The 66600-nt window shown below is 41.8% G+C and overlaps 4 protein-coding genes across 4 annotated transcripts in view; 3 read left to right on the top strand and 1 right to left on the bottom strand.

Moving 5' to 3' along the window:
* Window positions 1–12227: 12227 nt before the first annotated feature.
* ccdc22 (coiled-coil domain containing 22) lies at window positions 12228–21457 on the bottom strand. The gene is made up of 16 exons (XM_063890075.1): window positions 21047–21457; window positions 19895–20072; window positions 18538–18670; window positions 18278–18384; window positions 17762–17840; window positions 17184–17353; window positions 16482–16697; window positions 16200–16364; window positions 15670–15789; window positions 15471–15587; window positions 15294–15395; window positions 15029–15136; window positions 14756–14851; window positions 14525–14584; window positions 14365–14439; window positions 12228–12905 (listed from the first exon to the last, which is right to left on the bottom strand). The coding sequence occupies exons 1-16, from the start codon at window positions 21094–21096 to the stop codon at window positions 12792–12794; spliced, it is 1890 nt and encodes a 629-aa protein (XP_063746145.1). The 5' UTR covers window positions 21097–21457; the 3' UTR covers window positions 12228–12791.
* A 2502-nt stretch (window positions 21458–23959) lies between these two features.
* Window positions 23960–44817, top strand: LOC134869119 (TBC1 domain family member 25-like). The gene is made up of 7 exons (XM_063890554.1): window positions 23960–24144; window positions 29306–29415; window positions 29498–29652; window positions 31262–31389; window positions 32821–33009; window positions 33402–33677; window positions 38997–44817. Exons 1-7 carry the CDS (start codon window positions 24100–24102, stop codon window positions 40671–40673), a joined length of 2580 nt encoding a protein of 859 aa, XP_063746624.1. The 5' UTR covers window positions 23960–24099; the 3' UTR covers window positions 40674–44817.
* Window positions 35299–38187, top strand: LOC134879268 (protein FAM200A-like). Its single transcript, XM_063905739.1, has 2 exons — window positions 35299–37616; window positions 37755–38187. Exon 1 carries the CDS (start codon window positions 35532–35534, stop codon window positions 37611–37613), a length of 2082 nt encoding a protein of 693 aa, XP_063761809.1. The 5' UTR covers window positions 35299–35531; the 3' UTR covers window positions 37614–37616; window positions 37755–38187.
* Window positions 44818–54445: 9628 nt separating the features above from the next.
* LOC134872010 (regulator of telomere elongation helicase 1-like) overlaps window positions 54446–66600 on the top strand; it is a 32233-nt gene continuing 20078 nt past the window's right edge. Inside the window, 13 exon segments of the mRNA XM_063895073.1 lie at window positions 54446–54455; window positions 54566–54589; window positions 54592–54634; window positions 56198–56282; window positions 60481–60546; window positions 60746–60899; window positions 61003–61041; window positions 61142–61217; window positions 62680–62777; window positions 62998–63053; window positions 63547–63618; window positions 63704–63788; window positions 65722–65854. Coding sequence (XP_063751143.1) covers window positions 54446–54455; window positions 54566–54589; window positions 54592–54634; window positions 56198–56282; window positions 60481–60546; window positions 60746–60899; window positions 61003–61041; window positions 61142–61217; window positions 62680–62777; window positions 62998–63053; window positions 63547–63618; window positions 63704–63788; window positions 65722–65854 — 941 coding nt within the window.

Raw genomic sequence — 66600 nt, 5'->3', positions numbered from 1 at the left:
TGTCCCTCATAAAATCCCCCTCTTCTCATTTGAGGCGGGACCCCCGAAGAGGCAGGTGCAGGGGCCAGCCGCACCACCGACGGGACATGAACTAGAGTCGGCGGGGCCCCCGACTGGACAAGGACATGGGTTGGTGGGACCACCAACAGAACAGGTGTCGGAGGGACCACTGACTTGACGGGGTGAGGAGTTGGCGGTACCCCCATCGGAACAGGTGATGGCGGGACCCCCAATAGAACAGGAGCAGATGTTGGTGAGACCCCCATCGGCACAGGTGACGGCAGGACCCCCAACGGAGCAGGTGTTGGCGGGACCCCCATCAGAACAGGTGATGGCGGGACCCCCAACAGAACAGGAACAGGCGAGACTGGAGGCGACTGGAAAGGCGAGACTGGAGTCGACTGGACATGCAAGGCTGGAGTCGACTCCACGTTTCTTAAATCTGTATCTCTACATGTATGGCAGCCATTCCAGTGTCTGTTGAATTCAACACAGAGAAATGTTTTCAGTAGTTTAGAGAATACAATACAAAACAAATAATAATACTAATAATTTAACTCAAAGGGAAACCTATAAATAATAAAAGAAGAGAAAATTATAATGCTGAAGTGGTCTCTTAATTTTTTTACTGAGCTGTTTATTATTCTGAAATGGACCAATCTGCACAATGACTACTTTTACTACACTCCGGTACTTCTACTATTTCTCAAGTACAACATCTGAGTACTTCTCCCCCCTCTGGCAGGAAAACAGGTGCATCAAATTAAAAGCACAGAGCTTACCAATGATATGTCAGAAGAACATGAAGTTGTGTTACGACACAAAGCAGCAACTTACAGTATGAGTTGGGGGTCAGATCCCCTTTTAGTGTTTCTGTTTCAGCAGAACACTTAACCCCAACTGCTCCTGGGGACCGGGCCAGCACCTGTAGGCCTGCCGCTGTGGAATGAAAATGTTTAACTTTCTAGCTTTAGCACACAAAACCTGGTTTCTGTTTCTAATTCCAAGCAATTCCATCAGCCCCTCCACAGCCTCAGTCACTCACACTAACGTCTATAGGGCAATACATCTTTGAGACATCACACATCCAAATATTTGTCAAAATGAGCGAGATTGGTATGCGCTGATAATTTATAAGCACATCCAAAGTTGCACAGTAGCACGTTAACTGTGGATATTAAATAGTAAGTGTAGATGGTCTTCAGATACTCCAGCCCAAGTAAAAGTACTCATTCTGCACAATGGCCCCTTCCACAATAATAAAAGTACAGAAATATTATCCAGTAAATGTACTTTAGGTAGTAACAAACTGTAAGTAAAAGTGCTCGTTATGCAGAATGGATCTTTTAGCAGTATTTACAGTACACACAATGAGTAGGGGACGAGGGCAGAGAAGTTCAAAGAAAAAAAAGATGTTCAAAGACAAAGAAGAACACGCGTTTGAAGAGGAGGCGGCAAGCGGGGAAAAACGACGACTCCAGTCAGGCCCGGTTGGTACTCGAGGGACTGGCCGCCACTACGAAAGAGATACGTGACCTCAAAAAGGAGATGAAACAGGACCACACGACATTCAAAGATGAATTTAAAGAGGAGGTGAGGCAAGAGTTTGCCGGCTTTAACCGAAAATTGGCCTAAAACGTCGCGGAAATACAAGAGCAGCGAAAGGATATAACCGAGGCACAGGTGCGAGTGGCGGAGTTGGAGGAGTGGAACATCGAGGCGAAGGAAGCCATCCTCACTCTACTAAAACAACAAACAAAACTTTAAGAGAAGCTGACCGAAGTGGAAGGATACGGAAGACGCTGTAATTTAAGAATTTACAATGTGGTTGAAACGGGACAATGAGTCTGTGACAGAACTGGTGGAGGAACTCCTCCGCCGAGAGCTCGCGTTACCAGAGGGAACCGAGCTCCATATCCAACGCGCGCACAGAAGTCTCGGAAAGAAACCGCCACCGGGGGCATCTCCGAGGTCAATTGTGGTCAACTTTCTTAAGTATGAGACCAAAGACAGCATTTTGGCTAAAGCCTGGAAAGAGAAAATAACAGTCGAAGGGAGACAGATATTTTTTGACCACGACTACCCCACCGAGGTGATGAAGAAACGTAAATCCTACTCCGAAATTAAAAAGGTTCTAAAAGATAAACAGATACGCTTTCAGACACCTCTGAGTAGGACAAGGATCCACTGGTCAGATGGGCCCAAGATCTATAATAACGCCGAAGACGCAGCGCAGGGCATGTGGAAAAGAGCGCTGGAGACGGGCGAGCGGCACGGCAGCGAACCTTCACTCGAAGAGCGGATCCGGAGAGCTTCACCAAGGCAACGCGTCGGAGAGAGGCAGGAGATTTATTTATTTATTTGTTTATTTGAAAAGGGACAGTGCACATTAATTAACATTCTCAATGTAAACATACGCTAAAAACGTAAATGTGCCGGAGTTAGCCAAAGCTAATTTTCGTCCGTAGTCCCCCGGCAGGTCAACACATCATCAACTTACACATTACAAAAGAGTAAAGACAGAATAAATACAAATGGCCTAGAATGAATTAAGACAGCTATTAATGAGTGCAGTTTTGATTGTTTTTAATCCATCTCTTAAGTGTTGTTTTAAATAACTGATAGCTGGTGCTGTCTCTGATTTTGTGTGGAAGGCAGTTCCAATAATTTGAGGCCCGAACTGAGAAGACTGTTTGGCTAAATTTACTATGTCTGTACTGTACAACACAGTCTCCCCTGGTGGCTGCCCTAGTTGCCCTGCCACTGCTGCTCTTCTGTTGAACAAATTCATCCAGTGGAGGAGGTGCAAGCCCATGTAATATTTTAAAAATAAGACAGGCATCTAGATAATGTAAAAAACTGTCAAAGCTAAATAAATTATATTTTGTAATGATATGACAGTGGTGGTAACTGATAGGTTTTTGATCTAGTGTTTTTAAAGTTTGCTTATAGAGGGTTTCTATTGGTTTAAGAGTTGTCATGTTTGCTTGGGACCAGCTTGTGTAGCAGTATGATATGTGAGAAAAGATCATGGCATGCATAAAAAGTTTAGCTGCCTCTGTTGTTAGGTATGGCCTTATATGTCTAAAATTAGCCAGATTATATCTGATGGTATTAGCCACCTTTTTAACATGCTTTTTAAAAGTTAAGTTAGAATCTAGGATGATGCCAAGGTATTTAAAATCAGACACAACCATGAGCTTTTCTCCTTTAATATAGACATCAGCCTGTGGTGCACTTGAGGATCTCTTAGAAAAGAACATACAGACTGTTTTATTAATGTTAAGATGTAGATATGACCTTTCTAGCCAGTCAGAAACATGTACCAGTGTTTCAGTTAGTTTTGCTGCAGCCTGTTGCTTGTTTTTGGAATGCACATAAAGAACGGTATCATCTGCATACATCTGTATATTAACAGAGGGACAAACTGAAGGTAAGTCGTTAATGTACAAGCTAAACAAGATAGGGCCCAGTACTGACCCCTGGGGTACACCAATATTACAGTCCAGATATGATGAATAAGAATTACCTATATGTACACTCTGTTTCCTGTTAATAAGATAGGACTCCATCCATTTCATGGCCTCAGCTGAGAAGTTAAAATAAGATAATTTAGATAAAAGTGTCTGGTGATTCACGGTGTCAAAAGCCTTCTTAAGGTCCAGAAACACTGCACCTACTATACCACCCTCATCTAATTTTGACTTGATGTTTTCAAGGAGGAAACAGTTAGCTGTATCTGTAGAGTGGTTTGTACGAAATCCAAATTGCATTGGGTGTAAAGGACTGTGGCCCAAGTTTAGATGATTTTTCAACTGTTCTGCCACCCATTTTTCTGATACCTTGGAGATTACTGATAGTATACTAATGGGTCTATAATTTGACACCATGGTTTTATCACCAGACTTATAGATTGGAGATACCACTGCTGTTTTCCATGAACTTGGAAAAGTGCTTTGCCTAATTGACAGGTTGATCAGATGAGCAATGGGGCAAGCAAGTGTATCCCTGTGTGATTTTAAAAATGTGGTATCCCAACCATATGAATCCCTTGCTTTTGAGTTCCTCAAGGAGGTTATAATTTTGATAACCTCTGATTCAGATATTTCCTTTATTTTAAAAATAGGTTTAGTATCATCAATGGGGATAGATGGCACAGTTTCAGTTAGGATACCTTGAGCCAACTCCCTGACTGATTTTATAAAGAAATCGTTAAAAGTAATTGCAATCATATCATTATCTTGGGTCAATATTCCATTGATTTTAAGTTCAGGTAAAGTTGTTCTTTGTTCTTTATTCCTACCAATTAGTTTATTAAGATTTTCCCAAATAAGTTTCCCATTTCCCTGTGCTTCATTAATGATTCTAATAAAAAAATCTGCCTTAGCCTTTCTTAGATTCCTTAATACTTTATTTCGGAGAGTTGTGAAGGTAAGCCGGTCACTACTATGCCCTGATTTTAGAGCCCTCTTTAAAGCAGAATCTCTATCTTTCATTTGTTGCCAGAGAGTGTCATTTAGCCATGGTAGGGTGGTCTTTTGTCCATGTTTCTGTTTCACCTTCCTTGTGAAGTTTGCTCTTATTTCGTTAATGGTAGAGAAAAAAGTACTGCAGCTAACTTCAGTGTCTCTGTTGGTTAGAAGATCAGACCAGTCAATTTGATTTATAGCATTCTCCAAGTTCACTATTTCGTTTTTAGGAATTTTCTCATAAAATTGATTTCTTATGGTAGAATTTCCAAGTCGTTTTCTGGTTAGTTTCCTTACCAGCAATGTGATATTATGATCAGACAGACCAGTCAACATGTTATGCGATGTAGTTACTCTCTCCGGTCTGTTTGTAAATATCAGATCGATTTGTGTCTGAGAGGAGTTGGTTATTCTTGTCGGACCTTGTATCAGTTGGGAGAGATTGAATTTATTAGTTATATCTTTTAAGTTTTTACGCTCAGTTTTTTTGTTCCAGTTTATATTAAAGTCACCCATTAGTATTAACTCCTTTTTAACATCACATTGCTTAAGAATATTATGAAGATGCTCATAGAATATGCTATTGGATGATGGTGGTCGATATAGACAAATGACAATGAAAGACATCTGAGGAGATAGTGACATGTTCAACCCAATACACTCCATATCTATTTCCTGTGACCATTCAATGAGGTTACATGTAATTGTGTTTTTAACATATACTAGCAATCCCCCACCCTTGCCTTGTTTCTATCCCTCCTGAACACGTTATACCCAGAAATATCATAAGCAGCCTCGGGGGAGTGTTTGTTAAGCCATGTTTCAGAAAGACCAAGAAAGTCCAAGTTAGAGTGAGAAAGTAAGTGTTCTAGCTGGTTACTTTTAGAGACAATGCTTCGTATATTTAAATGTCCGCCGAGTAATCCTTTAGGTTTGGATTGTGGATCCCAGATCAGTTTTGCGTGATTGAGAGTTTGAAAAAAGTTCGTTCTTCGATGTTTACGAATCGCCGGGTTTAGTCCCCAGTGTTGCCGATTGAGAGGGGTCTGTTTGACGGGGTTCACAGATTGATTTGGCCTATTCTCTTGTGAGGGTGGAGCAGTCAAAGTTGGTAACTCACCGCTACCAGGTGTTTGTGGACAGGAGCGTTCTCCATACTGCGCCCGATGGAGATCCTCGACAGCTGCGGTCGTTGTAGTATCCAAAGCAGGGATAGTATACCCCACGTCGGCATCAGAGGAAAGGGCCGCATCAAGAGCGCCATTCCCCAGCCAGGACGAAGCAACCAGGCCACTCCATTCGCCGCCGCCACTCCCCCGCCGCAACAGGTATCCCCCGTGGGCACTTCCATACGCCGACGGAGGCATCGTTAGAGCAGGGTGAAGATCCAAGGCACCGGGTGAGGGCAGTAGATCGCCAGCGGAGGCCGGATGAGGCCCTGGGTTTAGTTGGATATCACCAGCTAGCAGGAGGATTGCCATCAGGTAGATGATCTTTCTGTCCGGTTGTTTTAAGTTCTCAGCTCCTCGGGTATTTGTCCAGGTTGGTGGTTGGGTAGCACGGCCATTGTTTAGAATTTTGGCATAGGTTACATATTGGCTCCATGGGTTGAGATTAAAGCCGCGACGAACGTCGCGTTCAGAGCCAGGTTGTTGTTGGCATGAATGGCAACTTCGCACGGACAGTAGCAGTATTGCAAACACATAGTTTAAAACAAATAGTCTTTCAAGTATGTCGGCCAGTCTATGCTTTTTATGTGTGTTTTTTGAACACAATCCATTTTTTTGTAGGAAGGTAAATTTGGCAATATTGTTTGCGTACGCTCCGGCATGACCTGCCAGCCTGCCATTACGCACCGCCATCTTTTTCTCCATCCAGATAAACAGAGGGTCCGCCGCATCCGAGGACGCCAACCAAGAGGCGGCGAACCGAGCGAGAGAAAAGCTGCTAGAGTTTAGAAGATGAGGAGACGATGGAGACTTTGGTCAACGGAGAGAGAGAGAGAAAGGGGAGGAGTCCCTAGGGAGCCCAGAAGAGTTAAAGGCTTACTGTTTTTAAGGTAAAATTTGATACAACAGAAAGGGTTCCACCAGGGAAGACTTAAAGTGGTGAATCTTAAGATCACCCTCCCTCTTTTACAAATGAGACTTCTCTAACGTTTATGTTTACAGGTGAATCGACAGAGAGAGCTATGTAGCTACTGATTGTTGGACTTATCTAGTAGGATGGGAAGGCCTATTTTAGGTATACCCCAAACCACTAGGGGGGGCCTTTTGTTCAGAAAAAGTGATCCCCCACTCCCAGTGTTCGAACTATGCCGAGATTTTCGGGGGGTCCCATTTTTCTCTCTTGGGGGGGGGGGGGGGGGGGGGCGCTTGCGCTTGACTCAGAGCGCGGATCTCGAAAACACTATTTTAGAGACCCCCCAACATTTCCCAAATCATGTTTTCGGGGGATCTCGTGTCAGTTTCAGGGGGTCTCGGATCCCCCGAGTCCACCCGTAGTTCGGACACTGCCCACTCCCACCAACAAGGAGACAGGGCCTATGGGGAATGAGGCCCTTTTTTGCGGGAAAGTTCAGTTTTTGTGTTCGTTCATACTTTGTTCATGGGGAAAACATGGTTGACAACATTACAGTGGAGGGGCTAGGAATTATTTCAACGGATACAAACAATGCAACATGATGACATAATGGTGGTGTCGCTGAACATTAACGGCTTAAACAATATCAAAAAAAGAAATAAAGCTTTATCTAAGTTTAGAAGAGAAAAAATGCAGGTTATGTTTCTTCAAGAAACTCACCTATCACAGGAGGAGCATGTAAAGTTTAAAAAGCTGGGCTAGAGGAATTCATTTTCCAGTTCCTTTGGGCAGAATCACAAGAGGGGTGGGGTGATACTGATTTCTAACACAGTAAAGTTCGAACTGATCAAAGAAGTTAGTGATAAGAAGGGAAGATATATCATGATAAAAGGGAAACTAGAAAACCAATTGGTGACACTGCTCAATGTGTATGCACCTCCCGAAAGTGGAAAAGAATGTTATGAAAAAGTTCTTGATCTTATAAATCTGGAAACAGAAGGGACATTAGTGTGCGGTGGGGATTTTAATGTGGTATTGCATTACGGGTTAGACGCTACAAGTATGAAGAGAAACAAAAAACAAATGAATAGATATATGAATACAATGATGTTAGAAATGGATGTGCAGGATGTATGGAGAGAACTTCATCCACTTGATCGGGATTATACCCACTACTCAGCTCCACATGCCATGTACTCCAGAATTGATTATTTTCTAATGAGTAAAGGAGATATACACAAAGTGAGGGAATATAAGATAGGGGTGGCTGATGTATCAGACCATAGTGCAATTTACCTAAAAATGCATTTGAACAATAAGTGCAAAAATACAGTATGGAGACTTAACGAAGGCATACTGAACAATAAGGGACTAGTTGGAAAAATAAAAGGGGAAATAATCAGATATCGGCAAGAAAATGACAATGGGGAAGTTGATCCGACAATCTTATGGGATGCGCTGTGAAGGCAGTGATTAGAGGGAGGCTGATTTCTCCCATTTAAAAAGATGAGAGAGGCCTGTAATTTTCATCATAGGTACACTTCAACTATGAGAGACAGAATGGGGGAAACAATCCAGGAAATCACATTGTAGGATTTTTAATGAATTAATTGGTAAATTCCTCGGTAAAATAAGTATTTGGTCACCTACAAACAAGCAAGATTTCTGGCTCTCACAGACCTGTAACTTCTTCTTTAAGAGGCTCCTCTGTCCTCCACTCGTTCCCTGTATTAATGGCACCTTTTTGAACTCGTTATCAGTATAAAAGACACCTGTCCACAACCTCAAACAGTCATACTCCAAACTCCACTATGGCCAAGACCAAAGAGCTGTCAAAGGAGACCAGAGACAAAATTGTAAACCTGCACCAGGCTGGGAAAACTGAATCTGCAATAGGTAAGCAGCTTGGTGTGAAGAAATCAACTGTGGGAGCAATTATTAGAAAATGGAAGACATACAAGACCACTGCTAATCTCCCTCCATCTGGGGCTCCACGCAAGATCTCACCCAGTGGGGTCAAAATGATCACAAGAACGGTGAGCAAAAATCCCAGAACCACACGGGGGGACCTAGTGAATGACCTGCAGAGAGCTGGGACCAAAGCAACAGAGGCTACCATCAGTAACACACTACGCCGCCAGGGACTTAAATCCTGCAGTTCCAGACGTGTCCCCCTGCTTAAGCCAGTACATGTCCAGGCCCGTCTGAAGTTTGCTAGAGGGCATTTGGATGATCCAGAAGAGGATTGGGAGAATGTCATATGGTCAGATGAAACCAAAATAGAACTTTTTGGTAAAAACTGCAGAGTTGCATCCAAAGAACACCATACCTACTGTGAAGCATGGGGGTGGAAACATCATGCTTTGGGGCTGTTTCTCTGCAAAGGGACCAGGACGACTGATCCGTGTAAAGGAAAGAATGAATGGGGCCATGTATCGTGAGATTTTGAGTGAAAACCTCCTTCCATCAGCAAGGGCACTGAAGATAAAGTGTGGCTGGGTCTTTCAGCATGACTCTGTCATTGCCAACAAAGGGTATATAACAAAGTATTGAGATGAACTTTTGTTATTGACCAAATACTTATTTTCCACAATAATTTGAAAATAAATTCTTTAAAAATCCTACAATGTGATTTTCTGGATTTTGTTTTCTCATTCTGTCTCTCATAGTTGAAGTATACCTATGATAAAAATTACAGGCCTCTCTCACCTTTTTAAATGGGAGAACTTGCACAATTGGTGTCTGACTAAATACTTTTTTGCCCCACTGTACATAAAATAAGGGACCCTGCGACCAATAAAATTCTATATGAACCAGAAGAAATAGAAAAGGTATTTGAGGAATATTACAACAATTTGTATTCACAACCTACTCCTGCAGGTGAAGAACACTTGATGGAGATTCTAGACAATTTAGATTTGCCAGCAATAGGCACAAAGCAAAATGCAATATTGACTTCGGAGATTACAGTCGAACAGATTCAAAAGGCAATTAGTCGGGCAAAATCGAGGAAGTCACCAGGAGCTGATGGATTGGGAGCTTCTTTTTATAAAACATTCAAGGAAGAGTTAATCCCGCTACTACAGGACTCATTTAAGTATAGTCTCAGGTCAGGCAAGATCCCTCCCTCATGGAAAGAAGCCATTATCTCTATTATTCCAAAGGAAGGTAAAGTACAGACCCATATCGCTTTTAAATGTGGATTATAAACTTTACACCTCAATTATAGCTGAGAGATTAGAGACATTTATGCAGCATTTGATTGATGAAGACCAGACCGGTTTTATTAAAGAGAGGCAAACACAAGATAATATAAGAAGGAGCTTACATGTTCTAGAAAATATACAGAGCAAGGGGGAAAGTGCAATTTTGGTAAGCATAGACGCCAAAAATGCTTTGGACAGTGTGAATTGGGTATTTCTGTATAAGGTATTGGGAAAATTTGGATTCAATGAGGAATCTGAATTGCATTAAGTCGTTATATCAGGAACCTATGGCAAGGATCAAAATAAGTGGTAGCTTGACAAAACGTTTCAGTCTGGAAAGGGGGACAAGACGGGTGCAGCCTCTCTCCAAGTCTATTCGCGTTATTTATCGAACAACTAGCCCAAATGATTAGGCAGGAGCAAAGAGTTAAAGGGGTGAAAATAGGAGGGGAGGAACATAAGATAGGATTATTCGCGGATGATATATTGATATTTCTAGAGCAACCCAACGAAAGCTTCCCAAACCTCATCAGGTTACTAGAGAATTATGGAAAATATTCGGGTTACAAAATTAATGTCACAAAAACACAGATCTTGTCAATAAACTACTCCCCGTCCCAAGAGATAAAGGATACATATAAACTCAATTGGAATGCTAAATCAATAAAATACTTGGGAGTAAATATCACGAAAGGAATAGACAAGCTATATGATGCAAATTACACTAAAATAAATCAAGAAATTAGGAGAGACTTGGAGAGATGGTCAGCTATTATTTTGGACTTCAGCTCGAGAATAGAGATAATTAAGATAAATGTCCTACCGAGACTCTTCTACTTGTTTCAGTCTCTGCCAGTAACGATCCCACCAAAGCAGTTTATGGAATGGGATAGGTACAGGTACAAAACTCTGCAGCTCCCTAAAGACAAAGGAGGTTTGGCTTTGCCAAGCCTCGAGGAGTATTTCTATGCCGCACAAATCAGACCCTTGATATATTGGTGCAACAATGAGTATTTTTCAAGATGGAAAAGTATAGAAATAGGGCAGATGGACGCCGAAGTACGAAACTTGATAGCAAATAAAGGCCTACTGGGAAAATTAGGTAACCAATTAGACGTAATAACCAAAACTACACTTGAAATATGGAATACTGTGGTTGAAAAGAATAAACTGGAGAAAGAAATAAAGATTTTGAGTTGGTTTGCGTTTGATGATAGGTTTATACCTGGGATAAATGATAAAGGGTTTAAACAATGGGCGAGAAAAGGGATCACAGCAATATGTACAATGGTTGAACGGGGTAAGCTGCAGAGTTTTGAGAAGTTGAGGGGTAGATTTGGATTATATAAATACGAACAATATCGCTACCTGCAAATAAAGGATTATTATGAGAAGGAGATAAAAACTGACACTGATAATGAAGTTGTTGAGGTATTTCGGAGAGCTTATGAAGGTAAAAAATGCAGAGTAATCTCAGTCCTATGTAGAAGTTTGATGTCATGCAGAAAGTATTCCTCTCTTTATATCAAAGAAAAATGGGAAAAGGAATTGAAAGAACAAATGACTGAGGAAGAGTGGTTTAATATTTGTAAAACGCAGTGCACGTCCACTAGCTCCAGGATCTGGAGGGAATTTAAGAAGAACATGGTCAGATTTTTTATAACTCCAAAGATTAGGAAAGGGGTGGTGTCTATTCAACAACCATGCTGGAGAGCATGTGGTCACATGGATGCTGACCATACACACATATTCTGGTCCTGCCAAAAGTTAAAAGGATACTGGGATAAACTATGGAGGGATTTACAAAAAATAATAGGATATGGGATACCAAAAACGTGTAAAATACTCTACTTGGGGAATTTAACACAACACATAATACAAAGAGAGGATGAGTATCTTGTTAAAGTGCTGCTATCAGCCAGTAAGAACACGATTACGAGAATGTGGTACAAAGTAGACCCACCGACTGAGGAGCAGTGGAAATGCACTGTGGAGGAGATTTTTGTAATGGAGAAAATCACACATAAACTGAGACTACAAGAGGCAATACAAAAAATGGACAGATTATAGAGGACGAGAAGAGGACACCACCATTGCCACTGGACAATAAGGACATTGATTTAAGGATTGTTTAAATATGTATGTACGATGTTCCCTGAAACTAATTGTTGAAAGAAAAATTAATAAAAAATAAGTAAAGATAAAAGGAATACTGTGTAGAGTGAAGTACTGCATTATACCGTATAGCATGTGTTATTATGTGTACAAACTATTTAGTGTGTTGAATAAATGTAGTGGAGTGTATGATATTTGCCTTTGAAATGTATTAGAATAAAAGTATAAAGTAGCATTAAAAGGAAATGATATAGTAAAAGTACAAAAACGTACTTAAGTACAATAGTAAGTAAATGTATTAAATTACTTTCCACCACTGGTCTTTATCTGATCTGAAGGATAACAGGAGCTGCTCTTCAAGTGTGTAAGGCATCTTTATTCAAGCTGGTACCATATATACAACAATACTTTGCTGATGAGGCTGGACAACATCGTCAATGAAATACATTCAATTTCATTCACTCTACTCAGCTCTGAAAATGCTGGAATACTTCCTGTAGTAAAATGTCCCAGCCACAGATTTGATTTGATCAAGATATGTTGTGATAACATTTCATCGATATGAATGACTTAACATTGGAACAGGAACATTGGAACGGTCTTACAGCGCCCTCTGCTGTCACTGTATTGTTGCAATCAAACCATCAATCAAGTGCATGGCCTCTCACAGAGCACGTCCAGCCGTAAAATCAGTTTAAAATCAAACACTAATTGCCATCTTCATCCGTCCGAACACTGTAAAATGCCCGGTTTGTTCCGTGCTTCAAACATCAGCTTGTCCAACGGCCACAAAAGCTGTAAATGAGCAGCAGACTCAGCAGTGGGAAAACTGGAGTTCTGTTCGAGTCCCATCCTGTCTGTATGGCTGCATATCTCTACCAGGTACCCCCCACACCCCCAGCAGGCAGACACAGATCCTTCAGCCTTCCCGAACTTTGGCAGCAAGAGCAGAGTTCTCCTGTCGGATGGCCTTGTAGTCACTCAGAATCCTCTCGAGGTTGGCCACGGTTTTACTGCCGTTTTCTGTCTCAATCTGTGGACAAAGGTTCAATTCATCATCCTGGAAATATACTGCATTTTTTAAATATTTGGACATTTTGGCGAATACATGTTAATTCCATTTATGCGTCCTGTCCATAGACACTTAAGGATCCCCCTGAGAAAAACTCCCTGATCCAAAAAGATGATTTAGTCCGCTAAGAAAGGTCAATATTAGCAGGATTTATTTTTTCACTCGATCAATAAAGTTCCCTAAATAGAAACTGGTGACAGGATAATTACATAAAATACTACGAACAAAACAGCGGTGAGAAAGACAGATATTCTGTCTATGGAACTTTTTTCTATTAAAAGAGCAAACATGTTTCTGTATGGTGGGATGCTGCGTTCAAAGTTGGATTGCAAATAGAGAGGTGTTCAAAGACAGCTTTGATCACTAAACTCACTCTGGTATTTCTGGTATACAGTGGTGCAGGAATAACATTTAGAGAAAAGGGTACAGTCGACAACATCATGGCTCATGATCCCCAGTTTAAACAAAGGGGGAAATAAAAAGGGTTTTTAAAAACATTACGGAAGACTTATGATTTGGAGACTCAATGTTTTTCTGTAGCGAAGTCAATCAAATCGTGTTCTATAGTTAAGTAACCTCCAACAGGAATTGTGTACCACAAAACATCTTGTTAACGTTCTATTAGCAGCAGCCAAGAAGGCAGGCAGAAAATGTCCTGCTTCTAAAGCCCTCACAGAGACACCGTTAAGCTGAAGACTGAAAGACTTCCAGTTCAGTACGTCCTTCTTACTTCGGTGTTCCTGCTGTAACAACGAAATGAAAAGCAAGACAATTAAAGAGGGAGAAATAAATAAAAGATCTGAGGCAACCTGCACCTAAAGCCACACTGTCTGGTTTTGTACGTCTATTCTTGTTAAATACACGTGTGAAAAAAAAAACTCCTGCTCACCTACAAAGCCCTCCATAACCGCTCATCCTCTGCTGGTCTGCTAACCGTCTCCACCCCATGCCTCGTCACCATGGGTGCTCGGGCATTTAGCTGCTCTGCTCCCAGACTCTGGAACTCTCTCCCTCACACACATCCGACAGTCTGACACAATCGCCATATTCAAATCCCAACTAAAAACCCACCTGTTCAGAGCAGCCTACTCACTGTAGTGCTCCCCATCATCTGTTCCTCGTGGATTACCTGTCCCCATCATTTGTGTACATTTGATAATCTCCTCCATGATGGTATGTTTGTGTGTTTATCATGTTCTGTTGCTTTTACCTCTAAGACTATTTAACAAATTGTATGGTTCCCTTGGGTGTCATTAAAAGGCACCTTAAATAAAATGTATTGTTATTATTATTATTATTATTAATATTATTATGATTATTAGCCTGCCTCCGGTCTCTATGCTAAACTAGGATGAGGCTCCAGTCTGTGATGGAGACACAGATGGAACACAGCAATGATGTGATGCAGTGCAGTTCCTACCTGCTCTTCTAGATCTCGAATCTCTCTCAGGATTGTGCCAGTGTACTCGATGGTCTGGATCAACTGATTACAGTTCTGCAGAGAAATGGAGAGATGACATGTAACACCGTCATTGGTGAGAGCAACAGAAGAGAGGAACGCAGACAACGTGAGGACGTACTTCGTGCAGGGCAGCCAGGTACTTGTAGGATTTGCGGACGGATTCATCTTTTTTGGCGTCCTTTAGATGAAAAATATATATTAATACATGGACAATTATTTAGTACTGACATATATACAGTTTATATTGAAAACAACCATTTCAAGAACTCTCTTTTTTAATTAAATGAACTTATTACCCCTTAAAAATACTATTTGTACAGGAGTACTGATAAAAAAAACAGACTGCTACCTTAAAGACCAGCTCATCAGTCACTGCGAAGGTCCTGTCCAGTTTTCCCGTCAGGCTGTTGATCTCTTTCTGGAGATCCTTAGTGTCCGACAAAATCTGCGGGCGGGGGGGGAGAGAACCCATTGTTAGTGAGGGGGTGTTACAGCTGATACAAAGACATATTTAAATGTTGCCTCCACAAGTGAACATGGGAACTTTTTGTGCTGTAACTTTTCACTTGCTTTATGTATTTGTTATTTCCAGCTCTGTCTTGTGGTTTGCTTTTCAAAGTACCTTTGTGATTTCCTCCTTCTGTTTCTTGATGTTGCTGACGATCTCTAGAATCCTCTGAGTGTATGCTAACCGGGACGCGTCCTGAGGAAGATTCTCTAACTCTGTTACCTACGTGGGAAAACATTGCGAACATTCAACCTAACATTTAGCACATTTAGCAAAAAAAGACTTTAACAGACACCTGTCAACAATAGTAACTTGTCAGCAGACCATTCATACTGATCCAGGTCAGGTAAAAGTAAAGAAAGCAAGTGAAATCCATTACCAGCTGTTTATAGGTCTCTTCTTTCTTCTTGGCCTCCTCTGTAGACACACGGATTTTATCGTGCAGAGATTTGATTTCAGACAGCTTTTTGGATGACTCCAGCTGAAGAGCACACACACAGGTACTCAGAATGTGAAACAGATGTAGGTCCTGTAACAGCTGAAGTGACACACTTACATCTTGTTTGCTGCAGATTTCTTTGAGCCTGCGGTGCTCGTCGATGAGTGGAGCGCGGTGCTTCTCCCACTGAGAGGCCAGGTTCACCACCCGCTTGGCACTGGCCTCCACCAGAGCCTGGAGGAACAAACACAGCGTTCCTCAGTCTGACAGCCCCGCTGGCCCTGAGGACAGGACAGACTTTACTCAACAGTCCTACCTTCAGCTTCTCCAGGTTGTCGTCTGAGTCTGGCAACAGGTCGATTGTTTTCTTCTTCACCTGCATCTTCTCCACATTTTCAGAGTTCCCCAACTCTCGTTGCTTCAACTCGTCCAACACCTGACCCAAAACATCACACAGGCATTTCATTTTACATTCTACCCTACTTGCACTTGGAGTCTTACAACTCCTCTTGCATTTTATTTCTACTCTGCTTCTTCTTGCACTATTTCTATTGTTTCTTTATTTGTTTTATGTCATATATATTTATGTTGCATTGTTGGAGGAGCCTGTGACCTTTTCACTCCATATCTACACTGTAGCTGTGCCTGTGACATTAAAGCCTTTGAACTTTGAGGTGAAATAATAACCCTTCATTGTGTATATTGTGACTGCTGTTATGGAAGCCTACATTAACTGAAACTTGGTTCCAAGAAAGAACCAAATCCATGTTAACTTACATCAACCTGATATGTCTAGGCTTCCTCTTTGGTTCTTCAGAGTGTGTGTGTTACCTGTGTGTGTGTTACCTGTGCATGAGTGACGGTCATGTGCTTCATGTCTGCAGTGAGCTGGTCCACCTCACTGCAGAGCTGCTGCAACTGCTGCTGGAGCGAGAGCTGCTCCTCCTGCTGCCGGAGCTGCACATCACCGTCCGACTGATGGACAAAGGGGATGGAGGCGCTGGTTTCTGTCTGCACACACACACACACCACACACCACACACCACACACCACACACCACACACACACACACATTAGGGAACAATGTGTCAAGCAGGATTTTGTTATTTGCTTGTGCCCAGTCCTCACCTGTGTGAAGGTGAACTTCTGTGTGTGTGTGAAGTGGCTGCCCTTGGTCAGGATGTGGTCAGAGGGGGCGGAGCCTCTGAAGGCCTGCAGGAGCTCAGACAAGTCACAGGTGGACCGAGGACCCCCCAAGGCACTTTCAGGAGAGGGCTGTGCAGCCGAGCGCAGCTGCTCCTGGATGCGTTTCCGCAGCCGGGTCAGCTTCCTGGAGCGATACTCCTGTTCAACACACAAGGTACGGTCGGTAAGAAACAGCGTCATCAGCATTAGACAGGATCCAACATGCAGCACTGCATATGTATACGCTAGACCCCGGACTGCACCAAATATGGAGGTAGTATCCGAGATGTCATCCATCAGATAGAACCCAGCTTTTACTCAAAGAGGCCACTATTAGTAATGTAGGACTTTAAGACCTTAAATCATTCAAATGTAGTTTGTATAAAATGAGCCCATGTTTAGTTGTCATGAATATGGAGATTAGCAATAAAGTCCAAATTCATATTATTTTTAAACCAGTTTATTCTACTGGCTTTTTTGGGGTATTTACACCATTTCTTCTGGATGTCTTGCTGTTGCCAGGCAACTGCATAATGGCAAGTCTATCACTTGATAAGAACGGATTTACGTGGACGTATGTTCAGAGGATCAAACACACACTGTGTAGCTGTAAGGTTAGAGTGACTGCAGTGAGTGTGTGTTTGCCTGTGGTTTGAGGCGAGACAGGAGGCCTTGACTGTTCCACTCGTTGTCCCACTCCTGAGCAGCGCTGAGTTCTGCTGTGTGCTGCTCCAATATGGACGCCACCACAGAGGCATGATGGGAAGGCTGTGCAGTCACAGGAGGAAGAATGTCTCGATGGTAGTCCTTCACCTCTGAAATCAAAGAGAAAGAACACACTTTTGAGGTCTTCCTGACTTTTTCTAAATGCAGAAACCTGGGGGGGGGGGGGGTCTATTTTTGTGGAATCTCCTTGCATAGATTCCACATAACAGACATGTCTCATCTCTCATTAAGTTTGGGATTTATTCAGCATTATAACCATTGCAGATTATTTTTCCACCGACTGAAAATAATATATTTACTTCATGTTATAATGATGTTCTTAACAATTTGATCACAAACAGGCACATAGCGATAACTATTCATTAGGGAAGTTGCTGCAAATATGGTAATCTGAGACAACCTCAATGACAACAGAACTCTGAGGGACTGATGAAACAGGAAACCAGATGAAGTGAAGTCTTGCAGCGTGTTCTAACGTGCAGCAGCAGGAGGCCTACCTTTCAGCTGCTTCTTCCCAGGAGAACAGTGTGGTAAACTCAGAGGCTGGACATGAAATCTGTGCAATGCTCCTGGACTCTAAAGAGGAAAGAAAAACAATCAAATATGATAGTGTCTCTTGGCAGGTAACAAATTATAAATAAACAAGTTTCAGTCTGAAAGTTAAAACCAAGACACAGTCGTTAAATATTCACTAGAATGTCCCGAGCAAAATCCACAGCTGATAGTTAGCTTCATTATAAAACCATCACAGCTTTCCTTTGTACTATAAATAAGTATTTTTGCACCAGTTTATTTTTTTTAATGTAGTTTTAAATAGAACACACATATGTCTCATCTGGTCTTGATAGGTTATCAACGGCATTCGTTTTTCTTTATGTCAAATACCTCTGAGAAATTTCATTCAAAAATCAAATCATCTCTGGCCCTGCTCAGATGTGTGCTGCACTCTCTAGCTGCACATCCCCAAGTATTAGTGTTTTTTTGGACATCAGAAAGCAACATGAGGAGTTTACTTGTGTTTCACTGTGCAGAGGCAGTCTGCAGTTTGGAGGCAGCCAGGGCACAGACAGCTGAGCTTTGATTGCAGCAGCGATAGCTCTCTGCAGGACCGCCGATTTACCTGCAGGAAGAGAGGAACGCTTCGGATGACTCATCATAAGGTTTAATAGTAAGTGTTATATTACATCCTTCAGTTAGTATATGTGATTGCACCAATAAAAGGAGAGGAAGCAATGGAACACTTCATGTTGAACATTTCTTCTTTCCTGGGTACCTTGGGGCTGGTCTGAGGTCTCTGCGCTCTCCCTGGGCAGCTTCTCCACCAGGAACATGAGCAGGGAGCGGATCTCTGGCTCATTGCTGTACAGAAACGTCTGGTAGCCGATCTCTCCTTTATAACCAATGTCCTGGAAAGCAACAGTTTGACATGTTAGAAACACTGCAGGGGCTACAGGCCGGGATCAGTAGAGCTGGTACTTAACAGACAAACTAATAACACACTGTTGTGCTTTTTTACACACTACTGCAAGATGGTTTTATATTTTACAAAAACAATCTGACTTCAATGTCCACATACAAGGTTTTTTTCAAGGCTTTCAAAAGTAGTTTTACATTTCATGGTCAGCCTCTGTAGAAGCTGGTGTCAGTGGTAATTTATAGCTGAGCAAATTCCTTTTAAAGGCCCCCTATTATGCAAAACGCTCTTTTTGATGTCTTTTATACATAACTATGTGTCCCCGGTGTGTAAGGAGACTCACAAAGTGTCAGAAAATACAACCCTCTCTCTTTTCCTCTTTACCCACATCTCTAAAAACGGGGGTACAAACGAGCTGATCCAGATTTGTTTCGGTTATGACGTCATAACTAAAATGTGGGCTGGCTTTACATTAAACTTCTGGTAACATCTCGCCAAGGTGACACGTCCCAACCTATCGTCTCCCATACACAGTCGGCGAGCTGCACCTCTGTGTGTGTGTGTGTGTGTGTGTGTGTTCAGCAGGATGTCTGCAGGAGGGACTTAGAGTTGTTGTAAATATAATACATATAATGTCTCTGTTCTAGTGGTGAACACTGAGAAGAGTTTCAGAAATAATGCTGGATGTGGTTTGGAACATAATATGGCGTTTAATCACGGCAGCGTTTAGCTGAGTTTCTCCTGGTAGAAAACTCTCTTCAGAGGAGAGATCATGACGCTCCAAAGGGGCGTGGCCAGCAGCAGCTCCAAAGGGGCGTGGCCAGCAGCAGCTCCCAGGGGGCGTGGCCAGCAGCAGCTAGTTCATTTAAAGCTACAGTCACAGAATCAGCACTTCAGGAACAGGGCTGAAATAGAGGGGGATGAGGCATGCTACAATGGGGGATCTGTTTGGTATTTTGCGCAAAACACTTCACAGAGATGTTTGTATAGATATGGCCCTACAATATATTGTTTAAATATAGCATAATAGTGACTGTAAGCCTCTGAACAACTTAGTATGTGGACTTTGAGATAGTTTAAAAGAGATTTCTTTGGTCAAGAATACAAACATTCTTGCCTTAAGATGCATTCTGTCTCACTGTCATGAGGCGAGTTGAAACTTTCTTGCTGAGAATTATTTGTACACAATGAACAGCTACATGAAATCGAGTCTCACCTGACAGGCCTGTGCCAGGCTCATGCCCACTCTGAAGCGGGCAGACATGCCAGGGGGCAGGGAGGTCGGCAGTGCGCCCCCCAGGCCCGAATCAATCACCCGGACACATCTCACCACCGCCTCCACTATGAGCTCACTGCTGAACTGTTTGACGCTGCCGGTCTCCTCACTCACCTCCCTGTGGGAAACACATTATCAATATGAAAATAAAAAGAATACAAAGATAAACAGAAGTCTTATCTTCGGTCCACCCATGGCAGTAGCACATGGCTTGATTATTTCCTGTGTCATTTCACTTATCATTTTTTTCACTTAATCAGCCAAGCTAACAGGGTTATGCACATATTGTAGGCCACACTTTTTAATGAAAATATTTTAAATATGATGATGATTTAACAAATTGCTTTGACCATTGCAAGGGACATATATCAAAAAATAAAAATAAAAGCTTTAAATATTATATTTGGCATGCAAGTTAATCTCCAAGAAGGAGGGGAAAAGGAAAATTGCCACTTAATTGAGTGGCGCTCGAGAGCTATTTGATTTTTTAAATAATATTTTAAACTACTTTTTACATTTTCTTTAAGGACAAGTATATCTAGCAACAGTGCAAGGGTTAGCATTTTGAGTATGGATTATTTGAAAGTTCATAGGTTCAGAAAATCCTCCCCAATTCTTGAATGACCCATTTACTTGGATTTTGGGGGGTAAAAATAAATGATAAATACCTGTGGTAATGTAATAAAGAAATGGCAAACTGGTATGATCAATCAGAAGGGATTTATTATAACATCTTAGCTTAGTTTTGATGATTCCAGAATTAATGGCAAGTTTGTTGTGATTCTACACTGAGTAGGCATATGTCAGAAACTGAAGGCCATAGTGTGTGAACTGTTGGCGGCTGGCTGTCTCCTCGCTCACCTCCCCGTCTGACACACATCAGTCCAACCTCATTGGAAGTCAGTGTCATTGGAAGCTCACAGCCTCAGGTCTGATCATGTGATGGGCTGATTTAGCCTAGTTTACTCATAGCATGTTGCATTTTAACAAACTTAACACTGTACTGTCAACATTCCAACATGTAATTTCAACACCTCATGGTAAGGTTTGCACTGTATACACATGTTAAATCATCATACTGTGGATACTTACGTGCCAACTTGTTTGAGGGCGTGAATCAAAATCTTGTCAACTTCTTCCATCGCTGCAGTATTTCCGTAGAGACACGGGCTTAAAGACGCGACTGTAGAAGAGTACCTGATGCTAATAAGTTATTTAATAACATCAAGTTAGCTAACATTAGTGTAGGGCTCGTGCGGATGAGAAGCTATAGAACTAGCTTCCATCTTCTGTTAGCTAACTTGGGAACTAGCTACTTTTTAATTAGCGACGCTGACTCCCTGATGAACGCCATTGTCATTTCCCGAGTGCCTGAAGCGCCTAGCTATAAACGAGCTTGTGCTGTAATTCATATATTGTAATTCCCTACTAATACATTCACCGGGGCTATCTGCTACAAACTGATATTTGTGTGTCTTGTTCAGAGTGGAAATGAAGAAATAAAGGAACTGGGCAACTGCATTCTGGGAGTTGGAGTTTCATCTTGACCCACTGTCTGCGAGGAGACGTGGGAACCGAGCAATGTAGAAATACACTTCCCAGCATGCTCCAAAAGATGCAATCTCATGACCGGAAACGTGCTGGATTTTTTTTTATTGGAACATTTACAACAATGTATGACAGGAGATACATCATAAATGGTAGTGAGGAGAGAGGAAACCTAATGACGCTTTGACGCTTTCCAGCAGTTTGGTTCGCGGAGGTATTCATCCCTCGAGGCTTCGTGTGCACAGTAAACCACCTGTTGGTGAAAGAATGAAAAATATTATATCTCCACCATGTTATATTTGATATATTTTATCATACAACAGTCAGGGTTTGAGGATAACTGTAAACAATTAACGAATAAATAAAATGTCAATAATAATAATAAAATCAATATGGTGTAGTTTTTCAAGATAATTAAGGCTATTAGTTGCTTAAAACAAAGGGTAAAACCTGTGACCCATCAATAACCTGCACCGAACATTAATAATATCTGCACTGTATGGACATGGAACTTGGAACCTGTGCCTTAAATGTATATATATATATATATATTTATTTATTTAACATATCCGTATATGTACATTCCCCACATCGTTTAACTCCAGTTTAACTCCCGTTATTTGCTATTTCAATTAATAATGTTAATACATGGGCGGTGGTGACAAAATCTGGGATGTCACTTATTGTGTAGTGGGTTTGACCCCAAGTGGTTCTGCCAGTTAGAGTCAGGCCTGACAAACAATATTTCTAACAAATAATACTATCAAAAAATAGCTTACAAAAACTGTCAAACCATACACAACAATTTGGAAAAATGTCAGTAAGCACAACACTCAGCTCCTCAAGGGCAAACCTCGAGAGACTGCGCCTGACTCCCCTACCAAGTTTGTGCAGCATGAGGGTCTGTTTTTTTCTCTCTCCAACAACCTGAACTCTGTACGACTTCACCAATAAAGAAACTATGACAAACATAGATGAGACCTGCCTTGTTCCTCTGCCTAAGGCCTTATATTTCTCTTATTTATTTAAATAGGTATTTTATTCAAATATGGTGCAACTGTTATGAAAACCTAATTTCCTCTTGGGATTAAAAAATAATTGTTATAATTGATTGATTGATTGATTGATTGATTGATTGATTGATCTAGCTCCAAACTGACTTTTTACAGGTCCTACAATTTTGTCAGCAGCTAAAGAATGGCTAAATTGAATTTCTTCTTTTCAGTTAAAATGTTAGGTATCTGTGGAATGCTGTAAAGAAGTATGTTTGAGATAATGTAATAGTGTATTCCTCAGCCAAAAGAAAGTGCAGAGTTTGGGGCAACAACAAAAAAGTCAGATAAAGGAATGTAAGTTTCGAAAGTTAACCGCAATAATAAACAGCTGGCTGATATATCTTCAATCATGGATAATGGAGAGTCCAAATTAATCATGCCCAAAGAAATGTGTTTTCTTAATAACAACCAAATAACTTTGAGTGAGGCCTATAATAATTGGTTAAATCTGACTTGTCATATATATTTCAAATGTAATACATTTTTAAAACAGCTAAATTGGAGAAACAAAACACACATACTTTAACAACCTATGATAAACTGTTTAAATCAAATTGTAAAAGCACCAGGGCTGCCCCCAGAGGCCAGGACAGAGCTTCATACCATCTATGGGACAGAGAGAGATTTGTTTAGATAGGAAGACCTACAATTTATTGTCAACAAGAAGATGACCATTTTACCAATCATACACCTTTGTGTTTGGATGGGTTTTGATTCGTCCCACAAAGGGGATATTTACGCTGTTACAGCAAAGGTAATATAGACGAAGAATAAAAAACTATGATATAAAGACGCATGCACATTGGCTGTCAGTCGCTCATTCAAACGCTAGTTAGTCTCGTTAAAGATATAGCTGTAGAATTATATTCAGTTTTAATTGTCTACAGTCAGTGGTGGAAGAAGTATTCAGATGATTTTCTTGAGTAAAATTATTATAATACCAGATTGTAAAAATACTAAATTTCAAGTAAAAGTACAGCAGAAATATAAAGAAATTAGTAGTAATTTAAGTATTAGGAGAAAAAGTACTAATTGCAGAAATAACTCAAAGATATTTAAATATTCAAAATGATTTGGAAGTTAAGCAGCATATGATCTATAACAAATAATCATAATTCAAAAGCTTTCCTTTTGTGTGTCAAATCCTGAATTTGTAAAGCAAGTAGGAAACAAATCTGTGAAATGTAGTGGATTAAAAAGTACAAAATTGGCTTCCAAGATGTTGATGTGAAGAACAATAAAATAGTAAAAATGTAACTTTGTTAAAGTACAAGTACCTCAAATGTGTACTTAAGTACACTACTTGTATATATTTACTTAGTGACTCTCCACCACTGAAGTGTTATGAGGTGAGTGAGGACAGGATGGAGGAAGGCTGTGTCCACTAGAGGGCGCTGCTACAGCTGTAGAGCTGCTGTAAATCAAAGCAGAAGAAGACCTCGGAATAACAGGATCGCGGCTATCATGTTATTGATAATCATGTCGGTGTAGAAGGAGAACTAAACCCAGATCAACTACCTGATCCGAGACGGAGTCTGCACTATGGCGGGAGAGGAGGAGAGGGGGGTTGTCCGGGTCAAAGTCAAGGTAGGAGGATTCAGAAATGAGGAACAAATATTCTGCCAACGTCTGCTAGTTAGCTAGCACCCCGTCCCTCTGTTTAATCAAATCCTGGTTAATGTATGCTGGCTGTGCTTCAAACTCATTGTATTGCTTAACGTAGAGAGGGACCTGACGCTGGAACAGCTGCAGCACAGTGTTTGTGTACCCCCCCCCCCCCCCCCCCCCCCCCCCCCCCCCCCGCTCGTGTTTGTCGGCACTGACTGCTCTGTATGACAGCTGCTAGTACCGAATATTCTGTCCATCCGTTTATTCTGACTGATATATGGCTGTAACAGCCGAGTTATGATTGACACGCTGACAGTTATCTATAAGAACTCAGTGTAAAGAACCGAATGCTCCTCACAGCAGTGAACCTAACACTGACGTCACTGCCTGCGCAGCACTACCTGACGTCACCTGGAGCAGGAGCAATTTGTGGCATCTCCTGTTTCCAAAATGTTCCTCAAGTAAAAGTAGTACATCTCATCAAAATGTACTTAAGCTAGCGACAGTAAAAGTAGTCATTGTTTGATTGGTCCATTTCAGAATAATATCTCTGATATGTTTTATAATTATTGATCATTAAAGTGTTCTCAGAGCTGGTAAAGGTGCAGCTAGTTTGAATGGCTTTGTATACTGCAGGGTAGCTGCTGGATTTACTCCAGGTGAACTAAAGTCTGATTTAAGGGCTGATTATATTTACTCCAGATCTGTAAAGTAACTAAAAGGACTAAATACATGTAGTGGAGTAAAAGTACACCATTTACCTCTGAATTGTAGTGTAGCATAACATGGATATACTTAAGTGGAGTACAAGCATCTCAAAATTGTGCTTAAAACATGTCTTGAGTAAATGTACTTAGGTACTTCCCACCTCTGCTAAACTCATATTTGATGTTTCATTGCTTTATTGTATGGGTCCAATCTGTTTTTGTTGTTTTGTTATTATCATAGGGTAGGAATACACAGCTTTCTCCATAGGAATCTGTTTTGGATACTTCTTAATACAGCTGGACTTTATCAGTTCAACAAAGGACAGGGCAATAATTCAATATAATTCTTCATCCTCTTTCAAAGAAATCACATATTGAGATATTGTGATGCACAATCACGCCATCTAAGTTGATAAAAACAAACTTGTACTAATGGTCAGAAAATCTGATTCAATGACCAAAAAGTCAGTGCCTTCATTTGTCAAGTATTTAATTCTAACATGAGCGTAGAAAAGTGGTTTGTTTTACCATTTGGTTATTTTCTTATGAACTATTTGTTTTATAAATGACCAGAAAACATGTTTTATTATGATAAATGTTGTTGAAAAGCTTTATCTAAAAGCAATTAGCTATATCTGGATAGAAGATTTGGAGATATGGCCCAACCTTTCTTTAGCTGAATTATATCATGATAATAGAAACATCATTTTATCATGTACACACTCCTGCGCTACCAAATAACAGTTACAAGTTATAGCATTGAAAAAACCCAAAGTGCGTTATTGGAGTAACATAGAGGGGTCTGGTGTAGTGCCAGGAGGACAGTGTCTTCCTCAGAAGTGGTTTTTTTTTGTGATTTTATACATTTGTTATATAATTTGATGTAATATCCTCAAAGATTGCAGTATTGTTTTAACATTTATAAATCAAACTATATTCTTAATCGGACTGCTTTGTGTCTGTTAGTCAGTTTGTAGCTGGACAGATACAGCTCTGGATAAAATGAAGAGACCACTCCAAATGTTTCTTAAATCTTTATCTCTACATGTATGGCAGCCATTCCAGTGTCTGTTGAATTCCAACACAGAGAAATGTTGTCAGTAGTTTATAGAATACAATAAAAAATAAAAATAAGAAAAAACTCCAAGACATACCTATAAATGATAAAACAAGAGAAAACCATAATGCTGAAGTGTTCTCTTCATTATTTCTGCAGCTGTGTATTTTTTTCCTATGATTTCACACAACTGGTATGTTCATTTAGCACTTCAATTGTTAATAATAGAAAATATTGAGTTTTTCAATTGTCAAGTTTTTAGTTCACACAGGAGTTTACAAACCCAGTCTCTGTGTGGCCGCTGTGGCTCAATCCCCGGGCAACATGTTATTATGTCATAAGTGGCCAACATACTGAACCCTAAATAGCTGTGTGTGTGTGTGTGTGTGTGTGTGTGTGTGTGTGTGTGTGTGTGTGTGTGTGTGTGTGTGTGTGTGTGTGTGTGTGTGTGTGTGTGTGTGTGTGTGTGTGTGTGTGTGTGTGTGTGTGTGTGTGTGTGTGTTTGTGTGTGTCATCAAGCCTTACCTTGTATGACCAGTGTGTGAATGTGTGTGTGGGAGACTTGTGTTCTAAAAGCACTTTGACTGGTTGCACAGACTAGAAAGGCACCATATAAATGCAGTCCAGTTACCATTTATTTCATATAGACTTAAGTATTAATTGAACGACCAGAAAACAAGCTATATTGTTATCAAAGTATGCTATACAGAAGAATTAGACCCAGCCCCTACATCAGATATCTTCTTTTTTTTTTTGTGATCAACTTTTTTTTATTGCTTTTATGGGGGGGTGCAAAAAAAAGCACACACACAACACCACATACACGTAAGTAGACTCACTGAAGGTGAGATTGATCGTTTAAATCTTGAATTCTAACAAGAAATGTTTGCCATTTTTGTAGCGTGGAAGGCATGGCTTTGTTTACTCTAGCTGTGTACTCCAGACATCGCGTCCGTTTGATAGGTGAATTTAAACCATTTACGTTCCACGTTATTGCCTTTAAACCCTCCATTACGGTGAATCAAGTAGTGTAGCGATGTAGTAGTGACATCTGCAAAACTCTTTAATTATGCGTGCTGAGTGTAATAACCTTTTCGTACTTGATAGGCCTATGCACAATACCAGCCAAAAATAGTACCGTCTACCAAAATAATAACAGGAGGGGAAGGGGGTATCTAAAACTATATACAGAGAACAGGTGCAAGCCACGAGGACGCTAAATGCTCCTACAGGCTTTGCAAAACACAAAACATCGCTGACCCGTGGCATTATCAACAGCAGCGCAGCTCATCCCAGCTCGCAGAAAGATCCCCAAAACTCTAGCAACATAGCTGTACCCATATGTTAAGAGATAGTATACTATTCCCTAATAGCATCAGGTCACACCAACCTATCTTAATTTTAATCAGACGGTGTTCAGTTTCTAATTCTGGACACCTATGGCCTACTTGTAATTACCCACAATGTCAGTCGTTGGCTACTTCCATGAGCGTTGCATCGGCCGGAGGGCTTGCTCGGTTTTCCGCTGGGCTTGCGTTGCAGTTCTCAGGCGGTGCCTGTGTAGATCTCGGTAGCTGCTCCCCTTCACGGTTCTGGCGCTGTGAGGGAGGAGATCTCGGTGACTGCTCCCTGTTGCGGTTCTGGCGTTGTGATGGTGGAGATCTCGGCTGCTCTCTGTTGCGGTTCTGGCGCTGTGATGGTGGAGGTCTCTGTGGCTGCTCCCCGTTGCGGTTCTGGCGCTGTGCTTGTGGAGATCTCGTTGGCTGCTCCCCTAGCTCATGGGTACCTTGCGAAGTCAAGAACCTCTCCACCTCGACTGGGGAGCTGAAGTAGAGCTGAGCCCCTCCGTGTTCCACTTTAAGTGTCGCGGGGTATTGAAGGAAGGACCGAATGCCCCGGTCATTCAGCCTATCTATGACTGGAGTGAATTCTCTTCTTTTAGCTGATGTCTGGGGACTGTAATCGGGGAAGAAAAACAAAGCGGCGTTGTCGTGTTTGGGCTTTACTCTGTGGGCTCCCTGTAGAATATCTTGTCTGTCGGCGTCTCTCAGGAGACGAAAAATAACAGTGCGGGGTTTCTGGTTTTCTCCTCTGGGGTGGGTACTGCCACCGTAGATGCGATGGCAGCGATCGATCTCAATGCGTTGTCCCGCTAGGGATGGTATCCACTTAGGCAGGTTGGCAACCAGGAAGGCCTTCAGATTGGAACCCCCGACTGATTCCGGAAGATTGACCAGCCTTAGGTTATTTCGTCTACTTCTGTCCTCCATTTCGATCAGCTTGTCTTGCAGAGTGGCTAGTTTGGTGAGAACGTCATTAACGTCATGATTGTTGGAGCGAACTGTAGCATGAAGGGATTGCACTGTAGCATGTGTCTTCTGCACTTCGCTAGCCTGATGCTTTACGTCTGATACTACTTTCCGAATGGCTTCATTAGCGGTAAAGATCTCTTCTTGTAAAATTGTAAGCTGGGGGATCAGGGTACCCTCCAAGGCTTCCTTCACAGCATGGGCCACTGAAGCATCGAAATGTCGTTGTTGTTCTTTGAGGGCCTTGCTAACTCCGCTCAAAATGGCTGCATCGAGGTCGTCTTTGCAAATGGACGTTACTTCTTTTGGTTTTTTCTTCGCTGGGGACATGTCCAGTCCTCTCTTGACGCTGGTTTTGGTTGGTGTATGAGTTGACATCTTCAATGGAAGGGTACTAATAAAGATTTAATTAATTATAACACGGTTTTGGGTTGGTCTTTCACGAGCACTAGATTTCACGTCTGCATCGCTGCTGAGACGTCACGTGACCCCAGATATCTTCTTTTTTAGGGTTTTTTCAAAATCTTTTTATTTGTGTTTTTGCAGAGATGGCCCTTTTCAGCACATTAAACATTGTACAGAAGAATTTGTCTGTTAAGAGAAAATAAAAAACCCAATGGAAGCAATACAAAAGAAATAGATCAAATAATAACAATAAAATAAGTACACATGAAATTACAAATAACAGGAATACAGTAAATGCACATTGAGTAAAATAATAAATAACACAAAAATGATTAAGACATGGGAAAACATTAAAGGATATACAGTACAGAGTAATGCTCAATATGTTAAGAGAACAGGAAGAAGGAAAAGTACGGGACTCTCTTCCATCAGAAATCTTTTACCCCATCAGCCCACTCTGCTATAGACCGTTAGCACACATTGAATCTGTGTTTGATTGGAACAGGACACGGGGTAACAGAAATATACTTTAGACATCAGCAAAAGGCTCCTTGATGTTGATGGACACCGTTCTTGTTTCCCAACTGCTGAACATTGTATATTTAGTTCTCACTTCACTCCGTGTTTTTCCCCAAGTATCATGATGTTTTTGATGCTTTCAGAAATGTGATGAGGTGCTTCCTGTGGAGTTCCGCTCCTTTGCTGTAGATCCTCAGATTACATCACTGGAGGTCCTGCAGCACATTCTGATCAGAGCCTTTGATTTGAACGGGTAAGAGTCCTCACCCTGCCTCAGCTGTACATAGAATCATTACACGTGTCAGCATTTTCTTCTTGTTTGTCTTCCAAACTAGGAAACGGAACTTCGGGATCAGTTACCTGTCACGGGACCGGAGCGGTGCTGAAATGTATCTGACTCTGCTGTCTGACTGCGACCTGGATGCCGCATTTGTCAGTTCAGCCAAACCGTATCTGCAGCTCAAGATGGACGTAAAGCCTTCAGAAGAAAGTAAGAGGTCCAGTGTGTCCCCAAAGCAGGCCTCAGGAGGAAATATAACAGAGTGTGTTTGAATCTGGCATCGGTTCACATTGTGAATTAGGTCAAATGTTTCTCAATAGTTCACATTTAAAGGCACGCTTTGTAAGATATGGCAGAATTTAAATGTACAATATATTAAAAATGACTAAATGTACCAACCGAATGTGAAGAGGTTACAGTGTTGAAGGAAATAAGTATTTGATCCCCTGCTGATTTTTAAACGCAAATCCATTTATGTCTTTATTTAATCTACATTTCTGGATTTTCATTTTGATATTCTGTCTCACTGTTAAAATTAACCTACCATTAAAAATATGGACTTTTCATTTCTTTGTAAGTGGGCAAACTTGCAAAATCGGCATGGGATCAAATACTTATTTTCTTCACTGTATATAGATATCTATTAGGTAAATTAGCATGCTAACTGACTAACCCCGGTCCGTCCTGTCTTGTTTTACCACTTGCTCCTCTGGAGGGGATAGGGACTGGATGTAGAGCCGCTTTGCCCTCATCTGTCTGGCTGAGGTCTAACTGTCTGGTCCTATGTCTCCTGCCACTTCCTTAACCTCAGTGAGAAACATCATGGGGTTAAGGAATGATGTGAAGGAGAGGTCCTCATATATTGTTTTTCATTATTATACTGTCAGTGCTGCACATCACTGAAGTCTGCACGTTGAAAATACACATATTTTATTCAAATCTAAATTGAATGTCTACGGGTACACCCATATTTCAATATAAATATTGCTACATTTTGTATGTTATTATAGTTCTCTTTTAAAAGTTTTTTTATCAAAGTCCCAATGTTTGTTTTATTTTTATGTATTTATACGTGTGCACCATAACACCAAGTCAATATCCTTGTTTGTGGTAACGTACTTGGCAATAAACCTGTTTCTGATTCTGATCAAGACTTAGGAAAGAAAATCGCGTTGCTCAGAGAATCTGACCTGCCATGTTTTTAAGAATTGGAAGTTATTGTCACAAGTCTGCTGCGGGAACGCTACCATTTACTGTTGGACTACTAACAGCTCAGCTGGATACTCGGCCCGTGTGTACTGAGCATGTTGTACATGCTGGCTTTATAAACATGGACAACAGTGAAGAATTCATAGATAATTACTATGGTTGGAATTTAAATTAAAAAGTTAAAGATTTAATAATCTCTGAATTAATAATACTTAATGCAATACATACATAACTCGTGAGGACTTCACATCTACTGCTGTGCATGTCACTATCCAAACATGTTTAAACAGCAACTAGCGCTGTGAACACTGGGACTTTATTTCATTTTATGTCCCTTCACTGTTATTAGCCTAACCTTCATGGTTCTCCTTTTGGTTTTACAAGGTGTCGTAGGTTCAAACATATAAGCACTTCATCAAGATATGGCACAATACTCACCTACACTTTAACACGATCTGCTGGTCACAGTTTCATAATGCACTTTCAATGATTACACTAAACGTTCAAACATTTTTAAAATGCTTGAATTGAATTATTCCTAAAAATAAGGATTATAGTATAGAGTTAGACCCAAAATAGATAATGTGTACTTCTTTGTGTTTACCTGCAGGTCCCGTGATGGAGGACTGGGACATCATTAGCCCCAAAGATGTGATTGGCTCAGAACAGCTCCTCCCAGAAAGGACCCGGACTCTGGCGTCTGCAGCCCTCCCCCTCACTCAGTCTCTGCTGTCCCAGGTTTTCCAGCCTTACTATAGTCTGTTGTAGTCTGTCCTAATGTGTGCTATATGCTGTGTGTATGCATTCCCCAACAGGTCATCAGATCAAATCCAACTTTATTTTCATTCACACAGAGTACAAGTACTGGGACCCCGAAATGTGGTTTACAACCAGAAGTGCAAAACAGTAGTTGAGTGCAGAGTGATCTTTAGTATCTGACACTATTTACATTAGGTCCAAGTTAAGGCAAACATTACAAACAGCAGGGTAGGAAATGAATACACATTACATTTGGTATAAATAAGACCTCATATAGAATAAATAGTGGTGTTGTAGTCGAGACCATCTTAACCGAGACCAAGTCATGACCAAGACCGGAGTGTACCAAGACAAGGCCAAGACTTTAAGAGGACGGGACCGAGTCAAGACCAAGACCAAGGCAGGGCGAGGCCAAGTCAAGACCGGAACCAGACTAATGTGAATCCAACACTAAATAATACACTTACAGTGAAATGTGGAAGATACCACAGTCACTTTGATCATCATAAAAAGACCCACAAACATTAAGATATAAATTCAACTTCATCATATTTTTTTTAAGTGATTATTTTCTTTTAAAAACAGTAAATAAGTGACATTTTTGTGGTCTGTGTAACCTAACTTAATTATCGTTGAATTTTCTGACATCCTTACTTCACGACCGTTTGAGTGTGTGTGGACGGAGAGGTGTGGGGCAGCAGCCGGTATAGACCAGTCCCAGGTTAACAAACATTGCGGCGCATGATTAAAAGATTCAGAGTCTGGTGAGTGCTTCAAAGTCAGTGAAGTCACGTTATTGGTTGCATTTGAAACAGGGCGTTTTACATCCAATCACATCCCCAGCCTCAGCCTTGATCTTGACATAAAATCTCGAGTCCTATAGGACCGAGACAAGACCGAGTACCAATGCAGTCGATTCCGACCAAGACCAAGACCTTCAAAATGTGGTCTCAAGACCGGTCTCGAGTACCACGACACTAATAATAGGAATATAGTATGGACTGTTTTTGTCATTTTTAAATGCTAAGAATCAATATGAGTATGCCATAGACGATATAGATGTTTGGACATTTTTTGTCATTATTATATTGCTGTTGCCACGTCACCTACTCACCCAGTGGGTCCACTGGTGAACGGCTGCAGAGGATCAGGAGATAGAAAGCCACAGTTTTTCATGAGTAGTTGTTTGTTGTTTAGTTTGATTTTGATAAGCCTGTTCCTTATCATTCGTTCAGTGGATCCGGGTTTTTAAATCTAAATGTAAAAACATTCACTTCTCATTTGTTCACCACCATGCTTTTCCAAATAGCCGTTGTTTTTTTTCTTGTTTGAGCACAACCACAAAGTCTCTTTGACGTCCCCTCCTCTGAACCAGGGTCTTTTCTGTGATGCGTGTTTCTGTTTGTTTAGGTGGGCCGCACCCTGTCGAAGGTACAGCAGGCGTTCAGCTGGGCTTACGGGGAGGAGATCAAGCCCTTCAAGCCCCCTCTGAGCGATGCAGAGTTTCACAGTTACCTCAACGGACAGGGCCAGCTGACCCGCCCCGAGGAGCTCCGACTGCGCATCTATCACGGGGGGGTGGAGCCTTCCCTGCGCAAGGTGGAGTACATTTAAAGAAGCAATCTCCTGCTCTAAATAAACAGGGTTGGGTGTTCAATTATATGTATTTAGGGTGTGTTTATGTTTATTCTGCTTGTCAAATACGGTTCTTATTAAATGCTAGGACTTATTCTTGGCATTGTATATCAGACAAGAAACAAACATGTGTTGGGCAGAAACCACCTTTATTTTTGGTAGATTTAAGTTGCTTTACATGTTGTTTGTCCAAATAATAATAAAATCTGTGAATATTTACAAGGTTCTTTCCTCAGAGAGATAATACCAGACATATCCTCCGCCTGTGTCTTCTATCAAGGAAATAGAAAACATATGAACAGATCACAACATCCAAATATTTTACTACATCATTTGTACTTTATGTCTGTGCTCAGGTGGTCTGGCGGTACCTCCTGAACGTCTACCCCGATGGGCTGAGTGGACAGGAGAGGATGGACTACATGAAGAGGAAGACGAGGGAATATGACCAGCTGAAGACGGAGTGGACAGTGAGGGTCAGCTACGAGGACCTTGAGTTTATCCGAGGGAATGTTCTGAAAGATGTTCTGAGGACAGACCGGGCTCATCCCTACTACGCAGGCTCGGAGGACAGCCCACATCTCACTGCCCTCACTGACCTGCTCACCACATTCGCCATCACACATCCACAGGTGGGTGCCCATGTCCAATCAGGGGTTGGATAGCAACAAAAGTAAATACTCTTTATCGAATTTTCATTTCCCTATACCAAAGGGTAACTTTAGGCGGCGTGTCTTTTATCCATAGATGTAAAATGCAGCTATTAAAAGAAGTTTAAAATGTGCCGAGGGAGAGTGCCGAGTGATCTAGAGGAAAGACCTAGCCAGGGTCCTTCTTAATATTCTTGGAAATAAATGCCCAGAATCCCCATATGAATTTACATTCCCAAAAGCAGTGGAAATACAGCATATCCTCCTATTAGAATGGCAATGGTTTATAAGATAAGATGTACCTTTATTAATCCCCATGGGGAAATTCAGTAGTTTAAGCAGCAACAGAATAAGAATGAAAAACAGGACAGTGTGGTTCACACAGGATAATAAAACAAAAATAAAATGATTGAAATGTATCTGTTAAGCCAACAAAAACGGAATTAAGGACTTCAATGAACATATATACAATTTGTATCCGGATAGTTAAATATATTTACATTGATTTATACAGGTAAAAGTTATTGTGCAGAAGTGCAGGCTTGATGTGCAGTCCGGGTTATTGTCAGTGGGTCACATGGTTAACCCCTTGTTGTGCAGCCTGATGGCTACAGGCACAAAGGAGTTTCCCAGGCGCTTAGTGCTGTGCAGAGGTGGGATGAGTCTGTGGCTGAATGTAGTTCCTCATCTTTACTAGCTCTGCATGGAGGGGCTGGGAGGGGTTATCCAGGATACTGTCCAGTTTCCTCCTTGTCCTCTCCTCAGCCACCTCCTCCAGATGGTCCAGTTTAACTCCAACAACAGCTAGCCTTCCTCATGAGCTTGTTCAGCCTGTCAGCATCCCTTTTGTTGGTGTTTCCCCCCCCAGCACACCACGGCAAAGAAGAGCACACTGGCCCCACAGACTGGTAAAACGTCTGCAGCAGCCTCGTGCACATGTTGAAGGACCGAAGCCTCTTCAGGAAGAACAGCTTGCTCTGTCCCTTCCTGAAGAGAGCATCAGTGTTGTCACTCCAGACCAGTTTATTGTTCAAGTGCACTCCCAGGAACTTGTAGGTGTTCACCACCTCCACCTCCTCCCCCCTGATGGTGATGGGGGTTCGAGACCTCTTCGTGCTCCGCCTGAAGTCCATCTCCAGCTCCTTTGTCTTACTGATGTTGAGCTGGAGGTGGTTGTTGTCACACCAGCCTACGAAGTTCTCCACCAGGGCCCTGTACTCCTCCTCGTTGTCATCTGTGATGCAGCTGACGATGGAGGAGTCATCGGAGAACTTCTGTAGGTGGCATGAGCCGGAGTTGAAGCGGAAGTCAGAGGTGTAGAGGGTGAACAGGAATGGTGACAGCACAGTTCCTTGGGGGGCTCCAGTGTTGCTCACCAGCACATCAGACACGCTGCCCTGCAGTCTGACTTACTGAGGTCTGCTGTCCTGGCCACCAGGCTGTGATCCACCTGCATCAGTGACAGCTTCTCAGTGAGCAGGTGTGGCTGGATGGTGTTGAAGGCGCTGGAGAAGTCGAAGAACAGGATTCTTAGTGAGCTGTGCGGCTTTTCCAGGTGTGAGTTGGCTCTGTGCAGCATGTAGATGACATGGGCATCCTCTACACCAGGGGTTTTCAACCGGTGGTCCGCGGACCCCTGGTGGTCCGCGGCGGCATTGCATGTGGTCCGTGACAAGAGCCTATGTTGATCAGTTCACCATTGTTTTTTTTTAATATAAATTCGCTTTGATATTTCAACACATTTCCAGAATACCGTTACATATCGTGAAAAATATGTTTAAAATAATATAAAGGAAATTCAAGCTGACAGAATGTAGCCTTGCGCCTATCCAGTCTATGGTAGCCTGTGATTCGCTAATGGTAATGAGTTGCGTCGCTAACCTCACTTATTATTCATTACGTACAGTCTTGCGAGCAAAGTTGACACACATTTATAAGCATAGCCGACGAGAGTATTTTAAGATAGGTTGTAGTACAGCAAACATTTGTTACATATGTACTAGTCTAGCTATATATCTAGCACCAATGGATCGTTTTGTAGTGAGGAAAGTGCCAGAGGGACAGGCTGCCATGACAGAGGGTCAGGCTGCCACGACAGAGGGACAGGCCGCCACGATAGGGCAAGGACAGGCTTCCGAAGCGTCAACTTCGCAAAAAAGACGAAAAAGAAAATACAATGAGGAATATGTTAAATATGGATTCACAGTGACGACAGACAGAGCAGGAGAGGAGGTACCACTGTGTTTCGTATGTTCAACAATTCTCTGTAATGAAGCTATGAAGCCGTCGAAACTTACGCGGCATATGGAGACGCATCACGTCCACTTGAAGGCCAAACCCGTTGAGTACATGCAACAGATGTTGCGTGATTTCAAAGGACAGCAGGCTACCATGAGGAAGAGTGCAAAAATAAATGAAAACGCACTGAAAGCATCGTATCTGGTCGCTCTCAGGGTTGCAAAAAGTAAGAAGCCCCATACCATTGCAGAGCAGCTTATATTGCCAGCAGCCATAGATATGTGCAGAGCTATGGTAAGCGAAGAATGTGCCAACAAATTAAAAACTATTCCGTTGTCAGACAACACAATCGGAAGACGAATTGGGGAAATGGCAAATGATGTCAAAGACCAGCTGATGGCAAAACTTCAGACAGTTCTGTTTTCCCTTCAAATCGACGAGACGACAGATGTTACTAATGATGCGCAACTGTTAACATTTGTGCGATACGAGGACAGTGGCACTATGTGCGAGGAATTTCTTTTTTGCAAACCACTGCCCGGGCGAACTACCGGTGTAGAAATATTTAAAGCACTGGACGATTTTTTCACGGAGCACAATATCTCGTGGCAGAGGTGCGTTGCATTATGCAGCGATGGGGCCCGAGCCATGAGTGGCAGCAAGACTGGACTGTTTGCGCATGTAAGGAGGGTGGCTCCGGGGGTAATTTGGACACACTGCCTGATTCATAGAGAGGCTCTCGCCTCCAAAGATCTCAGTGTTGAGCTCAGTGGTGTGTTTGATGTCGTTGTCAAGACGGTCAACTTCATAAAACGAAACGCATTGAATACACGCCTGTTTTCATCCCTATGCCATGACTTGGGAAGTGAACACAGCTCTCTCCTTTATCATTCAGAGGTGCGTTGGCTGTCTCGCGGCGCTGTGCTCGCCCGTGTGTTTGAACTACGCGGAGCTATCTACGAGTTCTTGTGCGAGAAGCATTCTGATCTGGCTTCCAATTTCAACGATAGTTACTGGTTAACTAAGCTGGCGTACCTCACAGATGTTTTTGCAGAGCTGAACAAGTTGAACAGCTCCATGCAAGGGAGAGATGCAAACGTCATGCAGCTCTACGAGAAGCTCGACGCATTTGTGAAAAAAATGTCAAAGTGGATCGAACGAGTGGAGAGCAATAACTTGGCGATGTTTCCTTCAGTTGAGGAATACCCTGACAGCACTGACATCAACGACACTATATGTGAGCATTTGAGGAAGCTTGTGCGTCAATTCGCAAAGTACTTCACTGATTCGGAAGAGTGGCGCCGTGACAGCAAGTGGATCCTGCTCCCATTCAGTGACGATGCATCAGTAGGGTCAAGTCTGACGGCTGTGGAAGAGGATAAGCTGATTGAGATGTCCACAGACTCTGTCAGGAGGCATATGTACGACACACAGCCCCTTGTTAAATTCTGGATAAGTTGCCAGACAGAATTTCCACAGCTTGCTGCAAAAGCAATGAGGTGTCTTTTGCCCTTTCCAACCACATACCTGTGTGAGAGTGGTTTTTCTACACTGGCGTACTTAAAGAATAAGTACAGGGCTAGGCTTGATCCAGAGAATGACATGAGACTGTCTCTGTCTACCATTTCGCCACGAATAGACAGGCTGTGTGGACTTCACCACGCCCAGATATCACACTGACAGGTAGGCCTAATTCTCCCATGTTTTCACTGTTACGACCCTGGCGGGTTTAGGCCCCGCCCTGTGTTAATGGTAAGCCTGTTCTCTCTCCCTGCTTTTCTCAATCTCTCTCTGCTTTTCTCAATCTCTCTGTCTCTACAGCAGGTGATTGGTGACAGGTCTGTCCTGGCTGGGTTATAAAAGCCCTGACCAGCCAGCAGTTGAGGCTGCCTTGGTCTTCATTTGTTGGATTTTGGTTCTCCGGTGTTGTTGGATTTTTGTTCTCCGTTGTTGTTTTGTCACACACCTAGACTGACTTTGCATGACATTTTTAGTTACTTTTCCCAATACTGAATTGCACAACACTTTATTATTCTTTATTCTTTCTTTAAAATAATCTTTAATTTAATTTAATTTAATAAATCTACTTTTATTATTATAAAATCTGCGTGGCCTCTCTTTCATGTTTCATGCATTGAGCTATGCATGTAACACCAAATACACACGCGCACGCGCAGGCACATCAGTGGGCCGCGGATTGCTTTCTAGTCCGAATGGTGGTCCCTGGGACAAAACCAGTTGAAAACCCCTGCTCTACACCGATGTTGGCCTGGTAGGCAAACTGTAGAGGGTCCAGGGAGTCAAACACAAGGGGTTTGAGATGCTGCAGGATCAGTCTCTCAAAGATCTTCATGACATGAGATCTTCATGACAATGCTGGAAGTCTTCCAGATCTCAAGCACCTTCATCAGCTTCAAAGAGAGACTGAAGAGGTGCTGAAAAGCTCCTGCTAACTGTCCGGCGCACACCTTGAGCACCCAGCGGTTGGTGTTGTCTGGCCCCCTGGCCGTTCTCACATTGATCTTCGAGAGCTGATTCTTGACCTGTCTGGTGGTGATTATCGGAGGTGTGAAGCGGCTGGAAGTGTCACCCAAGAGTGGGGTTGGGGTCTCTAGAGCTATTGGCTTCCAGACGTCCCTCCAGTCTGGCTTTGTAATTCTCCTTGGCTGCCTTTAGCTCTTTATTCAGCTCCTTCTGTACAACTTTAGCCCCCTCAGTGTCTCTTGCCATGAAAGCGCTTTTGTTCTTGTTCAGCAGTGTTTTAATGTCCCCATTGATCCAGGGTTTATTGTTTGGGAAGCATCGTACCTTTTTGGTGGGTACAATGCTCTTCTCACAGAAACTGATGTAGTCAGTGATGCACCGTGAGAGTCCATTAATGTCCTCACCAGGAACTCTCTGAAACATGTCCCAGTCTGTTGTCCTGTAGCACTCCCTGTAGGTTTCTCTTTGAGTTTAAAAATACTTTTTAACGTTGTGACTTTTTTTAATATAAAATCTTGCACATTTCTATATGATACAATTGTAGGCATTCTGTAATGTTGTGCTTGTGTTGTTTTTCAGATCTCATACTGTCAAGGCATGAGTGATATTGCCTCCCCGATACTTGCTGTGATGGACAATGAGGCGCATGCATTCATTTGCTTCTGTGGCATCATGAAACGCTTGGAGGGAAACTTCCGGCCTGACGGGCAGCTCATGTCTGTGAAGTTCCAGCACCTCAAACTGCTCCTTCAGTACTCCGATCCCGAGTTCTACTCGTACCTGGTGTCACGGGGAGCCGATGACCTGTTCTTCTGTTACCGCTGGTTGCTCCTGGAGCTCAAGCGAGAGTTTGCATTTGACGACGCTTTGAGGATGTTGGAGGTGACCTGGAGTTCCCTGCCCCCCGATCCCCCTGAAACCGAAGTGGAGCTTGTCGGACCGCCAGTGGAAACCAATGTCAATGTAGAGATGTCCTGCAAAGACAAGGACAAGAGGGTTGAGATCTGCCTCTGTGATGATGGGGAACAAAAAGAGGAGCAACGTAGACGCCATATGCTGAGGCCTTCAAGAGAAGAGCATGTGAGCAGGGATGCTGTCATATCAGAGCAAGACAGTACACATGGGAAGGGAATCAAGGACAATGAGTGTGATATTTCTCCAGTGACAAAGGAAAAAGCAGATTCGCAGGCTCCAGCTCTGGAAAGACAATTAAGTTTCGGGGAGTTTAAATACTATACAGCCCGAAATGAAGATAGCTTTCATATGGAGAATGCTGAGCAGGATCTGGGGTCTTCAGAGCCAGTGACAAGCAACCCAAGGCGCCAGTCCACAGTGGAGAGTGAGGACGACCCAGGAGAAAAAACACCTCTCATAAAAAACTGTTCCTCTCCAACATCATCCCCTCCTCTCTTTCCTAATGGCCTACAAAACTGGAAAACTGGCCCCTCTGCCCCTCTCACATCTTCAGTTTCGCCCTCCAGTTGGCCAGGTGCTTCTCCAGACTCTCCCCCAAACTTCACAACCAATGGGAGTGAGGGTTTAACTAGAACTCTCTCTAAAGTACTGACCTCTTCCGCCCAGGTGCTCAGCAGTACAGGGGTTATGGCCTCCTCGACCCCCACTGTAAAAAACGCGTCTCCATCCCACGCTCACAACCGCTTCCTGCTTTCTTCACCCACTCTGTTCTTTGGGAGAGGCTCCTCTCCCAACCGGTCATCCTCCAACAATCTCCCTTCCCCGGGCAACAAATCCCCCAGCACCGCAGTTAACATGAGCAGCTCATCAAAATCTGAGACCACCAGCATCAAACCCTGTTCCCTGCCGCCCCCCCAGGAGTTTGGCAAAGGAAATCCCTTCATGCTCTTCCTGTCCCTGTCCATCCTGCTGGAGCACCGAGACCACATCATCAAGAACAACTTTGATTACAACGAGCTCGCCATGCACTTCGATCGCCTCGTGCGCCGCCACAACCTGAGCCGGGTGCTGCAGCGGGCCAAGACGCTGTTTGCAGACTACCTGCAGAGCGAGGTGTGGGACTCAGAGGAGGGGGACGAGGTGAGCTTGGACTCCCCCACCACTGCTCCACAAGGTCTCTCCCCCACGTTCTCCTCCAGGCCCATTTACAGCCACCTAGCATCTCCTCAGTCACCAAACTCAACCTATAACCTCGCTACCACCATTCCCTCCCCAACAGCTGAAGTGTCCCTCCCCCCCGCTATTTTATTCCATCATGAACCATTGGCGTCCCATCCTTAGTGAACTGCTCAGTAGACTCATTGGAGACAGGGATCTTTTTTTAGACGGCCATCCAAATTGAACTGGGCCGTTGAGGATCTTCTTATTCTGTTCATGCTTGAATACATACTGTATATTCCCTATGTCTATAATCATTGCAATATTTAATTTTATTAGCCATGTTACTGTTTGTCCTTAAAGTGGTGAAGACAGGTTAGTATGTTGTTCCTGATAGGCTGCTGATGCATGAGACTTTAAACCATGTTATTCAGGACTGAGATTCCCAGAACAAAGAAGGCATTTAGCCTGAGTTGCCCTTTTTATCAGCTTTGTTTACAAGCTCTTGTTATGTCCAACAAACCACACAAGTGTCTTAACTAAAGTTGTATTAGTTATTAACATAAGGGAAAATCCAGATTCTGATTGGTTGTCAGTTTGTCACAAGGGGAAGTGATGACAACACCTGGATTCAAGACAAGGCCAGGACACAAACTGTACCTACCTTATATACCTGACCCAACCTGTCACCGTTAACCTTAAAGGACACACCCACACTACATTCATATAGGGGGACTGTTGCTGTGACACTCTCAGTACATACAGGACCTTTCCATGATGGAACAGATACACAGTAACAGGTTACTGCTCCTCTAAGGAGTGACATGTGACCAGATAAAGGAACACTGGGTGCTGAGGTCATTATTGGGGCTAGTGAAGCCCCAAATTGTGATGTAAAAAGGTGTGTTTTACATTTGACCACAACTGATTTCAATCTGGCTAGAAGTAAGACATACTTAAACAATTCAACCTCAGGGGAGGAGTGTACTGGCAGTTTTTGACCTCTGGCCAAATGAGGACGCCATCTATCTGGACATGAAGTCTACTCCCTTAAACAAACTAATTAAGGCTGGGCTACATATATGTTTGGCTTCTAATTATTACAGATTTTTGTAATTTTTCATATTAGAAAAATCTGTTATAACATTGTTATTGAATTGTTCAGAAGGAACCCAGACTGCTGTACCTCCTCTCGGCTCTCTGTAAAGAGTCCTCTCAGTTATACAAACTCAAGACAGTCACGAGTCGTTTCAGAGAAATACCATTCCTATTGGCTGTTCTATGGATGCAGATGACTGTGCACATCGCATCGATGCAAGCCTGAAAAATACCAAGAAAAGAAGCGTAGGCAACCACTCTACACTAACAACACATTAAACAGAGAGTCAGACAGACAGTCAGAGCTTTTCAGAGATGGAGACACATTTTGCCAATAGTGAAACCTTCTGCTCAAGCCCAAATGTAGGATTGCTTACACAGTAAGAAGGTACAGTTGGATGCAGACACCCCCTGGGCAGGGTGACTAAAACAGCCGCTTCGTGAACTAAGGAAACGTTCATGTTAATCCTGACATTTATAAATTTAACTGATATTCAGAGAGGGGGGCAAAAACATTGGTTTGAAATGTCTGAAAGGGTTGGAGATCCTGCTGAGCTCCAGGTTCAAGTGAGAGGCTCCCTCCCACATTGCTCATATCTAAACAAACAGTTTAGGCATGACACGTTTATAAGAGAAGAGCCCTTGAAAGGCCAGGGTCTTCATCAGGCATGGAGAGATGTGATGATGTTGAATTGCAACATAGGAAATGGAGGATTCAGTGTATTTTTGGAATTTTTGGAACCTGAATACTAACTTAAAGTCTCTGCCGCTTCTACTCTTACCATTGTTGTTCAAATATGTCTCTCACATGTCAGCCAAATGAATCAAAGTGCAGCATTACATCACATGTTTGAGATCTGGTGCCTAAAGCTGTTTGCACCAGTGTTGTCGGCTGGATTTTGCCTTTCACTCCAAAGTGCTGTTGCATCTGGTCTTGATGGAATAGAAGGAGAACCAGAGAATGGGTCTCACCAGGATAATGTTGCTGTGCCCCATGCATTACACCACATATAGATTCCCATACCATCTATGTTAAATGCTGTGTATGATCGAGAAATAAATGATTGTGTCTTTAACCTGTAATCTTTTTGCCATGAGGCCGATATTCTCTTAACGATACTTTCAGCTTCATTAAAGTGTAGTTCAAAGACCCCAAAAAGCTACTGTGGAGTATTCTAAATGAATTATTTAGTCAGTGAGCAAGTATACATAAAATTGGACCATGCTTTAACTCTGAGAGATGGCCAAAAATCAAACCCACAGGACTGTGAGTCAGCGGGGTGGGTGGGTGTAACCTGTCTTGTGCTCTGCCGAAAGTGATCCGAATGCTAGCTGCTAACGAAGCTTCCACAATCCTCCAGCTGCTACAGGCTCTAGCCCTGACTGAACAGCTTCCTGTGGCTGTGGAAAAGAGGCAAGGGATCATTAATGTCATATTGCGAGCCCAGAGACAAGCTCTCAGGAAGTGCTCGGGGTGTTGAAGCAAATTTAACAGGGGCCTAACGCTGGAATTACAACTTCAGTGCCAGTCACATGATGCCATTTGGCCCAAAACCTTTTTTTTACCATTGACTTACATTGGAAAGAGCATCTGTAACGCAGCATATCATTTTTTTTTAGATAAATCCACTTCCAAATTAAAACACTTAAATAGCCCTTATTCAAGTAGTTATGTCCCCAAATATGTGCTTAATGGTAAATCCACAGTTATCCATCCTCCTTTCAACTGTGACGTAGCAGCTTGGAGGCGGGGTTTAACAAGAACCTGTGTCAGTAACCTAGAGTTATCTCGGTCGGGCTCTGACTAACGCCTGATGGATTCTAAGAGTGCGACTGGAAGTTAACATTTAACATTGAAGGATATATCACAGCATGTAACCAAATTCTTTACCAAACAACATGGTTCTTTATGTCTCCGTGACTCTTTTTGGAAGCTCACTTCTGCCTTTTTTATAAGTCCTAATAAATACAAATATTTCTCCTTCTAAATCAAAATCCTAAAAATATGGAAAAAGTTCTAGTTTCAAATATAACATACAAAATCTAAATTATATACTAGACAAAACATGTTTGCATTATTCATTACTTTTGTGTGTGTGCAGTTTGGGACCCTGTATGGAGAGCCTGCCCTCAGTGTATGAATGTGTATGTGGGTGAATCCTAGCATGTAGTCTAAAGAGCGTTGGTCAGAAGACTAGAATGTCTCTATATCTGCATCATTTACCATATTTACCCATGTCTTAAATGTCTCCATACATAACGTATCCTCAGGAGGATCTTTAGAAAGATGTGTTTCCTAACAGCTGACATGTAAAACCTTTTCATTGTAGTGGAAATCATGCATCAAAAGGGTTGATACTTATCCATCTGGTCCAACCATGGATCGGAGCTTACTGAAACAGTGATGGTTATATTTCAATCATTGAAACTTATTGACTTAAGATCCATCCTCAATGGTAAAATATTTCTTAAAAATTCAAAATGTAACACAAGAAAGCCACGAGTCAGCAACAGTAGGCCTGTACATGTTATTGTTGTTGTTGTTTTGTTTGTTGTTGTTTTGTTTGTCTCTGTTTCAAAGATATGAACATGTTAAGCCTTATTTAGTGTGCACTTTGAAATCGATTGGAGATAAAGCACAGTGGTAATAGCAGTGAGGAATATATAATATTCATTATCAGAGTTATATGTAGAAACTCCTGAGAGATACACGCATACACAACCTTTGTAATCGGGCCCCAACTCTCCACATCGTTGATGATGTTTTGGACCCCACCGATTTGTTGTGTGGGAGCTGTTTTGGTGCTGAGGGGTGTATCTTTAAATGTTTTTTCCCTGCATTGTTTAGTTTTAAGACTTCATTCTCCAGTGGCCTATATTATATATTCTCACCAGTCTATAATGCAGAAGGCTGAACAGGAAGTGTGGCTCCCACCCCTCTTTGACGACTGCTTCGGTTTTAAGCAGAAACTAAAGTAACTCTCATGTCTTTACGGAGCCCCTTGTAATAATTTACATTTAATTTCATGTCTTTTTCTATATCAGTATTTAATATTATATTTCAGAGAACTGAAGTGACTGGACTGGCTGGTGTCTGAGCCATCAGTATGTGCATTTGTAAACAATTGTTTATATTATTGAATGACATAAGGTCAACTTTTTAATCATACACCACACAGCAATGTTACTGAGTGTATATTGGACACAAATAAATATTCAATGCAACTGATCTGGTAAAGGATGATTGTGTTTTTGAATTCACTGAAAATTGCTATATTAGTATGAAAGCTGGAGTAAAGGGCATGATTTGGAGCATGAGACAATGTTACCCCCAATCTTCTTCATCAATTCCAGGTAGAAGTTTGAGATATTATTGGGTGACTGTAGTGCTCAGATCATCAGCATGTGATAAGTGCATGTGAAGGGGTTAGAGCTGAATACATGTTATATTGACGTTTCACTCATGTGATGGAAACTTCTGGAGCAATGGAGATGAAACTCAGAGAGACATGGGGAGAGCTGGAACTTTGATGGCAAGCACTGAAGGTTTATTATGAAGTTAACGGCCAGAGAATTGACAAGACATTTGCTGCAGCCACGAGTTGACAGAGCGGTTACCCGACCAATTCTGAAGATCTCTACTGCAGTCCATGGTTTTAACTAGTTCAGAGTGTATAATCAACATTCCTCATCAGCGAGACCAGACAAATATGGACCCTGAATCTAACTAAAGCTGTCGTCCATAGAAAAGAGAAGAGAAGAAGGGCTTCTAGACGTCCCTGAAAAATAACTATCTCCGGTCAGCTTGTGCTCGGTCATAGACTGGCATCAACAAATCGCCCATGCTGCCCCTCCTTACGGGGCCGAAGAACTATGTCATGGGAATGAAGACAGAGGAAGGAGAAAATGTGTCAAAGGTTAAACACCAAAGCAAAATATTATAAAAAAATATAAAACTAGCAAAACCTTTAATGTGGAGAAGTGGAATCCTTCAGCACTGGCGTACTCCTCAGGTGTTTTGCTGCTACTCAACAAAGAAAATTCAAAGCACTCTATGAGTCCTGTGGAGCTAACTACCATATCAAAATAAATCAAGGAGGTGAGTAAACAATGGCCAGCGTTTAGAGATATTAGATTCTAATAATCACATGTATAAGTGAAATGTAAACAGAGCGAGCTTATAAGTTGGATTTTAAAAGCAATGAATTTAAAAGCCAGCTGTTGGGGGGGAAAAACAGGGGGAAAAGGGGACGGAGAAAAGGAAATTTATAAAATGAAAGGGAAAAAGTCCCATTCCTTTCGACTGTGTGGAGAAGAATTTTTTTGGAAAAATTTCTAAGAAAAGTACTGAGTAAAGATGTGAGGGGTGTTAAAAACTTTTTTCCTTGTAAAGAAGGGTCCATTTTGTGGATGTTAAATGAAGATAAGTAAAATTATTATTGAAAAAAGGGGGTTTAAAAGAAACAAAACATTATGTTTGGGGGCCAATTTTGGGGCCGTTCCATTATTAAAAGGGGTAGGGTTAAAACCAAAGATGATAATTTCCCAATGTGACTTTTTTTTTTTAAGGTTAAAAGTATAGGTAGACTTAACAGTGGGTTGGCTGGGGCCTGCGGGGTCGGGTTTGGTATTCGTTTGTGTGGGATTTACCCAGACACTTTTTTAACCCCGGTGCGAAAAAAAGTTTAAAATAATTTTTTTCACAAAAAAAATAAATGAGGAAAATTACATAAAGGCTCCTCAATAAGCAAAAAAAAAAACATAATTTAGTAAAAATTAAAACTGTTTTTGTGGGGTAAAAAAAATTTAAAAAAAAATAAAGAAAACCAAGTGTAAAATTTTGTGAAAAAAAAGAAAACAAAGGGGCCCAATTTTGGGATGAGAAAACCCAAAAATTGCCATTTTTTTTAAAAAATTTATTTGATTTTAAAAAAGAAAAAAAAATTTAATAAAAAACCACAATTTCCCATCAAAAAAAAACAATTTTAAGCAGTTTAAATTTTCCCATTGGTTTTTTAGGGGGGGGGTTTTTATTTTTTTTATGATGTATATAAATTTTTAAATGGGAAAAAATACTGAAAAAAATTGGGGGGGGGCCCTTTGGGTATTACAATTTTAAATAAGGACTTTTTCAGGTTTGTTTCCTGGAGCTTGTTGGATTTGGAAAAAAATCCATCACTTTGTTAGGGGGATTAAATTTCCGCCCCAATTAGGGTCTTCCTTTCCCTTAGTATTTAAACAACTGGGGTTTTAAGGAAAAGGGTAAAGTTTGTTTTCCTTTGAAGTTTTTTTTGTTTTTGCCCCAAAAACCCCGGCCCCTTCTTTGCCCTTAAAAACCAGGTTTTGGTTTGTTCCCCGTCAAAAACCACGGTCTGGGGGTTTTTTTTGGGTGCATGCGGGTGAAAGGGAGGAGGCGAACGGGAGGTCAGGAGCAAGGTGGTTCTTTTTGGCCGAGTACCTATACGACCCACCGGGTTAGTTTTTCCCCGGGACCCCTGGAGGGTGGATCAAAATCACCTCCCGTATTTCGTAGGGAAACCACTTGAGTGATAAATATTCAAGACAATTTTTTTCCAAAAAGGGGGTTTGAATTAGGGTGAAAAGATGGTTGATTTAAAATAAAACTCGATTTTATTATTTAATAAATAAAATTTGACTTGATAAATGGGACTAAAGTTTTGCTTGGGGTCATTTAAAATACTAGCTTTTTGAAAAAAAGGAACCCAAAACTGGTTTTGAGTAAAATAAAAAGTAAAATTTTTCTATAAAAGAAAAATTTTACTGTATTTTTGAGTAAAAAAAACCAATTAGGTCCTCACAAAAAGTTTCAAATGCCCCCGGGGAAAGTTGAAACCCCAAGGAATTTTTTAAAGGGCACATTTTAAACTTTTAAAGATCTGTAAAAACAAAGGATTTTCTTTTGGGAATAAAATAACCATTTACCCTGAAATTATAGAAGAAATAAAAAGTAGCAACAAAAAATTAATACAGTCTTATTTAAGTTTGCGTAGACCCCTGGTTCCCCCGGGCTTTTTTTTTCTGACGACGTGTATCATTTTTTTAATTAGATTTTTGTAAAAACAAAAGAATTTTATTTCTGATGGTTTTTTAAATTAATAAATTATTTTTAAAATTTTTGGTTTTTATTTTTATAATAAAAATGAAAACTACATTTTGTTTTGTATAATAATGTCCGTCCTTTCAAAGGTTCTTAATTTTTTTTTTAAAATTTTAAAAGTTTGGGAAAGAACAACTTTTAAATACGAAAGTAAAGTGGTTTCCAGAATGCCTTTTTAAAGGCTCCCAAAATATTGAAACTTTTTTGAAAATGAAAATTTTTGGGGGAATTTTTAAAGCACGACATTTTTAACTTAAAAAGGGAATGCGAAGAAAATTCTTTTTAATAAAAAAAATTTTCTTTTGAAAAAATGTTAAATTGTTTTTGTGAAAACCCAGAAAGTCTGCACTGTTTTTTGCCCCAACAAACCTTTTAATTTGAATATATTAATTTAAATTGGGGGTTTTGGGGAAATATAATTAAAAAAATTAAATTGAAAGAAGTGGGTTTTTTCCCACAAGTAAATGGGGAGCATATGAAAACCAGAATCACAATTTTATCTGTCCCCACCAGGGACTCGCAATTAAACACAAAGAATGAGCGGTTTTAGTGGGGAAAAAAATTTGCAAAAAAAAAATAATAATAATAAAAAAACACAATCGCAAAAAAATGCAATAATTCACCAGGGTTAAAATTAGAAAATGTTTTTTGGAGGCCCAAATTTTAAAAAAATTTTTTAGGAAAAAATTTTGCGAACGGAAGGGATTTTTGCGGCTTTGAATCATTGTTAAATATTTAATGAATTATGTCTCTTTTGGTGAAGTCAGAATTTTAATCCCGGTTTTGGACGACCCTGTGGGGATGGTGGAACATGAAGGGGGTTTCCCCGGGGATTTTCAGGGCCTTTTGTTAGGGGAGGGGCTTTTCCCTTTCCAGACCATGGGTAATGTTTTGGTTCTTTTCTTTTTTTTAAACCCGTTTACTGTTAATTTAAAACAATGTGGAAAGTATGTTCTCATTTTTATGGGGGGGTTTTGGGGCTTTTCCCTTTTTGAACTTTTTTTTGGTTTTTCGGGGAAAAATACCCTTCTATTTAAACATATTTTTTCTTAATTACTCAGGTTTTTAGATTTGGTTGGTGGGCCTTCAGTCCAAAGCTACCACTCGCATACTTAAGTTTCTGTTTTTTTTTTTCCCCTTTTTGGGTGAGCTTGCGAATGGGCCAGAGGGGGGCGGGACGGTTACGTCAAGGGAGCGGGAGGGTGTTCCCTTTAGGATACTATAGACCAACGATTTTTGCCCCGTTGGAAGTTAGACAAAATCCCCTTCGTTTTTTGTTTTTGTTTTCACCTGGGAAAATTTTTTCTATATGTACATATGCGGGTGTTTTGTGTGTTTTTAGGTTTGAAAAATGATTTGAAAAAATTACTATAAAACTGCATTTTAATTTTTTTTCCTTTTCAATTGTTTACCCCGTTGGTTTGGAACCGCCTTTTTTTTTCATCTCCTCTGTTTTCAACTTTGGGGCAAAAAAAATTTTGGCAGGTTGTCGGTTTTAAAAAAACTAAAAAATATTGATTTTTAAAAATTGTTTTTGGGTTGATTTTTTCCCCCCCCCCCTTTTTGGTTTTCACCCCAATTTCCTTCTTTGGGTAGTTTTTTCCAAAATTTTTTGAATGGAAAACATTTTATCATTCTCTTTAAAAAATTATTTTTAATTTAAAAAAATCTTTTTTTAAAATAAATATTCCCCTGCCTTTTTTTTTAAGGGCAATTTGCTTTTATGCCCAAAAATTTCAACAGAAACGGGGGCACTTTCATTATCCCAAAGAGTCAATCTTTTAGAAAAAATTCGGGTAATTGATGCATTATCAAGTTTTAACCAAGCAGATGAATGAAATTTTTTTTTCACAAAAATTCCGCCTTTTGAGAGCTACATGGTGATACTTTTGGCGTATAGAAGTTTGTTCATGGGTGAAATTTTTATTTTGGGTTTTTTCGGAGTCTTTAAACGCAGCAGGGGACGTCGCCAGGGGCCATGCGCATGGATTAAAAGAAATCTGGCCCATGGAGCACGCTGGCCACAACTCATTGCAATAAAAACTCATTGCGTTGCAAATACCCCTTGTGTTTCAGGTAGAATTAGCGGTCCCCTGAAATTTTTACACAGTTTAAAGGTGTTTGGAAGTAAACCCGGGGAGTATGCGGCCCTCTGCTAAGGTTCGTGCTGCTGCAACCAGGACTTCACCATCTGAAAAAGTGACAGGGAATTTCCCTTTCCCTCCCATTGATGTCAGAAGGCTACATGGCAAAGTGATGGTGTCTTCAGGAGGTAATTCTAAAACTGATGGGATGTTTCTCAGCTGACAGGCCATCATGCATACTTTCATGTCCGGTAATTTTGAAAGTTTAAAACCTCTTAGGGAGAGAGTTTCACCTGTTTTCCTGTATTTATTGTGCGAATTCTGCCGTGCCTTATTATTTAAAAAAAGGCCCAATTAAAAAATACAATTTTTTCTGTCCCTACTTTAAGAAATTTGATGAAAATACTTTCTACTTTCACGGGGGAAAACATTTTGAATGCAGGACTTTTACTGTGACAGAGTTTTCCCTACACTCGGACTTCTCTTCACTAAAGTAAAAGATTGATATTCTTTTCCCAAAGACAAGACGGTACTTCTACTTGTTCAAGTCAAATCTAGACTTTACTTGTACTCAAGTAAAAGATTGAGTACTTTTTCAAGTACCATTGGTACTTTACTTTTTATAAATCAAGAGGGAGTACTTCTCCCAACCCCCTACCCCAAAGTTTTTTTTTAAAATTTAGGGTTTTTACTCCTAAAATAATCCCCCTTTAAAAAATGGTAGGAGGTTAGAGATTTTAAAGCCCTGGTGGATGGATTGTTGCTTGCCCTTGGTTTGTGTTCCTCTCCCCCCTACTTCAGACTGGGTAACTTTGTTTAAGGGAGATTTTTGGGGGGAAAAAAACCAGTAAACCTTTTTTCCTCTCTCTCAAAAGGGCCAATGGGGTTCGGGAGGCCAACAGGTACGGTAAAACCCCCTGTGCTGCTCGTCCACCGGGCCCTGGAGGGAGGCTTCAAGGACCCCATTCTCCCCGAAAGATCCAGAGGGGCTCAAGGAAAGGGAGAGTTCTAAAACCCCGCTGCCCTCCTGGGGGAGGGCTGTACAGAGGGAGACCACCAATCGTTTAGATCAGGGGCACCATCAATCGGCAGATAAAGTGTTCCACTGCCAGGCTTTCTCTGAAAATTTAAAAAAAAACGCTTTAGTTGTAGAGGACTTTTCATATTTTTTCACAACATGGTGGCCATCATAAAAAAAAAATAAAAGAATTCACTTTAGGTAAAACATAAAAATATAATAAACGACAAGTATGTGAAACATATGATAGAAAATGAAAATACTAACAAAAAAAATGTCCTTCAATAAAAAAAAATAAAAATAAGGGGAAAAATGTTTAAATACAAAAAAATTATAATAAATAAATTATAACCAAAAAAAAGAAAAAATAAAAATTTAAAATGGCCTTTTTATAAGGAGAGGTCGCAACAAACCTATAAAAAAAATACAAATTAAAACCCTTTGGATTAAGGAGAAAAAATAAAACTTAAACAAAAAATGGGGGGGTTTTAATAATTTTAAAAACAAAAAAAGGGGTATCTCAAAAACGCTAATCTAAAATGATGTGTTTCACGGGGCCAAAAATTCCAGTCTTTGGGTTTTGTTTTGACCTCAGGTAAGTGCAGCAGTTAGTAGAAAGACTCAAAAAAAGACCCTGGGGGATAAGTACCCTAAAAATTTTTTTAAAAATTTTGGTAGGGGCCTCATTCCCCAAAGGGGGGTGGTGTGTGCTTTTAACTATAAAAAACCTCTAATTTATTCTGTGGCTCCGATAGCTGCTCTGAAACATCTAATTCCCTCTCTGTGTCAAAACACATCACACCGCCATTACTTTGGGCCGTAGTAGCCCTAATTCGCTTGCGCTTTTAAGGGCCATAAAAATTCGAGGGGGGGGGGGCCCAAAAATTTAAATGGGACATTGATTTTTGGTAGTTTTTTGTACTGCTCCCTAAACGTGCATGGACTATTTTTAAACCCACCGACTGCAGTTCCAAATGGGGCTGTCATTTAAATTTTCGGATCGATTGTAAATCATTGGACCGACAAAAATTTTTCGAAAACGAAAAGAGGGAAGACTTTTACAAAAAACGTTTTTTTTTAACGAATTAAACAAAATAAAAAAATTTTTTTTTCATATGTTATATTAACAAAAACTCACAAACAAGCAAAAAAAAAAATATTTAAAGTGCGTGGGCTTCGACGGCTAAAAAGTAAATTCCCACCAAAATTATAGCCCGGGAAACGCCTGATAGTGTTTTTTTGGGCTTCCCAAGTGATTTTAAGTTTTTTTTTCAAACTATTTAAAAATCGCGCCTATGCGAAATTTTTTTTTCTTATTGAATGGTAAACGCCGAAGGCAGTATTTTTTTCCCTTTTGATTTTTTTGGCGTCCATACTGCTTATTTTTTTTCGAGAGTCCTGTTTGTTATATAGAACTTCACGAATAAAAATAAAGAAATTGTCCTGTTCTTTTGCGCCCCTTTTAGTTTTAAGGGCAGTTTTTGGGCCCTTTTTTTTGAAAATTGATCCTAGGCGGGGATTCGTCACTTTCGATTTTGAAAATTTAAGCCAAAAAAAATCTTTGGTGTTTTTTAAAAAAGTGACAGTCCTATTTCCCAAAGGGCCCGCTTTAGTTTTTAAAAATTTTAAAATCTTATATTAAAAAAAGGGTGGGGCTTTTGCCCCCCCTTGGATTCCAAGCAGCTCAGGACTCTGTGGGATGTGATGTGATGGTTTTGTGTTTCTATTGTTTCTAGCCTATACCCGTTCCCCCAAGATTTTTTACGCCCAAACAACTCTCACGGTCAGGTATCAAAGGAGTTAAAGAAACTACTACAAGAAAAACTTTCCATTTCCTTCATTATACGATTATATAATTAAAATATATTGTTTTATGCATGAATAAGCCAAATGTGTGGGGAAAGCTTTTTGTGGGTTACTCCCCTTTAGAAACAACTTTGGGAGAGTGTGTTCCTGTTAAATCCCTGGATCAATGTTCCCTTTTATGGTTTTTTCTGCGATTCGGCCCAAGGTGTGTGTCCTGGGGGTCAAAAGAGAACTGTGTATCAACCCGAATATGAAAAAAAGAGCAACCTGTTTAAGTATGAAAACTATTACTCATGTTTTTAATACTTTGGGGATAATGTGCCGGGGCAGCTGTCGTGCGGGTCGCTGAGGTGTCTGAAAGATGCAGGCACAACCCCCAAAGTTCCCCCGGGTTTGTGTTTTTTTTCCCCTCTTTCGGTTATTCAACACCCCAAAGAGCTGGGAATTTTGTGGGAATTTGGGTCTCTAATAAAATCAGAAGGACGATCTAAAAAGTCTTGCTTGGTCTGTAAAAAGAGCGAGAAAGGGCCCTTTCTCTTGGTTGTGTTTAATACTTTAGGGTTTAAAAAGCGTGGTTATGGCTCAAACCCCTTTTGCAGATTTCATGTGTTCCCTGCTTTGCTTTGTTTTTCAGGTCCATTTGGGGGAGCCAAAATTTCCCAAATCATGGTCTACTACAAAAACGTGGGAAAGGGGATGTGCAATATGCAAACTTGGTAGAGACTACTGCGTAGAGTCATGAACCAAAAAATGAAGTCCTGCGGCTTTGTACAGGTTATGTTTTAAACTAACTCGGGAACCCCCAAAGAAACCAGGTTGAGCGGCGTGTACATTCATCTTTCCCAAACCCCAAGATTAGTCTTCTTAAATGTCTGAAAGCCCTCCCCTACAGGGCCCCCGAAACCCCCGCTTGGGGGTGAATGAACTGCTTCACCAGACTGCTGACTGTTCCTTTTGACCAAAATAGATTTCTTGTTTGCCCATGCAAAATATAACAGTTTAAACGATCCCTTCATGGAGTTCTCTCCCCCCCCATGTAGCAAGTTTTGAAACGCGAAGCTCCCCACAGCTTTTTTAAAAAGCATTCAGCAAAAAACTGTGGGGTCTAAACAGGCAAAGTATTTTTGCCCAAAAAGGCTTATTAAAAGTGGAAAAAAAAATTGGTAAGGAGCCTCACATTTAAACAAGTGATTGGTCATTTTGGGAAATTGAAGGGAGTGATGAGGGTACAATGCTTCTGGAACGTACCATTGGTTGACCAATAACTAAGGGATTTTTACTTGGGTTTCCAGTTTCTCCGCGTAAAAGTTTCTTTTTTAATTAGATTTTTAAAAATTATTCACAAAGCATTTCATGCAAAATGAAACATTAGGTACCTAAAGAAGCATAAAAGTTAACAAATCCAAAAACAATAAAAATAAAACAAATAAAATAATGGATACAAATTAAATCTCAGGTGAAAATTTAAAATTTTCTTTCTTACCTCATGTTCCTTTTATTCTTTAAAGGTTTTTATACTTTTCCCCTTTTCCCCTCTTCCCAAAGATATGAACCTGGTTTTAATAGTGTTTTTTCATCCATGGATTTCATTTTATGGGTTTTCCCCTTGTGGTTTCTTTTGTTATATCTTTTAGCTTTTTTCCTTGAAAATTTTTTTAATAAAATTTCTATTTTTGTCTTTTGAAAAAGGTAGGGTCCTTTTGTTGTTGATTTCCCCCCGGGTTTTCCCCCCGTAACAGGGTTATTTGGTTTTTTTTAAGAAAATGCCAAAAAATTTGGACATTTTCTTTAAAATGTTTCCCAGAAGTCCCCGAAACTTCAGGCCGAATACATGACATGGGGTTGGTCTTAGGGCACCCCTTCTGTCCGTAAAGGGGTTCAGCATTTCAAAATGCTACTTTTTCCCCCCTTTTTTTTAGTCTTACTTTCCTTTTCTTTGCCTTTTGAGAAGAGCATGAGAAAGAGCTGGTGAATTCCGCCTGATGTGGGAAAACTTGGTCAAATTCGGCAACAAACAGAGGTGTGCTTCCCCAGGTTTTGGGTTTTTTTTTGCTAATGAATGTGTGCTTTTTAAGGATCATCAAAAACCCCTGATGCACGTTTTTTTTTTGTGTTTGGATTTTAGGACGCAACAATGTTTTGAAAAAATGCTAATTATCATCCGTTTTGTTTTTTTTAACCTTAAATAATTTGGAAAAGAAATTTTTAATTTTTTTGATCTCTGTAAAAAAATTTAAACCCTTTTTAAAAAAAAGTTTATCTTAGTTCAAAACCCAACCGCTGTTTGGGTTTTTTCAATATGATTTTCCCCCTCCCCCTGCGAAAATCCTTGTTTGAAAACTCATGCCCAAATTTTATCACAATACACTTATTAAGTTTCTCTGAGGCAGGTGATTCACTGGTAAAGGGGTTTTTGTTTTGAAAAACCTCTCTCATAATGTCGCCTTATTTTTATTGGCTCAAGAGGGAGAGCGGTTGTTAATTATTGGGTGGTAGTGTTTAACCACGTTTCCAGTCAGCCTTTAGTGTCCTTGGACGAATACTGAACCCTGCATTGTTCTAGAAGGGGACAAACCATGGTTTGGGGAAAAGTTGATGGCCTCCCCGTATGGCAGCTTGGATAGTGTCTTTAGTCCTTTTTTAGCATGAATGTAAAAAAAACATTGTTTGTGGCTGAAAAAGGGCATATAAACACATGAAAGAAACCAGGCGGTGACACCAAAAAAGAGTAAAACAAAGGCCCGGTTAGTCCTCGGGGGGCCCAACCCTAAACCCAAACCCGGGCAAAGAGAGCCCTAGGCTCTGGGCCAAAAAGTTTTTTTAAGGCAATGAAGAGTGAGTTTCTTTAAAAACGTGTTTTTTGGTGAGGTTGTGGGAAAAAAAAAAACACTTTTTTTTTCTTTCCGGCCAGGTTGCCCTATGTTAATCCGGCCCTTTACTGCCAACCCTTTATGTGCCCCTCCAAAACATTTAAAAGCCTTCTCAACTTCCGCACATTTTCCCCCAAAACCCACTTCCACTCCATCGGACACCAAATGCCGTGACAGGAACCTGATAGCAAAAAGTGTTGAATATTTAAGCAAAAGGAAAAAAAAAAAACTTTTTGTCCCGGAAGGGGGGGGGCCCCCTTTTTTCTTTTCAAGGGGGCCATGGGCCCTTTTTTTTTGGGAAAGGGGGGGAGGAAGGGGGGAACGATGAATAAAAAACCCAAATGATAACTTGAAATACATGTCCCAAAAAGTAGATTCAGAAAAAAATTCCCACTAGCTAGTTGTTGTGAGTAAGCTTAAAATGAAAGGACTAAATATATAAACTTTAGCGTAATTTGGAACGTTAGATAAAGAGCGTCTCCTTCCTGTCAGTGAATCATGTCAGCAGTAAGAGAGAGGTGGACGGGATCAATCAGAGAATCAGACACATTTATTTATGTGTTGCTTTTTTTTCAATGGGATGGATTAACAGTGATAATGCTGCTCTAGAAGCTCAGTTGAGTCATTATGTCCGCTGTAATGTTGACAGAAGTCCTAGGTATTACATGCAGTGTGTGTGCATTTCAGTTGAAAGTAGAACTTTTTTTTTGCAGGGTCTGTCCTTACTACCTGTCCCGGTCCCTGAAGCAGCAGGCAGACATTGTTTTCACGCCATACAACTACCTGCTGGATCCAAAGGTGAGCGTCTCACAGAACACACGTCAGAGGGCTGTAGCTGAAGGGACAGAGATTAATTTGTAGCATTCATGTAATTATACACTTCGAAAGCAGGGGCTGAGATAATGGAACAGAAACCCTGAGCCACGTTGAGACTTCTTTTTTATATTCAGTTGGGGTCAAAAGTTTACATCCACTTGTAAAGAATAAAGTATAAAGTGCATGGCACAGATGTGTCACTGCCGCGGTCAGGAAGAAAATGCAAGCTATCAGTTGCTACTGAGAGGAAACAGGACAGTAACCCCATACACACGTCAAAAAAGGAATGGCTAAATCAGCTAGATTTACGGTTTTAGAATGGCCTCCAAAAGTCCTCACTTAAACCCATGTGGACAGTGCTGAAGAAACAAGTCCATGTCAGAGAGCCAACAAAATTCAGCTGACCTGCACAGATTCTGTCTAAAGGGGGGTCAAAGATTCAACCAGAAGCTTGTGGATGGCTACCTAAAGCGCCTAATTGAGGTGAAAATGGCCAAAGGACATCCATCCATCCATCCATCTTTTCCGTCAGGGTCGCGGAGGTAACAGCTCCAGCAGAGAGCCCCAAACTTCTCTTTCCCTGGCCACATCAACCAGCTCTGACTGGGGGATTCCAAGACGCTCCCAGGCCAGCGAAGAGATATAATCCCTCCACCTGGTCCTAGGTCTACCCCTCGGTCTCTTCCCAGCTGGACGTGCCTGGAACACCTCCCTAGGGAGGCGCCCAGGTGGCATCCTCACTAGGTGCCCAAACGAGCTCAACTGGCTCCTTTCAACGCGAAGGAGCAGCGGTTCTACTCCGAGTCCCTCCCGGATGACTGAACTTCTCACCTTATCCCTAAGGGAGATGCCAGCCACCATGTGGAGAAATCCCATTTAGGCCGCTTGTATCCGCAATCTTGTTCTTTCGGTCATGACCCATCCTTCATGACCATAGGTGAGGGTAGGAACGAAGATGGCCCGGTAGACAGAGAGCTTTGCCTTCTGGCTCAGCTCTCTTTTCGTCACAACGGTGCGGTAAAGCGACTGCAGTACCGCTCCCGCTGCTCCGATTCTCCGGCCCATCTCACACTCCATTGTTCCCTCACTCGAGAACAAGACCCCGAGATACTTGAACTCCTTCACTTGGGGTAAGGCTTCATTCCCTACCTGGAGTGGACAGTACATCGGTTTCCTGCTGAGAACCATGGCCTCAGATTTGGAGGTGCTGATCCTCATCCCAGCCGCTTCACACTCGACCGCGAACCAATCCAGTGAGTGCTGAAGGTCACAGACCGATGAAGCCATTAGGACCACATCATCTGCAAAAAGCAGTGGTGCAATCCTTAGCCCACGAAACTGCAGACCCCCTCCCCCACGACTATGCCTCGAAATCCTGTCCATGAATATCACAAACAGGATTGGTGACAAAGCGCAGCCCTGGCGGAGGCCAACCCTCACTGGAAATCGGTCCGACGTGCTATCGAGGACCTGGACACAGCTCTCGCTTTGAGTACAGAGATTGGATGGCCCTGAGTAGAGACCCTCTCACCCCATACTCCCGCAGCACCTCCCACAGTATCTCCCTGGGAACCCGGTCACACGCCTTCTCCAAATCCACAAAGCACATGTAGACCGGATGAGCGTACTCCCAGGCCCCCTCCAGGATCCTTGCGAGAGTGAAAAGCTGGTCCGTCGTTCCACGACCAGGACGAAAACCGCATTTTTCCTCTTCAATCTGAGGTTCAACAATCGGCGGGACCCCCCTTTCCAGCACCTTAGAGTAATGTGATGCCTCTGTAATTGGCACAAACCCTCTGATCCCCCTTTTTAAAAAGAGGAACCACCACCCTGGTCTGCCACTCCTTCAGTACTGTTTCCGACTTCCACGCAATGTTGATGATACGTGTCAACCATGACAGTCCCTCAACACCCAGAGCCTTCAGCATTTCTGGGCGGATCTCATCCATCCCCTGGGCTTTGCCACTGTTGAGCTGTTTAACTACCTCAGTGACTTCCCCCCGTGATATTGGAATTGATCCCCCTTCATATTCCAGCTCCGCCTCTAACATAGAGGGCGGAGTTGTCAGATTCAGGAGTTCCTCAAAGTGTTCCTTCCACCGCCCTAACACCCTATCAGTTGAGGTCATCAGCGTTCCATCCTTACTGTACACAGCTTGGATGGTTCCCTGCTTCCCCCTCCTGAGGTGTTGGACGGTTTTCCAGAACAACTTTGGTGCCGACCGAAAGTCCTTCTCCATGGCTTCTCCAAACTTCTCCCACACCCGCTGCTTTGCCTCGGCCACGGCTTAGGCTGTTGCCCTTCGGGCCCGTCGGTACCTTGCAACTGCGTCAGGAGTACCCAGGGATAACATATCCCGGAAGGCCTCCTTCTTCAGTCGGACGGCTTCCCTGACCGCCCCTTGAGGCACCTAAGACCTTGAGACCACCGCTCCCCCCCCCGCAGCTTCGGCAATGGAGGCTTTGAACACCAACCACTCTGGTTCAATGTCCCCAGCCTCCACAGGGATGCCTGAAAAGCTCCGCCGGAGGTGTGAGTTGAAGGCCTCCTGGACTTGGGACTCCAGACGTTCCCAGTTCACCCGCACTACACGTTTGGTCTTACCAGGTTTGTCCAGAGGCTTCCCCCGCCACTCGACCCAACTCACCACCAGATGGTGATCAGTTGACAACTCCGCCCCTCTCTTCACCCGAGTGTCCAAAACATGCGGCCTCAGGTCCGATGATACGATAACAAAATCGATCATGGACCTTCTGCCTAAGGTGCTCTCGTACCACGTACACTTATGAGCATCCTTATGTTCGAACATGGTGTTTGTTATGGCCAATCCATGACTAGCATAGAAGTCCAGTAACAAACCACCACTCCGGTTCAGATCAGGGGGGCCGTTCCTCCCAATCACGCCCCTCCAAGTGTCTCCATCATTGCCCACGTGTGCGTTGAAGTCTCCCAGCAAGACTAAAGAGTCCCCTTCAGGAGCCCCATACAGGACTTCTTTCAGGGTCTCCAAGAAGGCCGAATACTCTGAACTGCTGTTTGGTGCATAAGCACACACAACAGTCAGAGTTTTCCCCCCCATGACCCGCAGGCGTAGGGAGGCGACCCTCTCGTCCACTGGGGTAAACTCCAACAAAGCGGCACTCAACCGGGGGCTTGTGAGTATCCCCACACCCGCTCGGCGCCTTACTCCTTGGGCAACTCCGGAGAAGAATAGAGTCCAACCCTTATCAAGAAGTAAGGTTCCAGATCCGATGCTGTGCGTAGAGGTGAGCCCCACCAGATCCAACTGGTAACGCTCCACCTCCCGCACAAGCTCCGGCTCCTTCCCCCTCAGAGAGGTGACATTCCACGTCCCCAAAGCCAGCTTCTGTCGCCTGAGTCTGGTCCGTCGAGACCCTCTGCTTTCACTGCTACCCTTCTGGCAGCGCATCCGACCCCATCGCTGTTTCCCGTAGGTGGTGGGCCCGCGAGACGGGAAAGCGGAGGTGTTGCCCATGTTGACTTTCGGGCTGTGCCCGGCCGGGCTCCGTGGCAAGCCCGGCCACCAGACGCTCGCTGACGAGTCCTCCTTCTGGGCCTGGCTCCAGAAGGGGACCCCGGGCTTCCTCCGGGCCGGGTATCCTCGCTTTCAAGTTTGTTTTTCATGAGGTCTTTTGAACCAATCTTAGTCTGGCCCCTTACCTGAGACCAATTTGCCATGGGAGACCCTACCAGGAACACAAGGTTCCAGACAACACAGCCCCCAGGTTCATCGGGGCACACAAACCTCTCCACCACGATAAGGTGCTGGTTCTTGGAAAGGACATGTAACCAAATATTTGTATGCTGTATGTATATTTTTGAACCATCAGATTTGATCACATTTTCAGAAGACCCATAATAAATGAAAGAACAAAGAAGTATGTACTCCTATCACTCTATCACAGAAAAATAAGTGTGGTAGACATTTTTGGGAATTCAAGACTGCCATGACATACATGTTCTTTAAAAGTTTATGTTAACTTTTGACCACAACGGTACCTGATGAACACAAACAGAAATGTTGTTGTGCAGAATAAACCAAACTCTGCACTTCTTTTCTATCATCCAATCATCCTGTCCTTTGCTGCTTTGTAGCCGCTCCAAAATATAATCAGTGAAACCTTGTAGATGCTGGTGTTCTCTCCCTTTGATCCACAGAGCCGCAGAGCACACAACATCGAGCTGAACGGAGCTGTGGTGATCTTTGATGAAGCTCACAACGTGGTGAGACGTGTGTGTGCAGCCTGCTGTCAGAGCCCCCCTCCCCCCCAGATAACGGCACAGACATTCTTCTAGATGGAACATTTAGTTTTATTTGACTGAGTGTTGCATACTTGATCTAGGATCATGAAGAACCTGGTCTTGCTGGAGCCCAGTCACTGGATCAGAACAGGACACCAGATTGTGTTTGTGTTGTCTGCAGGAGAAGACGTGTGAGGAATCTACTTCCTTTGACCTGACACCTTATGACGTGGCCTCAGCCATTACTGCTGTGGACCGGCTGCTGGCGGAGCAGGCTAAAGAGGCTAGTCATGGAGACACTGTCAGTGACTTCAATGTGGAGTCCCTCAACTCTGGTCCGTTTCATTTGTGCCCCCCACTGAGGCTGCACACATTCATATGTTAACAAATCCATCCCTGCAGTATATGTTCTCACAGAGGGATATCTTTTTGTTTCAGGTTTAAAATTGGAATTAGCCACCATTGCTAAAATTAAACGTAAGTTAAATGAAGTTACCACATCATCTCATGCACTGCATTTGGCTCTTCGTCAGTGCTCTGTGGGGTTTCTACTGACGACTTCTGTCTGCTCCGACAGAGATACTGCTGGATCTGGAAACCGCCATCGATTCCTATGATGTTCCAAATGAAACAGGCATCACAAAACCTGGAATGTAAGTGAAGGTGTGAAGGAGAGTAAGCATCAGTCCGTCTATGTTGTCCTTCTTCCAAAACAAAAGTTGTTTACGGCTTAGGTTCTCCGTCCTCATGGTGTAGCTGGCTGCTAACAGGTCCTCAGTTATGATGTCAAATAGGACCTGAAGTTAAAAATGCTATATTTTAAATCTCCTAACTAGAAAAAGAATTCATTGTTTTTAAATGTTTATAAAATTCAGTGGTATTTAGTAACTTAGTAAATTCAAGTACTGTACTTAAGTACCATTTTCTGCTACTGTGTACTTCTACTCCACTACATGTATTTAACAGATGTATTACTAGTTACTTTATAAATTGTGCTTTATACATACAATAATTTAGGTGAAACCATCCAATATTACTTTTTAGTAACTAAACCCATTAATGGGTGCACAACTGGCAGCAATTTTGCTGTTTTTTGTTCAAAATATGTAACAGTTCCAGCTTCTTAAATGTAAAGAATGTCTTATTTTACTTTAAAATATATTACAAAATACTTAAAGGTTTTAGTATTTGCTGCAATGACTCAACTGTATTTATTTAATCCCTTTAGTAACTTTACAGATCTGGATGAATGATGAGTAAATCCAGCAGCTACCCTGCAGTATACAAAGCCATTAGAACTAGCTGCACCTTTACCAGCTCTGAGAACCCTTTAATGATCAATCATTATAAAACATATCAGAGATATTATTCTGAAATGGACCAATCAAACAATGACTACTTTTACTGGCGCTACTTTAAGTACATTTAGAGGAGAGTACTTTCTACTTTCACTGGAGGAACATTTAGAGTATTCCTACACTCAGCTACTTCTACTTTTACTCAAGTACAAGATCTAAGTACTTCTACTTTTACTCAAGTACAAGACCTGAGTACTTCTACTTTACTCAAGTACAAGATCTGAGTACTTCTACTTTTACTCAAGTTCAAGATCTGAGTACTTCTACTTTTACTCAAGTACTAGATCTGAGTACTTCTACTTTTACTCAAGTACTAGATCTGAATACTTCTACTTTTACTCAAGTACAAGATCTGAGTACTTCTACTTTTACTGTCGCTACTTTAAGTACATTTTGATGAGAATACTTTGTAATTTTACTTGAGGAACATTTTGAATGCAGTACTTACAAGATCTGAGTACTTCTCCCACCTATAATAAAATGTATAAAAGCTTCAGTTATCTCAAGTTCCTCTGTGGGGGGGTTGAGATATTGACATATTTCTACACAAGAGACACTGCTGGTTCTCGAACTAGCCTCACCACGGAGAGCCTGGTGCTTCAGGGAGCAGCTGCAGTTCATCAAACCTCGAGGTTAACTCCTGTCGATGGAATCACAATCAACAAAAACCGATCGTTGCAAAGAGACTCCTGTCGATGTCTTCCTTTTGACTAGTCTGAGTGGAATCTGGATTTGAATGAAGTGTCCTCTGTCTCAGCTTCATCTATGAGCTGCTGGAGAGAGCCCACCTGACCTACGGCACCAAGACGGCTGTGCAGGAAGCCCTGGAGCAGATCACTGGATACCTAGCAGGACGTCAGTATGGCTTCATCGCTTACTATTGTTGAACACATGAAACTTGTTGCGTTCCATTTTGAAGATGTTTCATTCCCATTCACACAGAAGTAGGAATTGAATAGACCTTCAGCTGTATATCTATATATATCTATATATCACACTCCCTGTTTCTGTGACGAGGCTAAATGAAATGTGTATTCAATTATATCACGAACAAAGGGTTGTCTTTTCTCCTCAGAGCCAGGGGTGTTTGTGAACACAAGTGGACTGCAGCAGCTGACTAATATCATACAGGTGAGCTACATGGGGAAGTTAAAGTAAACGTTTCTAGAATCAGAGGGAGATGTTTAGATGTATCAGTCTCATGTCTGTGTGAAAAATTGAGTTAAGATGAGGTTAGCCTAGCTTAGCATAAATACTTAAACCACAGGAAATTCAACTTAGTGTTTCAACAATTCTGAGGCTCACTGACAAGCATGTCTCTGTCTGATCTGGACACAAAGAAACATGGGACAGTTTGTGGTTAAAGGGGGGATTTTGTTCGTCCATTTTGAGCTTCCTGTAGTGTTGTCACCATAACGAGATTGTCAGGTTTTGTATTGTGGTTGACTCTGGGAAGAGCTGCACTTAAGCTGGACTCTGTACACATTTATCACGTGATCAGATTACGTTGGATTTTTTCGCGATTTTTTGTTGTTGTTGCATAATTCACTAAAATAATCGTACCAAAGAGATGGAACACAGGATTACTTTACTGCAGCAGCAACTGTGTATTCCTCTCTTGTAGCTGGTGTTCTGTGGGGAACCATCAGAAACAGAAAGACAGCTGAAGATGGAGACCAACACGGCTCATTTTAAGGTGAGGACGTTCATCCGAAGGATCCCCTCACATGTGTTAGTTATACACAGTGATGTCCGCCCTCATATCTGTGTGTTTGGCTCAGGTTCATATCCATCGAGACACCAGCCATCAGAAGAAAAACCAGAGCGCGGACATCTGGGCCTCATCTGCATCATCCAAGAAACAAGGTTGTTGGTTTTTTCATCTTTTATTGAACAACAATTCCAGTACATCATAAACAACAGTGTTCATTACATTAAGTGGTCCTTCAGGAATGAAGGTGTTTATATTTGTGTAAATTGTTCGGCTTTTTTACTTTTGCACAGTTTAATAAAAATGTTGTATTTCATGTCATTAAAAAAAAGCATACATACAGTGGGGCAAAAAAGTATTTAGTCAGCCACCAATTGTGCAAGTTCTCCCATTTAAAAAGATGAGAGAGGCCTGTAATTTTCATCATAGGTATACTTCAACTATGAGAGACAGAATGAGGAAAATAAATCCAGAAAATCACATTGTAGGATTTTTAAAGAATTTATTTCAAATTATTGTGGAAAATAAGTATTTGGTCAATAACAAAAGTTCATCTCAATACTTTGTTATATACCCTTTGTTGGCAATGACAGAGGTCAAACGTTTTCTGTAAGTCTTCACAAGGTTTTCACACACTATTGCTGGTATTTTGGCCCATTCCTCCATGCAGATCTCCTCTAAAGCAGTGATGTTTTGGGGCTGTCGCTGGGCAACACGGACTTTCAACTCCCTCCAAAGATTTTCTATGGGGTTGAGATCTGGAGACTGGCTAGGCCACTCCAGGACCTTGAAATGCTTCTTAGGGCCACTCCAGGCCACTCCTTCGTTGCCCTGGCGGTGTGTTTGGGATCATTGTCATGCTGAAAGACCCAGCCACGCTTCATCTTCAGTTCCCTTGCTGATGGAAGGAGGTTTTCACTCAAAATCTCACGATACATGGCCCCATTCATTCTTTCCTTTACACGGATCAGTCGTCCTGGTCCCTTTGCAGAAAAACAGCGCCAAAGCATGATGTGTCCACCCCCATGCTTCACAGTAGGTATGGTGTTCTTTGGATGCAACTCTGCATTCTTTCTCCTCCAAACACCACGAGTTGAGTTTTTACCAAAAAGTTCTATTTTGGTTTCATCTGACCATATGACATTCTCCCAATCCTCTTCTGGATCATCCAAATGCCCTCTAGCAAACTTCAGACGGGCCTGGACATGTACTGGCTTAAGCAGGGGGACACGTCTGGAACTGCAGGATTTAAGTCCCTGGCGGCGTAGTGTGTTACTGATGGTAGCCTCTGTTACTTTGGTCCCAGCTCTCTGCAGGTCATTCACTAGGTCCCCCCGTGTGGTTCTGGGATTTTTGCTCACCGTTCTTGTGATCATTTTGACCCCACGGGGTGAGATCTTGCGTGGAGCCCCAGATGGAGGGAGATTAGCAGTGGTCTTGTATGTCTTCCATTTTCTAATAATTGCTCCCACAGGTGATTTCTTCACACCAAGCTGCTTACCTATTGCAGATTCAGTTTTCCCAGCCTGGTGCAGGTCTACAATTTAGTCTCTGGTCTCTTTTGACAGCTCTTTGGTCTTGGCCATAGTGGAGTTTGGAGTATGACTGTTTGAGGTTGTGGACAGGTATCTTTTATACTGATAACGAGTTCAAAAAGGTGCCATTAATACAGGTAACGAGTGGAGGACAGAGGAGCCTCTTAAAGAAGAAGTTACAGGTCTGTGAGAGCCAGAAATCTTGCTTGTTTGTAGGTGACCAAATACTTATTTTACCGAGGAATTTACCAATTAATTCATTAAAAATCCTACAATGTGATTTCCTGGAGAACTTGCACAATTGGTGGCTGACTAAATACTTTTTTGCCCCACTGTACATACTGGGGACATTTTGAGAAAGCCACATTTGTGTATGACATATTTAGCTAAAAATAATCAAATTATTAATTCAAAATTTCAAAGAAACAAGGTAATAAAACACCCTCAATAATTGCCATGGAATTATGTAATTATGTATCGTTTGTCTGTTGCTCGATTATCTGCCGATCCTCTGTGTAAATGTCTAATAAAGGTGTTTCTCTGCGCCTTGTAGGCAACATCTTGAGTTACTGGTGCTTCTCTCCGGGCTTCAGCATGCAGAGCCTGGTGGATCAAGGAGTCCGCTGCATCATTCTGACCAGCGGCACCCTCTCCCCCCTGTCCTCCTTCACCTCTGAGATGAGGATGTAAGTACCTGTTGCTCCTCAAAGTATCCAGATGCTTCACTTGAGTAAAAGTACCAGCACATTATTGTCAAAATACTTAGATACCAGTGAAAGTCCTGCATTTAAAATCTTACTTAAAAAAAGGTATTAAGATTAAGATGGACCTTCATGGATCCCCATAAGAGGAATTCAGTTTTCCACTCTGTTTTCTATACATGCACATGCAGTTGCCAAGTTACATACAGTACAGTTACATACAATACACACACAGTTAGATGCGCACATGCCTTTTGAGAGGATCCAGAGCGGGGAAGCAGCCCGTCTAGCTGGCGCCAGGGAGCAGTTGGGGGTTCGGTGCCTTGCTCAAGGGCACCTTGGCCGTGGCCCAGGAGGTGAACTGGCTCCTCACCAGTACCAGTCCACACTCCCTATTTATTGGTCCGATTGGGAACCGGCGACCGTTCGGTCCAGAGTCCAAGTCCCTACAGACTGAACCACTGCCGCCCCCGATATTATCAGCTAAATGTAATTAATGTATAGAAAGTATGAGTAATCTTTGGGCAGAAAAATATTTTAGTGTGTTTATTATTACATTTATATATGTGACATTTCCAGATAATATTGTTGCATCAAGTAGCATTTTACTGTGGTGGACAAATAAAGTTCTGATGGACTTTCTAAGTATTTAAATAATTTGACTCTTCTGTGACCAGAGTAAAACTACATTTGCTCCTTTTTAAATGTGTAGATGCATAAAGTAGGGTTGA

This window comes from Eleginops maclovinus, chromosome 1 (genome assembly GCF_036324505.1).
Source record: "Eleginops maclovinus isolate JMC-PN-2008 ecotype Puerto Natales chromosome 1, JC_Emac_rtc_rv5, whole genome shotgun sequence".
Lineage (NCBI taxonomy): Eukaryota > Metazoa > Chordata > Actinopteri > Perciformes > Eleginopidae > Eleginops > Eleginops maclovinus.
The sequence above is the reverse complement of the archived record's forward strand: the minus strand, read 5'-3'. Positions and strand labels throughout refer to the sequence as shown.

Coding starts and splice junctions, on each gene's coding strand:
- ccdc22 (XM_063890075.1), bottom strand. CDS start 21,096: ATGGAAGAAGTTGACAAGATTTTGATTCACGCCCTCAAACAAGTTGGC. Junction 17,841..18,277: donor CTCTGCACAGTGAAACACAA/GTAAACTCCTCA, acceptor TTTCCTCTTTAG/AGTCCAGGAGCATTGCACAG. Junction 14,585..14,755: donor CTGATGAGCTGGTCTTTAAG/GTAGCAGTCTGT, acceptor TTTCATCTAAAG/GACGCCAAAAAAGATGAATC.
- LOC134869119 (XM_063890554.1), top strand. CDS start 24,100: ATGGCGGGAGAGGAGGAGAGGGGGGTTGTCCGGGTCAAAGTCAAG. Junction 24,145..29,305: donor TTGTCCGGGTCAAAGTCAAG/GTAGGAGGATTC, acceptor TGATGCTTTCAG/AAATGTGATGAGGTGCTTCC. Junction 31,390..32,820: donor CTCAGTCTCTGCTGTCCCAG/GTTTTCCAGCCT, acceptor CTGTTTGTTTAG/GTGGGCCGCACCCTGTCGAA.
- LOC134879268 (XM_063905739.1), top strand. CDS start 35,532: ATGGTAGCCTGTGATTCGCTAATGGTAATGAGTTGCGTCGCTAACCTC.